Below are 72,089 nucleotides of genomic sequence, written 5' to 3'. Positions count from 1 at the left end.
ACAATTCTGCTGCCATCAGTATCAGGGCTATTACCCAGGATCTCTTGGCCATTCTCTATTACCACAATAGATATACAAGGCCTGGACTTCAGCTCCAAAGTTGTTAACAAGACATTGCAAACTCTTGTACTGTATAAAAATCTTGGAATTTGTAGATGATTGTATAATTAGGGAGCATTGGTCTGAAACGTTAAAAAAAAAAATCACGTATTTAGTCACAAATTCCTCCTCAGTTTATCAAAAGTAGATGACTGGCTACTGAAACACTGGGAAAAGGATCGAAAGTGCTTTGCCCAAATTAAATTGCCAGTCTATAAGTACCAATACATGAACATGAAGTTAGTCATGGTCTGCTGCAACAGAGAGCCAAAAACATTGGGCAGCTGTTAAAGAGATGGCAATGTGATTATTCCATTTATCTGCCAAAAGATCTCTCTTAATGATTTTCATTTTCTTGAAGTACTTCTTGTATCAACCTTGAATATCTGCTAGAAGCAGAAAGTACACAGATCTGCTGTCTGTCAACCCTCCTGCTTGCATGCAGATTAAGTCTGAGATTATTAAGGTTCCTTCTAGTCTTAAAATTGATTTTGCAAGAACCTGTCTGTGTCTGATCTCAAAATGAAGTCTTTCCTTTCTGCAGACAGGTACTTGTGCATACATGAACAATGGAACAGATGAAATGGAAATTCTGCCAGGGATGCATGGTAATAGCCTTTTTCTGTATCAATTATCTTTGAATGCGTGGAAGTCTCATGACACCAGGTTTAATTCTGGTCCATGTTCTAAAATTCCAAGACAGCAGTCAAAATTCCAGCTTCTGTTCTTTTTAATGGATGTTTGGGAAACTCAGTAGCACAGAAACAGGGAAACGGCAATGGGGTGATTCTGTCCTCTTTCCTCAGAACATTAACGGAAGTGTTTCCTGAGAACCCATGACTTCTATCTTGCATGTTAAATGCAAATAATAATACCAAAATTGAGCTCTTGTTTCTCAACCGTCATTCCTGAACACAGGAGAATCATAACAATACTTTCTAAAGCCAGACTGAAAACCTTTGATAAGAAATTTTCTTGAGCCTGAAGCAGATGATTGCAGTTATTAGATTGTCACTATCTTCATGGGTTTCCCCAGAGGTGCCAGTCAGTGCAGCGTCACTGATTTGAAAGGAAACAGACAGCTGTACATCATCTGCATTGTTTGCCAGATAATTTTAGAATATAGGAGAAGAGAGAAGAATATTCAAAACAAAGGGTCTTCTCTTCCAAGGCACCCTTCCCGGTAAGTCTCTTACATTCCCTACCAACTTCAGTGCCTTATCATTCCAAACTGGCCACTCTTCACAAAAGACATATTTTTAGCACCACAAAAAAATAAATCAGGTCCTTGTTGAAGTCCTTCAGGTTTCTAGATAGCTTTACAGCAAAAACTAGTAAGAATAGCAAAAATCTTTGTCGTTTTCAGTTTCCTCTTTCAAATTTTTCCCTGCTTGTAATTACGGATCTCCTTAGACGTTTTCTTTGGGAAGCGAAAAAGTGCAATAGACAGTTGTTTTCTTTCCCAGGAGCGGTTAGAGCACCACTTCCTTTCCTCGAGGTAGCAGGGCTTCTAATTGACTAAAGCCAAGTTAGAGTCTCCCTTTGGATATACAAACTTCATTATTGAATGGCTCAGAATTGAGCTATCAGAGTACCAGCTCTCAGCTAGGGTTTGGGCTTAATGACTCTGCCACTCTCTTTGGCCTGTGAGGTCTGGGAGCGTGGGACAAGTTCAAGACCTGGAACTGAACCCCTTCTGGGAAAGTGCTTTGTGCTAACTGAGAGACTCCTGGGACAAACCACTTTAAATAGCATTTGTTTCTAAGTGCGATAGTTCATGTGAAAATGCATGCAGCACTAGCTCTTACAAATGTTTCACCTCAGAATGTATTCTGTATAAAGAACAGTCTCAAGCTGTTGCTGGATTTGCAGGATCTGGACAGGAAGAATAAGGAGGGAGCAAAAGTTCAGCTGTTCTAATGGGTAGATATAGAAGCTGGGTTTTCATTGTCTCCCAGTGCTCTCTCTCTCCTTCAGGGCTGCATAGGGGAATGCATGGGAGAAAGCAAGGCTGTAGCTTCCCAGAACACCGCAGCTGAAGCTTGCCAGACACATGGTGACCATCAGAAGGTTGCAGTGATTAGTCTAGCTATATAAATAAACATGGCTGAATTCTGCCTCAACAAAACATTGTTTGCTCTGCGTGAGTCTGCTGCACTGAGCATGCTTAGGTCAGTGCTGCACGGAGAAGGAAGAGGAAGGGATTGAATCGAAAACTCTCCCATATCACAAAACCCAGGAGCAAGAATTTTTGACTGGCTTTTACTTGACCATAGGGGGCAGGAGGGGTACAAAAAATACCTCTCCCACAGGTCTAGATGAGTTGGGGTTTATTGCTGTTTTTGTGCTATGCTGGGGCTTTATGCAGTGTTCACCATGGGCATAACAGAGGTCAGGACTCTAAGGTCAGTCCTCGTGGAGCTCTGTGAGGGAGACCTGCCTCCTGCCTCACCCAGCAGTGAATAGTACAACTGAGCTACTGAGGAGAGGAGACACTGAGAACTAAATAAATACATTTTTTGTTTTCTTACATTCCCTCGTTGTTGTTGTTGGGTGGGGGGTGGGGGGGGGAGGGGGAGTTGTTGTTTTTGTTGTTGTTTTGTTGTTTTTACTTGAAATTTGCAAGGGAACGTGGCTCAGTTGAAGTGTAGTCATGGACATCCTAGCCTCTTTCAGGAGAGTTTGTCTGGGGGATAGCATCATGGGCCCATGAGCATTTGTATCACTGTACCAAGTACACCTCTTACAGCATGTAGAACAAACACAGGTGAGAGAAGCAACCTTGTACTTTGCTGGTGAAAGTAACCACTGAAGAGTGGATCCTGAACCCTGACTGATGCTGTGTCCTTTACAGCTCTCTTTTTAGTTAAAGGACTGTCCTAATGCAGGCTTTGGTTTGCTCCGATTAGTGACCATGCTCGCGGTCAGTGAACACATTCAGTACTGTTCCAAGGATTACTAAGAAGGTGTCCAAGGGCCTCCATATAAACTGGTTTGTCTGCTGAAAGCAGTAAAGCAATAGTAGCAGCATAGGGATGAGTTTACTGGTGGTGGGGCAAAGTCATGCTGAAACAATTTTGTAGTTCCAGGATGCAAGCCAGTGTCTCAGAATGCACTAGAGCATTGAAAGCTACTTTGAGTCAGGACAAAGAGGCTGCCCAAGAAGAACAGGAGACAATGCTGCTTCTGGAATCTGTGCTAACTGGCATGGACTGAGCTGAAAAGTCTTTGTCTAGCACCAAGTTTTATTACAGAGATGCACTTTCTGTGCTATAAAAATGAACCAGCTTGTTCAGAGCTGAGCCAATGCACTTACAAGACATTCCACTGCAAAACTAAGATACATTCTACATCACTCTTTCAGACTAGCTGGTAGTGTATTTGAGGTCATTATTCTGAAGTACTTTACATCAGCAGACTGTAGACTTTCTGATTCTGGACGATGAAGATTTCAAAGATGCGTCTCCTTCCATTTTGCTGTCATATGAGGTAACCTCAGCAAAAGGGAATGTGCAGAATGTGTATTCCAACATAGGGAACCATGGCAACAGTAGCTACAGTAAGACTAGAAATAATTCACTAATACAAGATACGAAATACAGTATTCTGAGTCTATTGCAAGTTGCTGAATACCAGGTTTGAGACACTTCTACTCTGGCTTATTGCTTTTTATAGTAAAATGCTGGAAATGTCATTGCCATATTTAAAAACTGCCTCCTGATAGAAGGGTGCATGTATCTGCCTCTCTACAAGCATGTTGTTGGATTTTATTTTGAATGCAATGAGAAAGACTTCAGTGCAAAGACCTGGGTTTATGACTATTGAGGATTTCTCCTTGCTATGGCTATGGTATAATTGTCTGTGTAGGTATAATTGTCATTACAATAAGTAAGTGTTCAGAAAGATGCCTGGAAAGGATAGGAGAAAGACTAGCAGCAAGTTCTGCTAACCAAGAAAGTTCAGTATGCTGCTCCACTGCTTCCTGTGACCATGACTCCTATGGCTCATTTAATGAGATCACATAAAAACAACATGATTTACTGCATTTTCTTTTATATACCCATTGCACAGTGACACAAAGTAACAGAATGGTTAGTTAATGTTGTCAGTGGGGTTTCCTCTCCTGTGCAGCACAGGCCTCCCTTTCCCTCCCTACCTCACACACATCCACAAAGGTCATACAATGTGCATCTAATACAGCTGCAGAATAGTGGCCATGGTTGTGGAAATTGAAGGGTATTGAGGTGATGTCCTGATACTGGAATATCCTGAGACTAGTTCTTCCCAGACTGACAATCCCTTGACTGAGAACAATTGAAAAGTGTGCTGTTACATCTGCTAGGTAATCTCAGTTGTCCCAACATCATTCTGTACAGATGATTCATGTGGCACACAGTTTTAGTTTATCTGTGTTATGTTATGTGTAATCCTTGATCATTATACATGGGGGCTTATTCCAAGCCCAATACATTGTTGACAGTAACTTCTCTCATAAAGTTAAATGTTACTCCCTTCTTCACCTTGCACTATGATATATATTGTTTTTGTCATCATGCACACACATTGCTACTATTGTGATCAATAAGCAACAAGTCTGTTTGCTGTTCATTAATTAGGCCTTCCAATGTCCCTGACAAACAGAAACAAAGAGGTTTTCAGGCTGTTTCATTCCAGGCACATTTTTCTTGTATTCTTACAGTAAATTAATGGATTGATAGAGGCTGAAAGTTTCATATGAACAGTTGTTTGCCTGCTGCTTTGAACCATACCCTCAAAAGAGGAATTATACCTTCAGTTTTTCCTGCTTCTGCCATCAAGGCTAACACAATCTTTGGGTTTTTTGCCACAACATCCTTTCCAATTCTCTGCAGTCACCAGAAGCTAGTGCTACCTTTACTATCATGACTGCCCCACACTATAATTTATGATTTCTATGCTTTGAGAGGGTAATTTTGATCTGTTCGAAGGCAAACATGAATACATTAACAGCCAACAGCTGCAGAAGAGCAGCAAAAGTGTTTATGTGTTCAGAAATAAAACTTTGCAAGCTTGTTGACTGGTTTAGCTCTCCATGTAATCTCTTCTGTAAAAGTTACTTATTTAAAGATTTAGAACTGTATAAAATAATGAGCTTAAAATCAAAATGTTTGCCTGGGGATGTCTGCCTTATCAAATGTTACTTAACAGGGATGCTAATGACTCACTTCACTCTGATGTTCAGCTCCTGAAATAAAGGAAACAGAAAAACACAGTAAGAAGAATATAGCTGTTAATAAAGTTAGCAACTTCACATATAAATTCTAAATCCCCCTGGCTTGCTAAAATGCCAGTGAACAGAGGTCCTCAGGCTAGATGTAACAATACGACTTAACAGACTGTGAGCAAGCAGAATGTTTTATATAATCCACAAATTTTAAAAATGATTGATAGGTTTTGAAAAGAGACACACTGTTCCTGAAGTCTAAACTTTTTCCAGTAATTACCACTGGGAAGGGATGACTAATTGCAGTACTCTCTGTGCTACACAATATACATAGCAGACATTTACACTGAAGAGTTTTGATTTAGGTGTTCTCCATTTGGTAGAAGGAGTTAACCTATTTTTGGAAAGAGACCTATGTGCCTGAAGGCTGTAGGCTGATGAAACTCTTCAACTGTGTGTTGTAGAATCAAAACATTTTCTGATGCTGCTGTAAGTCAAAGTCAAAGCTTTTGAATTTAATACAATATGCACAATTACTCAAAGGGCAATTACATTATTATTATTAAAATTGCCATCCCTTTAGTTATGCACTGCAAATGGTTTACATGCAAAAGGACAATCATAGGTTCTTATAACACAATAGATATGTAACTTTTAGCAGTTTCTGGACATGGCAATGCTCTTGAGATTTCTGTTGCTCTTTTCATCCTCTTAAGCCAACATATTTTTTTCAAGAATATTGATAATTTGAAAAATATTGTAGAAGTCTATTCCATTCTCCTAAATTAATTTTGTGCTTACCTAAAACAGAAGAAACCAATTCAAATCAGTCAGTGAAGGATAAGTAGTGTGAGGGAGTAACATCCCTGTTTCCCCAATTCCTTTTTCTCTTCTAAATTTGGCTAGCATCCCTTGTGTGCTACAGTTTCCTGGACTTCTGCCATATTTTTGTCCCAGAAAACAGATTTCCAACACTTCAGTTCAAAGTTAGCTGACCTGACTGGTCACAGCAAAAGGAGTGAGCTTGAAACACCCCCATCAAATCAGGGCCAGTATAAAATTAAGGTTCCCTGTTAGAGCTTGCATACAGTATTTGCTTTTGGATAAGGGGAAGGTGTATTGCATTGTACCCATCCTTGAGCATTTAGCATTTTTATCTGTAAACTATTTCACTTCCTGGAGCTTTGCTATGATGAATGCTGCCTGTCTGGACCTGGGAGTACCTCCACCCACAACTGCATGTTTTACTTTTGGAGTTTGGAGGCCAAAAGTGCCTGGTAGTCCCACTAGGTATATCAAGCAACATTTCCTGTCAAAAATTTTACAGTTTTGAGCTGAGGTGGCATCTACAGAAATGTTGGTTGGGGAGTATGTCATTAAGAGGAAGAGAATTACATTATTCCCTGTACCTTGGCATTGAATCAAAATTCCTGACTGCACTGGGTGTAGGTGGCAAGGTTTTGTTAGAAGGGGAGCTTCCTTCTGTGGAAGGAGGTCAGGGCCTGCCCTGTGCTGGGCACAGCCAGTTCCAGATGGCTCTGCAGCAGGCCCACCACAGGACACAGCAGAGCCCTTCGACCAAACTGGTGGCACTTCTGTAAAAACATACTTAAGACCAGAAAATACTGATGGGGGAGGCATCAGAGGAGGGAATGAGGGAGCAGCAAAAGGAGGAATGAACAAAAATAATGATAAACAACAAAGAGAACACCACAGTTAGAGGAGAAGGAGGGCAGGGCAGGCACACCATCAAAGGGACTGCAATCTGCTGAGGATCCACTCTGGAGCACAGGAAAAGCATAAAAAGGCAGGAGCTGCAGAAAGAAACAGCTACATCTGTGACCACCTTCCCCCATGCTGCTCATTGTCTCCCTGACGGCACTGAGTGTAACTGCAGTGGCGACAAGGGGTGAGGAGGGCAGTCCGAAGCTGAGCCTGGCGAAGAGGAAGGATAGGTGTTTTAGATGTTTGTCTTTTGTTTGTTTGTTTTCCATTACCAAAATGATAATTAAGTTCTTCAAATCCAGTCTGGTGTTCACACAGCAGTACTTGGTTAGGGAGTTGCCTGTCTTTGTTCTGACCCTTGAGTTTTCTCGGCCCTGTTCTCTGCCCTTTCTCTTTCATCCTGCTGGGCAGGGGAAAGTGAGTAAAGAGCTGTGCGGGTGCTCGGCTGATAACTGGGCCAACCCACCACTGTCATACAGACCTTTTATCACATGCTGACCCTGGGTCAGGAGTTGGGTTTCAGAAACACAGTTTCTCTGTAGTGGAAACTGTAGGAAAGCTACAAAAGTCAGAGTGAAAAAGTCAATGGTTTTGAATTGTTTAATAACTGAAAACTGTAGTTATTTTTTTTTACTTTCTCCTGGTGGCCTTCAGCACTTTCAAAATTAAAACCACCTTCAGCCAATTAAAAAATAAACCAAAATAAAACAAAACATGAATAAATGGTGAAATAATATGATTTTAAAAGGAGTAGCATGAGAAAGGAAGGGAAAAGAGCCTGAAATGCCATAGTGAATTCTTCGCTTCAACTACAAATGAGAACAGCTTACAGCAGATATCACTGCTTTGGAAAGCAGTTTTTTATTGATGACAGCAAATGATGCTGTAACATGCCAGGCTATAAAGACTCACAAGTGACCTTCTCCTGTAAAGGCCATTTATCTTCTTGTATTCTTGCAGATGAACTGGTTGTCTTCTGTGGTTTATTGCTCGTTTGATCTCCTACACTAACTAGCTACCTGCAAATACCATCTATGTTTCTCAGTGCTGAGAGTGCTCTGTGATTGTTTGACAGTGGTTTATCCTATTGTTTCACAGAACAGCTCCACTGATAATTATTTAAGCTCCATCCATAAAAAATCCTCTCACTTAGTTTCTCTTGATTTCCTAGGAATGATTTTGGTTTTCAATACTCGTTAAAGCTTCCTATTTAGTTTATGATGGATAAGAAAAGTATGTTAACAATTAATTTAGGATTCAAGTGTATTCTTGAAACAGACACTTACTGAATTCTGCCTGTTACAATCCAGACAGCAGGCAGAATTGGAAGCCACTTTAGGGCAATCTATAAATTATATTGTTTTCACTGGTTTGTTGACATTTTCAACAACAGCTGCAGTTCATTGATGAGTGATGGATGAAGTGTTATGCACTTAATCTGGTCCTGTGCTATCACATAGTGTCTCAATGTGCTGTGAAATGGCTTCTAAGGTCTACCACAGGGGCACCAGTACTTGGACAATGACTTTTGCCTCAGGTTCCCCACAGACCTGGATGGTGCCTGCTTTGTAGAAGTGCTCAAGCTGAAGGAGTAAGGACAAGTCTTCTAAGTATGGGCTGAAATTTTCACCACAACATAATAAAAAATATTAATGGGACTCATGCTTCAAAGTCCTTTCAGCACATTTGAAATTTCCCTGTTTGTGCCCTTACAGAGAAGATGAGGTACAATCTGAAAGACAATGGTTATCTCTGGTCTCCCCTTGTTATATGTCTTCTCTTACATTTCAAAGAGTATTTATGACGTGGTACTAAAAATCTGTGGCCCTCTTTGAAAATGTACAAACCATTCTTAGTGGGTTTGCAGAATGTAACAATGTAAAAGAAACATAATTCCCTTGAGCAGAAATATACTATTTCATAACAGACACCCAATTCAGAGAGCTGGATAAAATTTCAGCCCCCCAGAATTCAGAAAGGATTGCAGATCTACTTGGGGCTGTCAGTAAAATGTTTCTTTTTTTAATATAAAGCATTCCCACAGGCATTAATCTCTTCAGAAAGCTGTTTGGCCCAAGTACATATCTTTTCAAGTCATTCTTACTGGGTCATCAGGGGAAGTGGGAATAAACCTATTTCAAATTATGGTGTCAAAGCTCAGTAGCTATAATGATATTTGTGAGAAGGCAAGAATTTGGAAACTGGGAGCATGTAGAGTCTGTCTCATGGCTTGGTCATGTCTCACAGCACTAAACCCTGTGTCCCCTGACCCTACATGTGCTGTTCCTGGTGCTCACAGTTATAATTATGGCATTTTTCGGGGTTACTTTTTTCAGTTCAGTGTTTGTAATAATGTGACCACTCAGCTGTAAACCATCACAGTGATAATTTTCTTCTATTAAACTGGGGAAATATATATTAAGAGGAGATATAAGCATGCAAGGATTTGGTTTGGTTTCAAGAAAGTCAGCTGGTTCATTAAAAAAAAGTTTCCAAGATGATACTGTAATATTTTTGCAGTTTGGAAGTGCCTGAAGCAGGATTCATAGTGAAGTGGGCAGTTAAATGTTTGAACAGCTATAGATACCCTAAACATATCCTCATAATAATTTTTATAGAAATTTCCTGCAGTAGGGATATCTGCCTCAGTCTTCAGTGATGATATCTACAGGCAGTTTTGTTGATAGGCCTGGCAAAGATTAAAACAAGATACATTTTATATGTCTGAGCTATTTTACCTCTCTTTTTATTTTTTTTTAGTGAGAGGGCATTTTCAATAGCTGTGTCTCTGACTATGAGAAAAGAAGTAAGAAGGAATGTTTTTTCTGCCTCAGACTACGGATAATGATTTTTTTTTGTTCTTTAACTTATTCCCTGTTCATATGTTTACGGACTACAGTGGTTTTGGACAGCCTGCAAATTTCACAAGGATAATTTTGTTATTAAACATAAATTTTCATCCCTTCATATTACTCTTATAAGTGGCTATTGCACATATCAGATTTGATCCCCTATCAGTAGTTTTCTTGGCACAGTTGCCCTATTATGGCAAGCAACCAGCGTATAACTGTAACTGAAAGTTTAGATTGATCTGGGTCCTTTAGATAATCCTATCCTTTATTCATAGAAATCTCCTTTTTTTCTCAGGTGCTTTTCTTGTTTTTTCAGTTTCAGAGTAGTTTCGGCAATGTTTACATTGAGTACATTTAAATGTCTCTAAATTGAAAACCTTCAGAGGTGTTTGGCTTCTGGCATACCTGTGTGGACTGGTATGTGAGTGACATGCTCAAATTACCCTTGATATCTGGGTTACTTACTCTCAAGGATTTACTGACATTAAGGAAAAGTGCAGCAGTACATTTCCAAAGGTCTTTAGCAATTGTGGTTGATGTGATCTAAATAGTTCTCTAGGACTTGCCTACTGGTAAGTCAGTGTGGCTAATGTGGAAAAAAATGTTTTTGCAAAATATGATCCATCAGACTATGATATGTTCATATCTGTGGCTTGGCTCTGAGTATGTCTGCTTCTCTCTCCCACTTTAGTGGGTATTGGGTTATGCCATTAGCAGAAACCATGCAAAATTGCTCTAATGCTTCAGAAACATTTTGCAGCTCTCAACTATTCGTGTTCTTGAGATGTAACCCTTCCCAATAACTCGAAAGAGAAAAGTCTGCCAGCTCATGAGTGGTGCTTCATATGTATAGGTGACTCTGTGAGTCAGGCTTCTGATTCTGCAAAGCACCTGCTAATATACAGAAATTAAAACTTTTCAGTGCTTTTTAAGTCATACCGATGAGACAACACCCACGTTAGGTGAGAGTATTCAAATTCACTATTTGTTTCTACCCCAGTTCTTGGCTCTTTAAATAATACAGGAAAAGTAAAGACAGCAGAGGACTTGTGGAGAAAGTTATCCTGTGTTATTGGAAGAACAACTAATTCTTTCTGCTTCTCCTTCTCAATTTTTTCCATCACCGTCTCCTAGAAAACAGCAGCAACATTTCTGATCTTTTGCTTTTTCTTGACTTTGTCATGTTATTTTTGAGATAATTCACACTGACTAAGTTACCCTGCTGTCAAGCCCAAGAAACTGCATTGACTGCACTAAATATGCTCAGGTGGGCATAACCATGGAAGGAAAATTTGGCAGAACAGACATAAAAAGGAACTATCAAACAAGATAGCATATAGCTTGGGTAACAGGGAATAAGGAGAGATGTGAAAATCCACTCCAGCCCAATGCTTTGGCTGCTAATTCATTCCCTCCCACTGGAGTGTTAATATTTTATACAGAAAACCAGAGCCCACTGGCACCTTGATGCTATAATAAAACATGATCTGTGTTCAGCTGGAGCATTGTTCCTTCCCTACTGGGGAAGCTGTAGTATTAGTAACCACTATCTCCTGAAATCATAATCATTGTGAACATGCTATTTCCTGCTGTAATAACAGCAAACAGTAGAGTGTGTGAATTTGTTCCACTTCTCTGGGAATCTGCATCCAAAGAGATCCTAAGGATAAATGCCAAGGGGTTTTTTAACAGCTTCTCAGCTTCAAAGAATTGATGGCATTCAACTTCCCTCCTTCGACATTCTTCCCACTCAGTGTCCACTCACTGGTGTCATGTTGCTGGTCACCATATCCAAATTTCTGTTTATCCCCAGGTTCTGGAAGATTTTTAGTATAAACTCTAATCTGTTCCCATGTAAGCAGAGCAATGATTCTTAGTGATGCAGGTAAAGAACATGCTATTATTTATATCAAATCATTGATTTCTGGAGAATGAATCAGATCCTTTTATAGGTCTCTATAAATAAAAAGTTTTGCTTTCCTACAGCTCCAAGAAACTAACCATTAACCTGTAGAAAAAAAACAACCTAGAGAAAACATTCCCTTAATATTAAGACACTTTCTTTTGCCTTAAAGGAAGAAGCTGAGACAACTCCCTTTAACATATTAAGATTTTCGAAATCTACTTGCAAAAACTCACAAAATAATTCTAAATTAAATATATTATTTATCCTGTAGTCTTCATTATTCTTTTTGTGACTATAGTGCCTGCAAGGAAAAGGACCGAATATGAGCCCCGTGTTTCTGGAAAAAGAAGATTTAAAATAGTACTTGGCATTTTCCAGTTTATTGCACTGAATGTTAATGCACATTGGGAATTCATAAACACAGAGAAATGATTTAGACTTTCCCTTCCTGTATAATAAGCAGGATGGAGAAGTGAAAAAACTGGTATTGTATTGTTTAAAGCCAGGATCAGTGTGAATACTATTTTAACCTCAGCTAGTTTCTTGCTCGTGCTCTAGGCTGCACTTAGGTTCGGGCTCTGAGGAGAGGCTGGGTGAAGCACATTTAGGGCAGCTTTAGTTCAGCTCGTTTGGGCACTGCCATGCATGGCCCTGTGTGCAGACATCACTTGATGTCCATGACGAGTCCATGGCCCCCAGCCCTGGCACATGGTTGCCCAGTACACTCCTGTTGTGGCCACGCCCCTCAGCCCACATGTAGCCAATGCCAATTACTGCCCTCCCAGGGAATAGGCTGGGGACAGCAAAGGTCAACGATGGCTCCCAGTTGGCACTAAAGTCCAGGCATCTCTATTTTGGGAAATGAAGAGGATGAGGCTGTGTAGACGTGAGCTGTGTTGTGACACTTGCCCTTGGGGCCAGCACACAGGCACGGCTTGTTCTAGTTACTGGCATAGCCATAGCCCACATAACCCAGTTTTAGCTACATGAACAAGCCCACGGGGTGTCTGGTGGGCTCTCTTCAAAACCCACACTTGCTGTGTTCCCTGCGTTGGTAGCAGAATTACAGCTGTCGAAACCCAGGTAAATCTGTGCCCTGTGGCCCACCCAGTTAATTCCAGCAGAGCCTGCAGCAGCAGTGAGGAACAATGAACTCACTGATGAGGCTGCTGGCCATGTTAGTTCATTGAACTGGCATCTTCATTTTCTATAAAAGGAAGTGTGACTGATAAACTCTGCATTTGACAGTGCTAATCCCCAAGTTGACTCACTCTGACAAAGCTACCATGGATCATCTTGGTGGCACTTGTCAGTGAAATGCAAAAATTATTTCAAGAAAAAAAATTTTGGATACATGCACATGTATATGCATACACAATACACATATATAAAGTTATTCATTATTCCTGAGTTCTTTTTGTTTCTTTTTGTTTCCTTGTTACTTTTATTCATTTTTTTAAAGAAACATCACCCAAAAACATTGTTGGAGGAGTTTACTTGACATTAGTTTCCTTCTCGTTTAGTTTGACTTAGAATTTTTGGAAAACAGTTAGACCAGATTTTTTGACTTACTGAAAACCTGTGGTTTTGCCTAATTAAAAAATTCCTGTAGATATTGAATTGATTTCATGTCATTCTAGTTAACTTAAACAATTTGAAAGATATTCTGGCAGATGGGAAGAAAAATTGAAATATAAAGAGAAGCCAACACTCATTCAAAATTAAAAATAAAATCTCTGCTATCCCTCTGGCTGGTTACATGCATTTCAGACAAGTGAGTGAAATTCCTAAGTGTAAGATTTGCTCCACATCTTCCATTTCACTGATTGATTGGCAGGAAAATATCATTCTATCACGGCTTAAATTATGTATCTTTAATCAAGGCACCCCAGCTAATGCAAACGACTTGGCACAAGTCTTGTTATATAGCTCTAAAAGCCTTTATTGTCCATGACAGAACATTATGAAAATACTGATTATGTTTATAGAACATCCTGCAGTGCCATCCAAAAAGATCCATCCCTGGAAGGTTAGAACAGCTTCAGCCAGGGTTCTGAGCCAACCAGCTCTGCTAAATTGCAAGGAGTGTTAGCAGGAGCAAAAAGTTCCAGCAGTGTGACTGCTGCTTCACAAGCTGAGCAGTTCTGCATGACAGAGCCTGGCACGATGTAGACACATCCCTAGGATAAATCTTCAGCCTTGTATAAGTTCATAAAGGCCAGACTTATTCAAGTTAACATCATCTGAAGATTTGAATCATATTTTGTGATTAGGAGATGTGTATATGTCTGAATTTGAGAATGAAACATAAGCACACAGTGAATTCTCCGGATTCCTGGACTGCAAACTTTGCCAGGTCCATCTTGCTTGGACCTGAAAATGTACACTGAAAATGTATTTTCAGTGGATTTAGCATTTAGAGACAGTACCTATGTTTTTAATTATTGAATCAGCATGACTTTTTACTGTACAAATGGGTGAATGCATTAAAAAACATGAGAGAATTATTATCTCTCTATTCAATATTATTCTTTCATATAATATTTTAAAGTATTTTTAAAACAAAGAATTTAAAGTCAAGTAATCCAGCAACTGTGATGCTACACTCAAGAAGTGCATAGGATTAGATGGTGGAACTATTTTTTTTACTGCTTTCCCTGATTTTAAACTGGCACCTAGCAGCAGTTGAGAAAATGTCCATGGTGTTGGCTGGGGCAAAGCCTAGGAGATAATGAAGAAGCTTTTGAAAACACATTTGAAATTTGAGACATGAGAATTCCAAGCTTTTCATTGATCTGTATCAACAGGACACTGAGAACTGCCAACAGTCTTATGACAAATGGAAATCCAAAAATGCCACTACCAGCAAAACAGTAGGTATATGTGTGACAGTAGATTATAGAATTCCCCAGTAATGGAATTAAGTATTTCTCGTGTGTGGTGGCAGGAGTAGAATTGTAACAATGCCCATGAGGAGCAAATAAAATTAGAACAATTTCACCATATTGTTCAACCTACTTTAAACTTGAATTTTTAACACAACCACAAACAAAGAATTTAACCACAAGGAAACTCACTTGCATTGATTCTTGCAGGTGCTTGAAGGGTGTTATTTATATATTGCAAGAGACGAGAGAACGTTAATGTTTAAAAAAATCAATAATATAGTCATATGAAATTCTTCAGGGGTTTAAAACTTCAGGTAAAGTCTCACTCATTTTATGTATGATGCAAAGCTGTACAGAAAAATTCTTTGTCTAAACCAGACTAATTCAACTCTGTAAAACCTCAGCAATAAAATTTCCTCAATTTGCCACCCATACATATTCCTGGTTTCAACAACCATTTTAGTTTTCATTTGAATTCTCTTTTTCTAAGCACTTCCAAAAGATATTATAAAGAGCATTTCTGCCAAGCAAAAGTAAAAAAAAAAAAAAAAAATCAGTCTAAAGGGGTATAGCAAGCCATAAACCTTGGAATTCCACATTCAGTTTAATTTCCAGTTTATTGAAATACAAATTAATAATTCTTAAATAAATGCTGGGCTTGTAGATTTCCCCTTGTTTAGACACTTTGAAAGTTCCTTTATGCACTTTAGCTCAGAAAGGCTTTTAAAAACAACTTCATCATTGAAAATAAAAAAGATGTGAAGGATTGGGATTTTTTACCATCTTTTGTCTGTATTTATTTGTCTGTGTCTGTAGCATATTACAAATTATATCTAGTACTTTTTATCCCCAGGGAAAGAACTCCAAATTGTTAATTCACACACATTTCTTTTCAAGTTTTGCATACTTTTCTGACACATGATTATTCTGTGATAGAGAAAAATGTAAGACCCTCCTCTATCACTTTTCTATAATTTAAATAATTATCTGAATAAAGCATTCAAATTATGGCTTTCACCTCTCTCAGTTCAATCATGCTAATTTAGCTACTAGCAGAGAATGTCAAACAAAATTAGTGTCTCATTCTGAGACACGATGTTAATAAAAGATATTAATTACTTATAGAAGGCATATTTTTTTTCTCCAGACCATGACTTTAAAAAGACATTTGCCAGGAGAAAATCTGTGCTGTAGTTTTCCCTCTTCTCACCAGCACAGAATTTCTCTCACACTCATACTAAAAAAAAAAAAAAAAAAAAAAGCTTTTTTCTCCTTCTCATTGAAAACCTTTCCATCCACTTCTTCTGTATCCTCACCAGCCATTCTAGCCATCCCCCTTTTTAATGCTATTTACTTTGAAAGTTCATCTTTCTAGCTTTGAAAATATACATGTACATCCCTGGTGTCTTACCAAAGCAAATGCACAATAGAGACTATATTCTCTATTACTTCCCTTTCTACAAGAAGGAAACCCTTTCTTGTTCAGTTCCAGGTACTACACCCTATAAAGTATACAAGCCAGGCAGTTTTGACAAAAATTCTAACAGAAAAAGTGCATGCAACAAAAACATATGAGGAAGAGTGCTGAATGCATGTCAAAGGTTTTGCACAGCATGAACTGTTCACCTTTTAGAAAGAAAGTCTCTCCAGATGTATTTACCTGCTTTTCAGTATGTCCAGGAAACAGAAATATTAAGTCCCTAATCAGGGATAAAGATCATTCCTCTGTTCTATCCTACTGCTTGTAAAGAAACAAAACCTGTAAGCTTTCAACGCATTACCAATATTCTTCTCTAGAATAATGTTTTATAATGGAGACAAAAAAATCTGGTTTGGATTGATATTGAAATAATTGGCAGGGGAAGACACAAGCCTAACATCTTTTACCTCTGCATTCAGTGGAACATAGACAATAGACTGCAGATACTGCAGCAATGCAAGAGGATTTATCATGGACTGGTTCTGTCAGAAAAAACCACAACAACAGAGAAAAGTAATGTACTATTTTAAATAGTTTGGCTAAAAGATTCAAAGAAATAAGAGGCAGATACATAGTATTGTCTGATGCTGGAGAGAGTTATATTAGAAAATTCAAATGAAACACAGAAGTACCAGGTGACAAAAACATAAGGATCTCTCATTTTCTCTCCACTGTTGCCCCAACATTAAGGCATGATCTGTGGTCCTCTTGTTTGCTTGGGCACCATTTAATCTCTGCATTTCACTTATTCATACTCCTTCTAAGCAAAACAGGCCCTGGACTATAAAGAAGCTTCCATTTATGTTGCCCTTATTTGTGTCAGTTTTAACCTTTCTTCACAGTCTATTGCTGTACCTCTGTTCAAAAGCAGCAAAGGCTGAAGTTTTTCCTCTATTACCTTTTAAAAGACTTTCATGTAATATTCTGTACTTAGGTTGAGTATGAATTCAAAGTGCAAGTGATAAATGTGTTAGTATCCCATCAGATTTGTGTATTAATTCTAGACATAACTTGGACTCCCCCTGGAGTGAGAACTAACTGCCCTCTGGCTGTGCCAGGACACTGCAATTGTTGGTGCACATGCAATCCTTGCCATGGAGCTTGGTGCAGGTGCCAGCAGCCTCACTTCTTGTGGGGCATCCACAGCTTCTCTGGGAAACCTGGCCCAGTGCCTCATCACCCTCACAGCAAAGAATTTCTTCCTTAAACCTGATTTAAACCTACCATCCTTCAGTTTAAATCCATTACCCACTGGCCTATCATTACATGCTCTTGTAACCCTGTAGTTTGTGCCTATTACTGAGTTCCTTAAACACTGATTATTGTCTTGACTTTTGCCCTTCAGAACAATCTTCAGTTCTCTGTTATACTCAGCCTTCTTCATGTTTTTTCCAGACTAGGAACATTAAGTCCTGAAACTAACACTGGGCCTTCCTGCACTGAATAGTAAAACAAGAGCTAAAAGGAATGGGGAGAAGTCATAGCATTGCACTTTATCCTGACAGCAACACCACTGAGGTAAAAGGAAGCATGCAGAGTCCTTCTCCAGTTCAAGTGATGCTTATTTGCTCTTCATGTTAATTGTAATTTTAATTTAAATTCTCTATGTTAACTGTAATTTTAATTCCTTTTCACTTCCCAAATTCTTGTTGAAGAGTCACTTCTAAAAAAGAAAGGATGGCCTGCATGTTTAATCACTTCACAGAAATAGAGGCTCGTGCATGTGTCCGCATACGAGAAAACAGATTCAGACACCGAGAGGAAGGCAGAAGCAAACTTCACTGTTAACAGTTTGGCAGAAAGTTAAGATGAGATTTTATTAAGGTCAACTCAAATATTTATTTTAGAGGGAACATAATACAAAGACTAAACTCATATGATGAGTGAAAAATAATTTTCAAGTGGCTGAATTTTTGCTAGGATGTTTTATTTACAGGGCACCTTGGATGCATGAAGAGGAGCACTCAGCATGGAAAATATGAGAGAACTATCTAGTGAAAGAACATCAGCCATTACTTAACCCAAGCATCACAAAACTGGGAAATGTACAGAGAAGGAATTCAGCAGCTTTAGGTAACCTCCGGGGAGAAGTGGAGCTGACGCCTTACACATACTGGGAAAAGTAGTATTTTTAAGTAAGCAATAACTTCCAGTGATGAGTGAACTATGTGTCAGATGTGTCAGTGTTGAAAATACAAGCCTGTGAGATGAACACAAGATCTCATAGTCCATTAAATGCAATGCTCTTTTAAAACAAATCAAATTCTCTCCTAGACAGAACACTAAACAAAATTGGGATCTCCAAACTTAATGTAACAAGTACATTTCAGTATTAAAAGATCTATTTCTTATCTTCTTTCTGACCACACTTTGTAAATATGCTCAAAGCTAGTGCAGAGGAATGGAAAAAAATTCCAACTTCTTTAGACCAACAGCAGTGATGTAATTAAAAACAACTATGAATCGCCCCCAGGAACAGGCTGGGAAAGCTGCTACCTGTATCCTAATTTCTGACTTGCTAGTGTCTCCAGCAGAACTGAGACCAAAATTTAAAGGCTTACTTATTCCTTTTAGATCTCTGGGCTTCCAGATTTTTTTGCCTTGGAAGCCACGCTTTTTATCCATCCGCCAACACATGGTACGGTGTTTTGATTATTTCTTTTTGCTTTTCACTCCCATTCCTGTGTCTGGAGTCTCCATGTATTGCAAAACTCTCAGACGTTTTTCATTTTTAATTTGTATTCAGAATATTGTTCTACATTTCCCACAGAAGCACCTTTCTACTCTACAGAGCAAATTCCAAATGGGAGGCAATATGAGTAACTTTTGGATGTTTTCTTACTGGAGCACTCTCAGGTTTATCATGGAAGTTAAACAACCAGAAAATTCAATCTTTCATCCCAGGTATTTAGGAACACCAAATGTAGGTGCTAAGGACCAAATAAGTAGAACCCTCCCCCTGATCACAGTTATAATGTGTTAATATGGATTAACTCCATTGTTATGGATTTGCTCCATGGATTGTACAGATTTTCTCTATTAGCATGAGTGAGACAGTATACTCACAAGAACTTTTTATTTTCATATATTCATTCCCATTTCCATTGTCGGTCAGATGAAATAATAGCTCTGAAATCAGCCTGTCACTTATGCAATTTGAAAGCCTACTTACTATAGAGCTTGCAACCATACTCCTCCTACACACATGCACTCCTAGTCAAATTAACCTTCAAGTCAATGAATATTTAATTTTTACATTATTTTCAGCATCTCATCTCTCCACAGTGTTTACTGGATAACAGCATAGCTGATATGGTGCTAAATTCTTTGAGGCACAAGAGATGAAGTAAAAAGGGCTACAGACCAACTAACTACTCCTGAATACAGAAAGCCCAAGTTCAAAGATAAAAAGACTTTTGAAAAGTCAGGTATTGAAATGAGAAGGTAAGGACAGAGAAACTCAGGAAAGATATAAAACATTCTTTCCCACCTTGACAGCAGCCCTAAAAGTGGGCTAGTAAGGAATTGAAGCACAGGAGGCAACTATGATACATTATAAACAGATCAATAGCCCAAAATGCCACAGGTATCTTCTTTCCAACATTTTCAATAGCTAAACACTGACCTTTATAAAGAGGTACAGAGCTGTGAGAAATAATCTGATTCATTTTGTCTAATGCTAATAGCAAAAAAACCCAAAAGTCAAGCCAAGAGATATTACTTAGGTTTTAAATAAGTTAAAGACTTTATTTAAAAACAGATTAATAAAACAAAGCAAAACAAAACCCAACTCAAACCAAACAAAAGAAAACAATTGACCGAGAAAAAACCTGTGTCAAAATTCCTGTTCCAGCAATCTCAAAGCATTTTATGGAGATCTATTGGTCTGATAAAAAATTCACTCGTACAGTGAATCCACTTCCTCATATCCAGGTTCAAATTTTGATAAGATCATATTCTAGTCCTTAGACTTAGTTCATGTTCCTATGAACTTCTATGAAATTCAAACTATTTGTGTCAGGCAGAGGAGTGGTTTGACGCTGTGTCATTTCTCAGCTGACTGCCCTACTCATATCTTGGTTGCATGGCTTTAGGGCTCTCCCCTCTTCTTCCATGGCCTCCAAAATGAGTTGGCCCAAAAATTTTAAAAAAACAGATTTTTTCCATTATCAAATTGATATTTCCTAAATGATCCAACTGCAACTGTAAGTTATAGCCTTGAATACCATGACCAAACTCCTAGATTAAATATAAACTGGTGTTTCCACTGATTTGATGTAAAAATGATTAATGGAGAATAAAACCACCAATGACTATAGCAGGGAACAACAGGATGTTCCTGCACTGCTGGCATTAGCTGTGTCATGTTAATTTCCCTATTGACAATGTTCATTGTGTTTCTTTAAAAGATTATGAACTGCAGTATGCAAATGAGAAGAAAAAAAGGAGTACCTCTTCATTTCCATCTGATACCAACAGTTGAATTACAAACTCATGAATCCCTAAGAAAAGCATGTCTTGCAAATAACTGGTGTATTTAAAGGATTTCTAAAAGGATTTAGAAAAGAGATTTTATTTAGGCATATTCCAGCTAGGGTTTGTGTTTATTTTTATGTCTGCTTAGGGAGGAGAGTTATTTATACTTTTCTTTTGAATCTATTATTTATGTATTAGCTCTCCGTGACATGAATAGCATCTCAGGGAAGGGCTGATCCTGGGTCTAAAGAAGATATAGAAAAGCTAAACACCCATCTGTGCAGAAATCTGATTGTTGAGATTTATAGTTCATAGCATCTTTCCTTACTAAATGTTTTCAGTGAGACTGTAATTCCATGTGTTACTGACAGGACAGCAAGAGAAACCCTTTAAAGTACAGAAATCAACAAAGAGCAACTCTGAAAAACAGCAGCAATTTTACCAAAATTGGTGGTTAGGTAAAGCCAGACTATTCTGTGCCTTCACATGTAACCCAAGACTGAAATTCAGATAAATTATTTCTAGGTTTACAGAAACAAAGCAGAGTGTATGTGTTTAAAAAAAGGACTACAGTTTACTTTCTATTGAATTAATTTATTTTTTCTCCAGAGATGTACACTGCCTACCCACGAGGCAACAGTATGTGTTGGAGAGGGTATTCCCTGATGTTACAGCTTACATAAAAAGAAAAGCCTTCCATTCTCCTTTTAGCTATCCAGGGCAGCCACATTTTGTATGGTATCAACCAAGAATACTGAAAGCATGATAAAAGCAGTGGCTTCTGACTTTCAAGAGAAAATTGTTCCAGTCAGGAAAAACAGCTCCCAGCACCACTCTAAAAGATTGTAGTTAGAGACTCAACATGATCTTAAGACACATTATGTTCCTTTCAGTGGGAAATGAAAAGCTATCATTTTACATTAAGTTCCATAAATAACCTTGCTGATGGTATTTTTTCTGTTTTGTGTTTTGTTGGGTTTTTTTTTCAAGTGGCATTTCATTTCTACATGCCAAAGGAGATGGGCTGCTGATTAAAGTTGTTTGATCATACACCAGCAGACTGAAGGCATCCTATTGCCTGCTTAAACTCACTTTCTCAAATGCATGTCTTCATTATTTTGACTTCATCTGTAGCTTTGTGTAATAAAAACCAAAGTCATTTGTCTGGTATGTATTTATATCACTCTGATACCAATCCTCTGTTTTCATAAATGGATTTTCAGTGTGTCATTTCCGTGTATGTTACCCTATTGCACATTCCCAAGTTACCCCAAAATAATTATGATGACATGCTCATCCTAATATAGAGCTGAAACTGCATTCCTAACATGGAGCTGCTTTTCAATATATTTTCTGCGGAACAACTTTCTTTGAAAACAGTAATACAGCAAAGTATTTGCCCGGCACTTTATTAATGCTATGTACAATGCCTGTCCAAAAGAAAAATTCATGTCAGAATAATTAACAATACATGTCGCGACTCATTAGAATCAGCACATGAAACTACTGCTGCTGGCAACACAAGTGACACACACAAGTCAGCTAGTGGCAAAGACATGTCTCTTCTTCTAATCACAGGAGGGAGGTACATGATATCTCTTCTGATCAAAAAGTACTTTCTCCATTTAAATTTAGTACTCATGTTGATTAAATGGTTTTCCACTTTAGTCTTTTTTAATCAGCTAAAAAGACTTCATACCATGTGCATGAGGCAGTACCTATAACTCATGGTAAACTGCTGCTTAACAGAATGAACGCAGAATTCAGGAGGAAATTTTTTGAAAACCAGAAATCTTTGTAATAATCTACATAATGAAATAGTATCATACATTTGTCACAAATAATAAAAACAGCATGAACATGTAATACTTTTTTACTAAATGGCCAGAGTGTTACTGAAGGCAGAGAAAAACTACCCCTTTCTTGAGGAAGAAAAATAAGACAGAAATAAAAAGGTAAATGTAGCTGTTATGAATGGATGATGTGGGTTTAAATAAGTCCCTGCCTTTTGCCCAGGCCTCTGGCAGCAGGCAGTAGCTGTATTGAGGTGGCCAGCACCCCAAGACCTACTCCGATTCCTAAATTCTTTAATAATGGCTGATTCAGTCGATTATAGAATGGATTATTTATTTAATAGACACAAAACTAACAGACGTAAGTCTTAAAACAGACTATTTATATAATACTAGTATTATACACACAGGGTTAAAGGTACTATTATTTTACAACTAGGGAAGAAACAATGTAACTTAGAATCCAGTGTTTCTTACCATCCAATTCCTGATGGAGCACACATTGAAACCCTTTCCCTCAATTCCCAGGAAAGTAACCACAGAACCTGCATCCAGGCTCCGGGGAGCCGCCTCACACGCTTTCAGGGCGTGTGGGTAGAAGGCTTCTCAGGGTGTGTGTAGGAGACTTCTGCCTCCGTGATAATCTGTAGTATTTTACATAGGGTAAAGCAGGGCTTTGGGTCACCTATGTTTTTTTTTTGTCTCTTCCCACATCTGTTCTCCATATCAAGATGTTGATTCTTGGTTAAGCTGGCAGACCTTTTGGTGCCAGGAGATGACACCCGCTGGGCCTTGCCCACTTGGATTATCTCTCCTATCCACACTGGCCACCTGTGGTGGGGAGAGGGGTGATATGCCCTGCCACAGTAGCTTCCTCCAAAAATTTCAGAATATTACGTGCAAGAAAGCATGGTTATAACTAAGTAGATTGTGGTTTGTGTATGTGCACAGTTCTTGGGATTGTGTGAACAGTTAGATCACATCTAACTGGTTATTTAGGCTCACATGCCTGTACAGTTGCAGGAGAGATTTTTGCACACATAGTTTTGTTGCACAAATATTAGACTGTGTTTCTTGCTGTAAAGGACTGAGGTCATGTCTACAACAGAAAGTTCTTCTGGCAGAACTTGGAGCTGATTACACAGCTTGTACACATTGCACTGGAAGGACAGATACATACTTGCTGAACTGCCTTTGCCAGTGCCAAATGCCCTCCATTTAAAAGTCGATTTTGGAAAAAAACATGATATACATACTTTCTATTGGCCCTAACCACTCTGCCAAGCCCAGTTCCTCAGGGACATCCTGAAGCATACTGTGAGATGTCAACAAGGAGTTCAGGTTCAAATTCTCGTAATTCACATTTTTGTAGCCCACCATGTTTTTCCCATTCTTTGACATTCACATTTCTGTTGTAGATTGCTGTGATACCTTTATGTTTCTGTTCAGTCACTCAACCAGAAATAGGACCCCAGAGACTTAAGTCACATAGCAGAGCCTGCTCACATACGAAACCCCCCACAGGCCCTGCTCCAAAGGTAGCCAGTGGAGCTGTGCTGGACACAGGGTGGAGTAGGTGATGATGGCAGTGCATGAAAAGGGCAAGATGTCCTACACATTTGATGCTCAGCACAGCACAAGAGAGCAGCAGGAAGCTAGTGTTAAAGAATGTGCCATGTTATACAGCACTAAAAATCCAGGAAAATCACCAGTGATCCCAAATTTCTGGAAGGTTGAAATGCCCTCTGGCACAGAGACACTGGTGACAGCAGATGGAGATTGCTCATTTTGCAGCCCTCAGCCCAGATGTTGATTCACTTGGGGCAAGAAAGGCCAGGAAGTGTACAGTGGATATAATCCTCCCACAGTACTGCTACATGGGCTCAATCTGCTCTGGCATAGCACAGTATCCTCACAGCCATATGGAGGCACAGCCTCCCTCTTCTTTCATATCCAAACTTTGGCTCTGTCTGTCCAAGACACTTACCAAAGGCTGAGATTGGGGTGGATAAACCCTGCATGGGAACAGATTGTCAGTCAGGTGTGCCAGGACTGTGGCAACAGGAACCACAGGGAGATTTGAAAGAATTTTGGAAGAGGCAAAAGTGTGTTCCATAACCCAGCTCAGCTCACCACACTGTGCCTCTGAGCATATAGGGACAGAAGAACAGTTACGCTGGCTCAGACAAAAGGTCTAACCAGCCTCATACTTTTCTGGCAGTGGTCAGCAACAGATGCTGAGAGAAGAGTAAAAAAGGAGACCAGGCAAGTGGTGGCACTTCTCCAGAACACCCTCCCAGCCTCGGGACTTCCTAAGTCAGAGGCTTTCACGTATTTCATTGTCTTTGATTTTCCAGTAATTTGTGCTGCTCCTTTTCAAAACCCTGTAAAATTTTAGCATCCACAAGTTGTGGTAAGAAGTTCTACAAATTTTTGGGAAGTTTCCAAGAAACTAAATTAATGAGTTTGCTTTGAAGAGTTAAATAATTCAATCAGATGCTCATTGTATTTTATACTGAAGGAAACAGCAAGAAATTGCTCACTATTTCTTGTTTCATGACCATGTGGGACCTCATTGTCTAGAACCATAGAATTGTTTAGGTTGTAAAAGACCTCTAAGATCATCAAGGCCAACCATTAACCCAGGACCACCATATTCACTTGTCCCCAAGTGTCCCATCCACAGGCCTATGAGCACTTCCAGATGATGATTCCACCACTTCCCTGCACAGCCTATTTCAGTTCTGACTTCCCTTTTGGTGAAGAAATGTTTCTTAATATCCAATCTAAACCTCCTCTGACACCACTTCAGGCTGTTTCCTCTCATCCTGTCACTTGTTACCTGGGGGAAGAGACCAACCCTCACCTCAAGTACAACCTTCCTTCAGGCAGTTGTAGAGAGTGATAAGGTCTCCCCGAGTCTCCTTTTCTCCAGGCTAAACATCCCCAGCTCCCTCAGCCACTCCTCACAGGACTTGTGCTCCAGACCCTTCACTGGCTCCATTACCCTTCTCTGCACCTCAATCGCTTTCTTGTAGTGAGCAGCCCAAAACTGAACACAAGATTCAAGGTACAGCCTCACCAGTGCCAAGAACAGGGGGACAGTCACTGCCCTGGTGCTGCTGGCCACACCATTGCTGATACAGGCCAGGATGCCATTGGCCTTCTTGGCCACCTGGGCACAGCTGGCTCATGTTCAGCTGCTGTTGACCAGCTCCCCCAGGTCCTTTTCCACTGGGCAGCTTTGGAGCCACTCTGCCCAGGCCTGTAGCCCTGCATGCCCAGGCATGTAGACCCAGCACTTGGCCTTGTTGAAACTCACACAATTGGCCTTGGCCCATCAATCCAGCCTGTCCAGATCTCTCTGTGGAGCCTTCCAACCCTCCATCAAATCAACAGTCCCACCCAGCTTGGTGTCATCTGTGAACTGACTGAGGGTGCACTTGATGCCCTCATCCAGGTCACTGATAAATACATCAAACAGGGCTGGCCCCAGCACTGTGTCCTGAGGGACGCCCCCTGTGACTGGATGTAACTTCATTCACCACCACTCTCTGGGCCCAGCCATCCAGCCAGTTTTTTACCCAGAGAACCATGCACCCGTCCAAGCTGTGAGCAGCCAGATTCTTCAGGAGATTGCTTTGGGAAGCAGTGTCAAAGGCTTTACTAAAATCTGAGTAGACCACACCCACAGCCTTCCCCTCATCCACCAAACGGGTCACCTTGATACAGCACGAGATCAGGCTGGTCAAGCAGGACCTGCCTTTCATAAACCCATGCTGGCTGGGCCTGATTCCCAGCACTAAGGACTGCTGATTTGAATGCCTTGCACAATTAAAAGAGCTCAAAAAGTCAGTAAAGATTTCTTTAATAGTCAGTCATAATTGCACAGCATGCTGCTTTGTCTAGTTGTTTGCATAATTGGCTTGGCTTTGGATTTTTCATAACTCTCAAATGCCTGTTATAGAGAGTAGAGGGGATGATAAGAACAATCATATCACACTGGTCTTCCATGTTTTAGAAACTTTGCAGTAAATACTCTAAACAATTAGGAAATCAACATTTATATTTGTTTTACATGATAATGCCTACAACAAAATGTGCCTGTTTGAGAATGTTGTTCAGAAAGTCACTTGAGGGAGGACTCCTGCCAATGATAGCTGTATCAACAAACAGAAACAATAACACATATGCTTGTACATAATTAGGCTAATTTGCTTTATTTCTTAAAACACTGTTTCATTCTTATGGATTAATTGACAGGGTAAACTTCCATTACATATAATTATCACTCAACCCTTATTAATCCGAATCCATCTTCTCAGCCTTCACCAAATATGTAAATGTCTACTACCACAACCTCACTGAAGGAGCTGCTAAATTGAGCCTTTGGTAATCTCGAAAAAATGATATTTTCAATTTTCCTTCTATAGCTCCTCCATTCAGTTTTCTGGTGTACTCCATCATCATCCTCGTTCTTTATAAAGCAACTGTCCTCTGCTTGACCTTCTGCTTCTATTTTGCTTTCTGCTTGCTGGTGCAGTGATTCACCACCCGGTCTAATCTCAGATTTACAATTGTGTTGATAGCCCACGTCAAGGAGATGAGGCAGTGAAAAGGACTGCCAGGCGAAATTAAATAAGCTTGGAATTTATCCATCCTTAGAAAGTGGTGCAAAGTCCCTTAATCTCTATCACCCCAAAGAGTTTTTATGGCAATAGTTCCTCCTTCTATGTGTCCTCCTAGCTCTCTTTGAAAAAAAACTAAAAATAAATACAAGCAAAGTAATGAAGTCACTAAACTTACCAGAAGAAGAAGGATATCCCCTGACATCAAGCAGAAATTGACGCTCCAAGAAAAAAAGAGAAACTCAGTAAACCCATTAAGGACCTTTGCAATTAAGAAGTGGTATTACACAAAAGGTGCCCCCACAACATGATATTATGAGAAGCAAAGAAAGGAGAGGTAGAGAGAGGGAGATGCATGTACAGGAGATTTTAAAACAGAACCAAAGCAACTGGCAGAAAGAAGAAAAATTATCAAACATTTCTGTAAATATTCTGGGCCTGCTAGAGGTATTAGGGCAAATCAGTCATATTCCCTTGAATTTAATGGCATATTATTGACAACAACTTAGTATGAGCCCATCTGCCCCTTCTGCTGTAATTGGATGGCTAAGAAAAGAATAAGGGGTTGTTTACTGTTAAAATTAAACAAGAGCCATATTTTCTAGGAAAAGTCTTATGGGACAATGCATGTGTCATTTCCCTGTGAGCCCTGTGTCCAACCTTTGTTTGGCCAGCAAGTGGCATATCAGTCCTTGCTTCTGCCAGTGCTTGATGTTGTAATGAGATTTTACCATAGGAAAAAGAAAGGCAAATTAGTGTCCTTTCAAAATTTCTGGTATGCACATAAATACAAGCCACTTTTGACAAAATGTTGTACAATCTGCTTTTGGAACAACACTAGGCTTTGCTAACAAGGCTCTGACTTCAAAAGTACCTGCACAGAATTTTCTTTCCTACCACATACTTACGCTTTATTTTTCCATTTTTGTTAAGCTGTGGCAAGAAGGTACAGCATCCAACAAAACTTTGTTTTGTTTCTCCTCCTTCCAAAATTTGTATCTGGAACTTTATTAAGAAGAGGGACTTGGTTTTACTTGTTAGCTTTATAATTTTGACTGACTGGAGTGACTTAATGATCCTCGGCACCTGTGTGTGTCTCCTGTTATGCTCCAGTGCACTTCAGTGATAGAAGTGCACATTAAAACTCAGTCATTCGGAGTTCCTGCGTCTTCTCTGAACACGAAATACTATCTGTATTTATGCTCTCTCCCCTCCCACAGAGAGATAAAGAGGCTTAATCTTCTCCTGGGCTCTGCATGATCTTCTTTTATCTCCTTAGCTGTGTCCCATATAATGAAAGTGACATCACAGGGTGGCTTTTTGCCTCTTCCCACATTACTTTCAAATTAATTAATGTTCTAAGTTTAGAATGTTTAGAAGGATTTTAATTTTTACTTGGCAATTTTACATTGCATACATATTTTTTTATCTTTTTCTTGGGATGTATATTTTTAGATCAGTGACCTTTTGGATGTATGATTCATGCTGATTTAATTTTTTCCAGCTGGTCCATTTTTCCCTTAAGTTAGTACAGATGTTCTGAAACAGATACTTTTGCCATTAAACCAGTCATTACACACCTGTGCTCCCGATTTTTTATTGAAAATAAATCGATTTTCTTCTCCTCTATTCTCTATTTTTTCCCCCAAAATGTCCATAGCAACCTTTCAGGACAAAAACCCAATATAAAAAAAAAGCCCAAGCACCTGTACACTAATGCCACCTGTCACAGATCAGGAGCAATTCCAAATCAGATAATGCTATTTAATTTATCATGTAACTTTTAAAAATCAAGCACGTAGTCTATTTATTAATGAAAGTAACTAAGTAGATTTAATATTATGAGCATACATCAGACTGCAATGAGGTCTGCCAAAAATGATTTTGTTTCCTTGGATTGTATTCTATACACATGGCTCTTAGATGCACTCTCAGAAATATTAACAAACACATCCATCAGCAGCTGGGCACTCAGAAGTAAATATCATAGCATATTATTTGTCCATTAAGGTGCAGATCTGAGCTTTCAATAGGTTTATTTCATATGTAGAGCATGGGAGCAAAGAGCATTTCTGTGCTTCTACAACTGAGCATGTATCCTTTCTGCACTCTTACTTTGTCATGAGAAAAAAAGTCCTGTTACCATCTCCAGCCCTGCTATCTTCCCTCCCTGAAATTCTCCTCTTCCCCTCCGAAACCTACAAAGGCACATAGACTCACTCAGTCACATTTTGACAATTTGAATCACCCTTAACCTTTGGAGAAGTGATTCCATATTACTTCTATACTCAGAAAGGCACCCCTCTACTCTTGTATTTTCTCCATTAAGAGGAGAATCATAAATAGTACCCTGGAAAAAAAAAAAAAGAAACAAAACTGTAACAGGGCTCTGAAAATAAGGGCCCTGGGAAAAAACACGGGGTCTCTCAGTTCAAGTACAAAGGCAACATCAAACTTCTCAATCATATTACATGAAAAATGTTAGGAGAAGAGAAAAGCAGCTGAGAAAGTTTTTAAACTTTGACCCTCATTGCCTACTTAGTGTAATCTGCAGCAAGTAGCAAAATCTGTGAAGAAGATTCAAGTGAAATACCAGACATAAAAAGGCATGGTAATGTTGATATAAACAGATCTTGGAAACTGGCACTTAAATGTGCTTTAAACATTTCTGTTTGCAATTCTATTAACAGTATTCTATATACTAGGTTTTTTTTCATTTATGATGTTCTCTCAAGTGAGTGCAATGCTCTTAAAGGTTTTGTGTTTCTCATAAACTGTTCTTGTCTGACATGCTTATATTTGCCCATTACTTATTCTATGTGAACCATAAACCCAACAAGAAGATTAAAGTACAGACACCCGTTGCAGTCATGACATAAACTGTGTATCTTTGTGGAGGACAACGGTATTAAAGATTTTTACTCTAAAGAGCTGCAGATGTTGAGCTTATGGGGCTGAGCCTAAATGCACAAAGAAGTGTTGACAGTATTTTCTGGAAAATGTTTTTAAGAATTCCTAAAGAGCTGGTTAAATAAATCAAAAAGTAATCAGGAAATACTCAACAAATGCAAAAAAAGAGATCAGTTGGTCATTATTTGGAAGAATGCTTTTATTTGTTGTCAATTTGTGAAATAGTTCTGAAAATGTTACACACTCATTTTGATTTTACACATATTATCAGGATAATGTTAATTTTGGAACTATTTAGTTACTTGTTAATACTTAAGTTCCACCATTAGCAATACAGAGAAAATACAGATGCATTCTTCTGGGGAGCAGAATCTACCCCCTCTTATTTGACTGACCACTCACATGCTATAAACCGTGAGCATTCAATATGACTCTTTTGCTAACCATCTAAAATCTGATTTTTTCTGAAAAAAAATTGATCAAGTACTTATAAATGGCCACACATGTAGAAAACAGAGTTGGTTTGTACATACTTAGCCACAAAAAAATAACTACAACTGCAAAAAGCTGTCAGGCCAGATTGCCTTGCCATCCTTGTTCATGTCAGTGTTCATTTCTTCCACAGATTTTCTACTTGCATTCATGGGATCACCTTCAAAGTGAACAGATAACAGAAATGGCCCTATTTTTTAGCAGAACAAAAGAGTCAGTGGAGAAAAAGGAGTCATCTTTTGTTGTAGCAATAATGCTTGCTTCTGTCTTCAACTTTGAGCTCAGACTACTCTGCATCACAAATAGGCTTCATGCAATTAATGTCATCGTATTCATGCAAAATCAAAATGGGTAGTATAATGCAATAATCAAGATTAGAAGGGACTTCCAGAAATCATATAGTCCAAACAGCTGCTCAAAAAAGGATCCAGCATCCAAGTTAGGCCAGGCTGGTGTTAGATCAGGTTAAAATAAAAAATAGACCACAGTGATGATTGTCCTTTTGTACTTCAAGGTTATATCAAATACTAAACACTCTTCCAAATAGCTTTTAAAGCACACAAGAGAGTTTACTTGAATGAATCTAAGTTTTTCAGGTAGCTGTTATCACCTTTGTCAAGATCAATTAACCATTGTCCCTTCTCATAGAGGAGAGATTAATATTAGTCCCTAACTTTTAACACTTAAAAACTCCCAAAGTTGGATGGCTGAATGTGTTAAAGAAGGCTTCAGTATGGACAAGGCCAAGCAGCTTAAGAAAAGCATTGACTAATACAAGAGAAGGCTGAAAAGCTTTCTGTAAACACAAGAGCAACGTCTAGGACTCTTAGCACTGAGCTTTCAGGCTCTGCATTCTTGAAAAATCCTAGAGACTTGTAAGCATTTCAGGAGTAAAATGAAACTAAAATCTGGGAGTAGGATGAAAATAAAAACAAATGGAGATCTTTCCTGTGCAAATGCAACATCATAAAAGTAATAGCAGCCTGATACCAGTGTCAGTTGGAGCTGTGTTTTGTGAATAGCTTACAAGAAAGATGGAACTCTAGAAATTAGGGAATTACAGTAAAACACATCAGCTAATAAAGAAGTGGTGACGGGCAATAGTATAACTGACCCAGGACAATTGTTGGTGAAACAGCTAACATGAAAAACTTTCTAATACAACATTTTTAAGATTATTATATAGACACCGCTTTATATTTGCAGTGATATTCTCAGTTTGCATGTATTTTATTAAATTGAGAGGATTGATGCTTTATGAATTGTGAGAAAGACTATTTTGATTTCATCCATCAGAATCTCTGCTATAAAATCTTAGCTGGAGACTGAATTCTGCTGGGCTAGATCACTCCCAATTAATTAATCAGTAGCCCTATAATTAATGATTCTAATTAACAGATTAGGCCACAAAGGGATTCCTGCCTTATCAGCTATTTACGTGGTTGTTTGCTGCACATCGAGGAAAAGGGCTCTGCAGGTTTGCTGCAGATCCCCAGCACAGATGGACAGGAGGAAGCAAGAGAGTTTGAGACGGAGTGCAATACAGCATTTTCCTTCCTGAAGTGCCTCTGAGGTAGGGTGAAGTACAGCGCAGCAGGTGGGCTTTCCTGAAGCAGCTGGAAGGCAGGATTAGTCTTCCCTAGCTGCTCTCAGGCTGGGACAGCAACACCTTGCTGATTGCTATTGCTTAATTGCAAAATGGATGAACAGTGGTCTGGATGACTGGTGTTTGTAAGTGACAGCATTTAGCTCTTAGAAGAGAATTTAGAGCAGGATGACAAGCTTCTCCTTCATGTGACGTTTCAAAGGTTTTTTCACCAGAATGAATGAGAGAGTAAAGCTGAGTTATGCATCTTTAACTCTTTAGTATTCAGAGCAGGCAAAATGCATGTTTACAACATGCAAAAAAAAAAAAAAAAAAACAAACCCCAAACAACAAAAACCCCCACAAAAAACCAAACCACCAAATACCAAAAATCAAACCAAAACAAAACTAACCGCACAAATTAAAAGTACAAGAGTTTCCAGTGGCTGAAAATAAAATATCAGCATTTATCACTAGTGTGATTTAGTGATTTGCATCTGAGCAGGGATCAGAAATGCTCAGTAAGGATCTCATAGCCATTAGAGCTTTGTCTCCCTGCATTCCATGTGAGAAGGTTTAGATGCTATAATTCTTGGATTAAAGCAAAATCTGCAAGGACAGATCACAACAGAGGAAAATAAAATATGGAATTGTCTATATCTGGAGTAAGTAGAGGAATTTATGTCTGGAAAAAAAACCCATTTCTGTTTCTCACACCTGTATATGTCTCCCATTTCAGTTCTGTTTGTGGTCACATTTAAATAAAAACCCTTTATAGGAAAAAATTCAAAAGGATTTGAAAAAGAAAGGTGTTGATTTTTGTGTCCTGAGTTTTCAGTCCTGTGTGGGATCTTTTCCTTCTGTTTGCAGCTAGTTTGATAGAGAGCTGCTGAAATTCAACTGTGCACTTTTAACATTGAAATAGTAAAATGAACTTCCAGAGGTAGCAGAGAATTAATGGGAAATGTGCTCAAATCACAGTGTATTTAATAATAATTTTAAGGGCTAAAGTTTCCCTAGTTTTCTGTGGGTAGTCAACAAGAAGTGTTTCTTTTCTCTTAAACTTCCACCGCGACTTGCTCCCTTCCTAGTGCAAGTGGACTTGATGTATCAACATCCAAAAGACTGGCATGGAGGTGCAGGCCAAGAGTAACTCCACATACAGATCATTAGCACAAGAATCCACTGAGGGCTGTTAAATATAAATAGAAAGCTGTTACTCATAACTCAGGAACCTTCTGAGCAACACACAGCTAGAGAGTGAGAAAACTGTCCATGGAAATACCACTATAGGCTTGCCATGTTCTTTTGGTGCTACCAGTGACTGACACGGCATGTTGAAGTAGATGGACCTTTGCTATATCAATAGATAATCATAAAATTTTATTACCTCAACTGCAGTAACTGACACAGACAGTGATAAAAAGTGGGCAAGCGTGAAATACTAAAATTCACAGGAGTACCTGGATCACAATTTATGTCTATAGTCCCTTGTCACCCACATAAGTCCACTGTAAAGACCAAAATGGAAAATCAGACCAAGATCCAATATTCAGTTTCTCCAGTATAAATAGAATGGAATTAAACAAAACTTTTATTGTTAAAGAGATAGAATAAGTGGTTCCATTTCTCACAGCCTAAATCCAGAAAGACAGTTGTTTTGCCTCTGAGGATGTTTTTAAAGAATGATGTATTCCTTCCTTCCAGTCCCAGTGTGTATTTCTAAAGAAGGCCATTCTGCAAAGAAATACAAGTTATGAATATACTGCACAGCAATTTTAGTGACAGATGGACAGAAAGCCAATTACCAAAAATTCACCTTTAAAATTTGAGAAGGGTTATTGTGCATGTCTCTGTGTGTGTCTGTGTCTGTGTCTGTGTGTGTCTGTGTTTCATTAATGGAAGAGTTGTAAAGTGTGTTGAGGGACTTGATTTTTAAAACAAAATACAAGTTAAAAACTTGTCATGAATTTCTAAAGGCAGCAGCCCAATCAAATGTGTCTGATTAATTCTGCAAAGGCGTGACCTCTTTAATCTCTCTATTCAGTTTTCCGGGAGTAAAGCAAAGTTTAATAAGAAAAAAAAGGAAGGACCTTGCTGCTGAAAGACCTAAAACCCTTCACGGAAGAAAAAGGTAACAGTGGAAACATCTGTCTGTAAACGTAAGTGGTCTGTTCTTAGGTTCACATGATCTCAGCCATATGCTCTGACATCCCGTGGTGTAGGGGCAGGTACCTAAACTTGCCAAGCGTAAGATAACACACTTTTGGACTTTGCTGATTAGTAAAAACAGTGTTATTATTTAATACAGGTAAAGCTCTGGTGCATCAGCTGCACCTTGTCATCTAGAAGGACAGCAGTTCTGGTTCATCATTTCAGTTCAGAACAAAAAACACTGAAGCAATTATGACTTGCATAAAATTGGTTTCTCTGTGGACCGCAGCCAATTACCAGTAATGTGATAGGCAGCAGAGAGGATGTACTTGTCAGAATATTCCTTTAATTACAGGTTATTTGAGAAATTGATTAAATAACCCTTCCATCTTGTTTTAAGTGCTAACCACCTCCAAAACTTTATTTTTTTAAGAAATTTAAGAAAATTTTTTAAGAAATTTTTCTAAATCTCACATAAAAATTACATAAAAACCATTCAGCACTTAGAAGCTTCCTCTAGTACCTGGGATCTCTGCTTTCTGGGGTAACTTAGGAAACATTCTGTTGTCACGGTTAATGAAGAACGGAATGTTTGCTTAGACCCCGGGTATGTTTTTATAGCAATTGTGTAAACCTATGTGGTCCCTTTCATGTGCAGGACCAAGATTTTACATTTTAGTTGCTTTCTCAATCTGATTACCATCTCTGACCTACAAAGTATTATACTTTGTTCAAAGACTTCATCCCAGATTCTGACAGAATATTTGCCTCGGCATTTGTTAAAAAATTAAGGACAGCAGGGTCCATACAACTTAGACTTGATTACCCTGAGCCTAAGATAGCACTCATATCTGTTAAAATCTGAAATCTTTGAACTGCATGTATATTCCACCAGTTCTCCTTAACAGGCTGTACATTTCATCATCGCCTCCATATAACTTTAGAGACTGTGGACATCACAAGAACCTTTAGCACATCATTATTTCTTTTCTCACTCCATGAAAAGAAAGGAGAAAGAATTTGGATATCTGAAACCTGGTTTCTAAGCACACATCTCTACCCTTCAAAAATATATTCTACCTTGGCAAGTTTTTCTAAGTAAGTGAGAGAGGCTAAATAATAATGGGTGTAGGAAAAAAATTAAATTAAAAGGGACTTATGTACTACATCTGAATTCAACACACTTGGATGATTCCCCATGGAACGTGGTATGTTTTTTGTCCCATGTGAAAGGAAGCCAAAGTTAATTATAGAACACAGCACTGGGCAAGCAAATAAATCAAACTTTGCTCTGCTGAATTCTCACATCTGCAAATTAACAGTTATGGGTCTGTTAGTGTAGACTCATCTGTTAGAACAAAACAATACAAATGTAATAGTTGTTTATCTTAGGATAAGAAGATGTAATCCAAAACAAATGTCCATTTCACAAGAATTCATAGTCACGGGGCTAAATCACCACCCACAGAAGTGTGTATCAGAATGAGAGCATTAGCTCAATACGTAATACTGCAAAAGCCCACTCCCAGTATCTGTGCAAAACCTATAGATATAGGAATCATACAAAAAAATAATATATAACTATACACATGATTATGTATGTGTGTGTGTATGAGAGAGAGAAACAGAGGGAAAAATATGCAATTATTCTTCCAAAGAGAAACTTCTCCAGAAGATAAAATTTCCATTAGCAGATTACAAAAGCCTATACCCCCACTGAACACCCACGAATCTGCAGCATAGAAGTGGTTCAGTCACTGCCATATGTGCAAGCCAGGCTGATTGATTATTCACATTGAAAGATTAGTTTAAACAATCACAGTGATCACTAGCTTGTATGGGTCATCCACTTGGAAAAATGGGTGTCAAACTAATTTTTTTTCTGTTGGCCAGCAGTAAGCATTTTCAGACAGAAATGAAAAAAACACTACAACAAAAGAGAAACATCCAAATCTGTGTGGAGAGTGTTGCTGAGGCTAAGTAATGTACTAGACAGTTTAAACATCCAGGACCGTGCTGCAAGTCTCATTTTCCTTTATTTAAAAGGCAGGTATTAGTTGACGCCATAATGATTTTTTGCCTTTTCTTTTATACCCCTTTTATATACCCCTTTTATAGCTTTTTGTATTCTCAGTGGTTTTTTGCCTACATTCTTAGACTTATTTTGTCAAGCTAGGAGACTAAACATCTTAGAAGTCTCATAGTTAGGGATCAGAATGCCCCAGACACCAAGGTTCTCTCCAGAACACATTTTGTAAACTAAGATAGAACCATCCAGGGGAAGGTTCCTTGAGGAGGGCGGCTCACTAGAGTCTCTCTATTTGATAGATATGCTAATTAGTAAGACCTATAATGTTATACCAGATCTTTTGGGGGTGTGCACTGCAGTGTGCATTGAGGTGCATTCCACCTGGACGTAGTGCACCTAAGGATCCTTAAAATAAATACCGAGATAAAATCCCTTTTTCCCTTCTAACTGTGTTTGATTCTTGATTTTAAGACCAGGAAAAGGCATCAATTTACTTGCTGCTTCTTCACTTGGGGTTTGTAAGAATCATTAATTAATGGAAACACTTTGAACAAGTGAAATCCTCTATAATGACAGTACTATTACTACGGGAAGAGAAAGGCACCACCTGAAAGTAAAATCAGTACCAGTTTTCTTTTCCCCACTTTGAAGATTGGAAGCTCACACCTAATTTTAAATATATTCTGTTGTTTAGCTTTGTTTCTCTCTCCTTGGTTATTATCTCTCCAGAGTAAGTAGGGTGGCATCATAACTTTGAGGGAGGATTCTCATTACAAGGCATTGCAGGATTACTCCAGCTTTATTCAAACTAATGTGTTTAGCTCCAGTTCAAAAGAACAAAAAAAAACCACTCCATTCCTCCACTTGCAATCATACTCAGGTATTTACTCCATTGATTTAGAGGTTTAAGTATCTTGCTGGATTTTTTTTCCTATGTGTTTCACTTGACTGCAGCACAGAGTAGCTTCCTCTAGACAGCCAGGTTCTCGTTTAGCAGAGGTCAGCTGTAAATACATATGCAGTGTTATCAACAGGATTTGTTCAACGCAGGGAAGTCGCCGCAGCCCAGATTCCATCAGTGTTTTTATCCGTATTAGGTAAGATTAAAGCCGCTACAATAGCATGCAGAGGAGGTGCTGAACTGTGCAGGGGCACCGTTTGACTCCTTCTTGGAGGCTCACTTAGCACCTTTCCGCTCTCACTTAACAACTTCGCTGTGCTAAATCCAGACCTGGCTAAAGCCATTCATTACACAGCACTAAGGCACAGATAAAAGACAGGAGCTCAATACCTGAAGAGTGTTCTCACTGAGATAATGCAGCAGTTAAAAATTAGAAAAACCCTCAGCATTGCCCCTTCACAGATCATTATAGTCCTGCTGATAATACAAGTAGTGCAGAATTAGGCCACCAGTGAACATCTTGAGTGAATATCACACTGTGTGAATATCCACTGAATATCTTGAGTGCGTGGATTAGCATACATGAAAGCCACTGCCTGCTACTGCACTGAATCCAGTTTGCTTAAGCATGTAAAAAGGACACTGTATTGCTGGAGATCTTTCCCTTTTTTTTTTTCTTCTTCACTGAGCTGGACACTGACTGGATTGCATCAAAAAGATCAAAAAAAATAGGACTTTTATAAGGGCATTCTTTTAGCAGCAGGTCACACAAATTAGAACAAGAAGAATATAGATTGGGTTTGGTAGATTCCCACTGATTTCCAAGGATCCTTTTGTGATTTTAAGGAGAAAATGAGAAACAAAACTAAATAGGTAATCCTAGAGAAAATCCTGCTAGATCTATACTAGGTACTCCTGTGCAGGAAGCCATCAGCATCTGTCAGTGTGAAGTGAGCTGTGATGCTTGGTTGCATGGTGTTTCCCTAGATGATTTGGATATACAGTTGGCATATTTTATGTGAATTATGAAGTATATAGCTGTGTGTTGGAGAAAAACCCCAAACAAACAGAAGAGAGAAAAAGAGGCAACAAGCATGTCTAAGAAAAGCACTGCACAATCCATTTATCAATTTGCTGTAATGTAAATGGGTCTCTCACATCATTAGCAAAAGAGTTTTTATGAAACATTTCAACTTTGAAACACTGCATAAAAAAATCAGCACGTGATCACTCTCTTATCTGCTTTCCATTATTCATCTACACATAAAAAAAATGTTTTGATACAAGACAAAATGCAGTTCCCAGCTGTATTTTGTCATGAAACGGCTTTCATAGCTCACAGCTCTAATATCAGGAAAAGATTCTTATCAGCTGGGTAAATACATTCTGCTTTGTTGATGCTGCCTGTTAATTTTGCATCTAAAGCTTGCCAATGTTATAGAAATGTAAAGCTTCAGAAAACCCATTGATGGGAAGTGCAGTTGCTGCACTGTGGATAATTCATAGGCAATAGATGAAAAGGATCATGCTGGTTCATCTCATGAAGTATTCCTGTCTTCAACACAGATAGTCAGTGACTAAGAAGACAGGTAGGCCCTCAGGTGCTTAGGTAGATATTGCAGTATAAACAGGTGCGCACATACCTGTGGGCTGCTTGTGAGGCTGCAAGTAGTTTTTAAACACTGTGATTTAAACAGTAAATTTTAACTTCAGAAAAGGGTTACCCAGAGAAGTTGCGGATGCCCCATCCCCAGAAGTGTTTAAGGCTGGGTTGGATGGGGCTCTGAGTTACCTGCTCTAGTGGAAGATGTCCTTGCCCACAGACAGGGTATTGGAACAAGATGATCTTTAAGGTCCCTTCCAACCCAAACCATTCCATGATTCTATGATTCAGCATCAGCCACTGTCCATTTAAAGGTTCAAGCATTGAAACTAAGAAAGAAATTAAAATAGGTGATGAAAGTTCATGTTACAAATGGTCTTCCACTTCCAGAATCAGTTTTAAAATAAAATTTTCAAGTATTAATCATTGACTCCAGTGCTTCAGTGTGTTGGGTTTGCATGCACCTCAGACATTTAGAACATATCTTCATGGCATGAGGTATTGGTGGTGATACCTCAGCACTATGGGTGAGTTTAGTTTGGGAAAGGAAACAGCTCAGCTGTTAGCATGATCCTACAGTCCTGAAGTCGAACAGCTCTCCTTTCCACTTCCCCAAAGAGCCTGGGTGGACCTATGTAATTGAAAATGCAATTTCACACTATGTGTGCACAAAATGTACTTAGTGGAGGCACCATTCCTGAAGAGTACACAGTTAAAAATACTCTGATACAAAAAGCTCAGTTATCCCTTTTCATCCCACTGCACTGTCTCCTCCCCACCATGTCCAGCCCAGCTGCTTTCTGCACCAAGACGATGCTTCTTTCTCTCTGACTCTGTCCTGCACTATACAAGGGCCCCTCAAGACAGAGTTTTGATACTCAAACCCTCTCCCACCCTTCACATGTTTCTGGCATGCCTATTAGCTTTTGTTCAGGATTTTCCTCTGACAAAACAGGCTGAAGAGCCCTGGCACAGAGAACCAGTCTCAGGGTAGCTTTAGAAAATCCCCTAAACTGGCGACTAATCAATTTGAAAAGAAATGGGAAATGGAAAGAAAGATCACTTGAAACCCAGATTTGGGTTGATGACATTTGCTGTTAAACTGAAGCCAAGTAATCTTAGCAGCTGCAAAACTTCAAATCAATTGCAGGGGCTATAATGTAAGTCACAAGACGGAAGGAAGGAAACATGGAGAACAAGAAAAGACGAACTGTTAAGCTTCCTTTGCAAATACTGAATTTGATTTAATGTTCCAGATTACTAACTTGGATTATTTGTTTCCAAGTGCTGGGATTAATCAACCCTTTCCATTACCAAGTCTGAATGAAATGTTCTTTCCATAGCCCTTGCAGAGATGACATAAAAGCACAGAGAAATATTAATAATGGCAAAGCCAATATAATCTTTAATCCACAATAAAAATATCCTAATGTATCATGGTCTCCATAGGAACTGCACAAAATCTGGAGCTTGTATTTTGCAGTTTTCTCTGGTGTTACCAGTGTAGAGCTAAACCTGCAGCCCTGGCCATGAGCAGTGGATGTGTTGGATGGCCTAGAAAGGGGAAAAGGGAATGTAAGTGTGCTCCCTTAACACCACTCTCTAAAAGGAGCAGCTGAGTACAGTGCATCTGAAGCTAAAGAAAACCAGGGCTCCAATCTACTAGATAATAGTGACCTACTCATTCACGAGCTAAAGAAAAAACAGAAATTGCCCAACTAGATGCTACACTTGTCTATATATTTGTTCAGGAGTGGGTCTGATGTTATAGCTTTCTCTGCTATATTATCTTAGAATCATACCTTGTCTCTAGTGTAAGCTGAAACAAAATTGCTCTCCAACAGCTCTTTTTCTAAAAAAAGAAAACCACAAAGGGCAGCTGTTAGCAAATGCTTAAACCTTTTATCAAGCACTGAAATACCACAGATGTTCTTATTCTGCTTCTTCTGCACTGCTGCCTCTAATGGGTACAAGCTCTCATCTGATGCCTGAATTTTCTTCACTGGTTAAGGGTATAAGCTAGTGCAAAACAGGCAGGATAGAAATCCTCCACAGTTACACTGCCATAGAATTTTTGCATGCTTTTGTGCCACTAGCACAGTTCCTGAGACTTCTCTCTACATATACAAAGTGGGAATAATTATTCTGTCTCAGCAGTCTAGCAGGGAAAGCTGATAATTCCCTTAAAGAGTAGGAAGTGCTCGGATATAGAAGGTTCTTATAGGTATACTGATAGACAAATCAATACATTCAAAAGATATAAAAAGATACTATCTTATATGGTCAGTTATGAATCTAAAAAGATTAAATGATACATTCAGTGTGCTTCCAAAGGGCCTTTGTTTTGCTACACTAGAGTAAGGTAATCATTCATCTTTACTTGCTGAAGCTCCTTGCACTGTAAAGTTTTATCTTCTTTAGGATAATGGTAGCAAAATCAGACCTGGCAGCTCTATTCTCCTTTAAATGTTCCTGCCATAGGGTTACTAGAATAGCACTAAAAATTAAAAGGAGACAAGGGAGGAATATAGATGTAAAGAGCAGGGGGAGACATTACTATTGTCAGTGAGAATTAGCCAGTCAATCTTTCTAACCACAAAGCAATTTAATTTGACCTTTTACTGCATCCATTTTCTCTGATTAATTTTTATGATGTCAGACTTCTTGTCCCTTGAGGCTGGAAGTTTGCGGGACATTGTTCAAGTCTTTAACCCAAGGCCCTCTGTCTGGCTCTCTGACGATCTTTCAGATGCAAGCAGCTTAGAGCCCTGACACTTCTCAAATGTGCACGTGATAATCTGACAAGCATGGTTCCTCTCTCTCTGAAACTTGCCATAGCATTGAAGTGAGTTACCATTCAACACTTAACAGCTGTTGGCTTCTCCTGACAGTGTTAATACAACATTAGACATAGAGATATTTAGAGAGTGAGAGATGTTTTTTAAGCAATTGCAGGTCTGTGAGGTTTCTCTGAAAGGTATTTATTTAACTGGAGCTCACAGCTGCAAGACTTAAAAAGAATGTATCCATATACAAGCAACAGCAGTAGCTTGAGTAATTTGCACACAAAATGACTCCACTTGACATTTTCACGTTTGCATTTTCTGACTCCCCTTATAGGAAGTCTAATCTGCTGCCACCAACACAAACAAGCTTTGTCTGTTTGAAAAGTTCATTGCTTGTTACTATAACCAAGCACAACACCGAGACAGCTGTATCTCATTCCTCTGTGTTCCAATGCTTTTCCTTAAAATCACATCAAGTACTATTTACAAAAAAAGGCATCTTAAAAAAAATAAAGCCTAAAATAACTTCAAAAAGTCAAGGATATTTTTTTTTTCTTTTGGGATATCTATCTCCATCTGCTACTTCTAAGTCTAATGCTCAGGAATAAATTAACCAGTCAAGAACACATGTATTCCTAAACTGCCATGTAAGTGATGTAGTTGTGAATTTATTCATCCTAGTTTCTTCTTTCTTTGGCTCCAGTTTTGCAGTCTGTTCCTTCCATATCTATGTTTTTGTATGTATTAATTTTATCAAATTCAACTTTCCTGGCAATATGCCTGAGAAGAACAATCTACTAAGTGAAGTTTCCACACCTTTTTACCCTCACAGCATCTTCTCTAACTACTTACAAATCAGATCAAGATGTAAAAGTGAGAGTTGAATTTGATGACAACAGGGATTTCCATCTGATGCTCAAAGTTGATTGTATTTCTGGTTCTATTTAAAGACAAGCATAAGAAGAACAGTATATTTTGGCAGCACAGGCATAACCCTGCAAAACACGGTACATTGTAACAGACTATTTCATAGGAACTGGGAGGAAAATGTGGGAATAATAATTTTTAATGTTTGTACTTAAGCATGTCTGTGATGGTGATCCCTAGATAGAAGAGCTTGCTGTTGTTTAGAATTGAAGCTACTTGTTACTCTGCTAAACCAATACATGTGCAAGGTCCAAGAACTGGATGTCTAACGCCCATTGATGTCAAGAACAGGAATAGTCATTTATGAGCCAAGACCCTGGCAACCAATGCAAACATCACTTCTTACAGGAATATACACCAACTTAAGAGAATTTGCCATGGCATTAAATTCCCTTTTAAGTGTAACTTTTGACTTGGGAAGGAGTACCAAAGCAAGCAGAACAACATTTCCCTCCAGTAAGGGGTTTTATATATCTTGACTTAAGGTGACTTATTATATATGATTTTAGAATTTTTAATATATGTGTTATTTGTTCAGAAGAAATCCCAAATCCTGTCTTAAAAACTCTAGACACATTGATAAAATAAACCACTTATGGAAGTTGTTTATAGGCATATAAGCTAGCCATCCAAAAATCTCATCATACTTGACTGCTTTCTGAATATAACATCATTGCTGCAGATGGTAATCACACTGCATCATGATGCTTGTTTTAAAAAGTGCTTTTTTAAAGGTTCTGGGCATGGCAGAGACTCACACACATTCGGTCAGCAGAATAAAATGTTACCTCTAAGTTTATTTTATCCAAATGAATATAATTGCTGGGATCATTGAGAGCCTTATTCTCAATGCTCCATGTCTGCTCAAGAGAGGAAGAGCAACTTCACCTTCAAACATACATTTCCTTGTACAATTTACACTTGTGATGTATTAGTCAGTTACTAATTAAAAAGCAGGTGTTAATGCTCATTTTCATACCATAAAATCTTCTGAGTTTTGCCCTCAATAAACCTCCATGTTTGGCGTTTTGTTTTTTGGGGGTTTTTTCGTTGGTTGGGGCTTTTTTGTGTTTGTTTATGGGTTTTTGTTGGTTTTTTCTTTGTTGTGTGGTTTGTGGTTTTTTTAAAGTAAGTCTTTTATACCCAGCACACTAGATTCATATTTAGGCTTAAGTCCCATCCACCTCAGTGGGTCTTGATGGGATTTTTGCCTCAGGTAAGACTAGAAGATGCAGACCTGATGTTCATGTGTTTTGACAAAAACATCTTCACACATTTTGAGTTCTTCAGTGCTGACAATATTGATATTTTTTTCCCTGCATCCAGCCAACTCAGTGCATTGAATATTTAATAATACAGGTGATATGAGGACCCATTGTCTGACTCATCTAAATAACACAGTAATTTAAGCCGAGTCTTCCTTCTCTACTGTGTATGCAAGGCTAAATGAATACAGTGTCTCTCAAAAAATGCCATAAACATTGGCAGTAACATAAAAGAAACCAGGATAAAGCAGACATTTGGAAAAAAGGACCAATTTTTCAATTTTAGAATATTTTGCTGCCACCTTTTGGAATTTAATAAAATGTGCATCTCAGTGGTTCGTAACAGGGATATAATTCAGCCCTCAATAGCAATTGCTAACATTATGACAGAAAGAATATATGCATTTCTTCTTTATTCTTTTCTATATTCTTAACAAGCATGTCCAGTTTCACCTTTCACCTTCACAGAGAGATGGAATAGCACAGATTCAAATTTAAGACCTTCACATACTGAATACAGGAAAAAAATTGCACATCAAGCATAACTCTCAACAAATGCCATGATTATTCAGCAGATCAAGCATAAATAAATATGGGTAAACAAAGCAAGGAGCTGCTTACAGATGACACCTAAATATCAATTAATCACTGGCAAATAATTGTTAGTTTAAATCCAAGGTTACTTGTTAGAACTCAGGGCCTCTTTCCCCCCAGGTGTGTTGTGGCCTTTGCATAACTGCACTGCTTTTAAAATATAACTCTACATAAATAAACAAGAGGAAAACAAGTCCTAAGGCTCTGGGCTCTGTCCTACATACTCTCTCCCTGTTTCTGTCAGAGAGATTTTCTTCTGCACAACTTACAAAAATGCAATGCATATTGGGGAAGATTAATATATATAAATATAACACCAGTATAGAGAACATGTCAGAAGTTCTTTGTTATCACTAAGACAACTGGGGCTCTAGTCTTATTTTAGAAAAGGAGTGATCAGAAGCATTTAAACTGGAAGAAGAATAGAAATGTCTTTACCGGTAAATGGTCCTGGACAGCTTTTCTTTGATGCAAGAGGTTGGTATTCCCAGAGCACCCTGGGATTCATTGTGGCCCATACAATGGACAGATGACCTCTAGGACAGCCAGCTCTGCAGGGACGTGTGCTGCTTAGCAAAGTGTCTGGTTAACAGGGGTCTGGTGCTCACCAGGTGGATTGCACAACCAGCCTTTGGGGAAATAAAAATTGGAGCATTAGGAGGTGCAAGCACCAGGCGATTTACTTCTATGTCACTGTAATTTCTTCATGTCTAAAATGTAATTTAAGTTAACATACAAGTGCTGTGAGATCTTTGTTCCAGAAAGGACTAAAACGAGTATGTTTCTTATGGAAAGTGCTCACATCCCAAGTGGGAAGGTTTTGGACACTTACCTAACTGCAAGAGTGGGGTCGACGAATGTGTTTCAGCCCTGGTAGGAGTGTCATTAATGTATGGATGCGCCGCTTGTGGGAACAGGGTTATTTGCAGGATAGGGGCATCGATAATAAATCCCGGGAGAGTATGGGCATCGATAATAAACCCTGCCAGAGCGGCTTTGGCCCGGCTGAGGAGGCGGCGCTGCAGCGACACGCGGCGATTCCCGACTGATGAAGGCCATCGCCGGCGCGGCCGTTGCCGGGCGACGGGCGGCGCGGCCGGGCCCGGCCCGGGGCTCTTTCCCGGCCTTCTCTGCCGGGGCGTTTTTCCCGAGGCTCTTTCCCGGGGCTTGGCGGCGGCCGAGGGTGCTGCGAGGCCACAACGAGACACCTCCACCATGTCGCGGGGAGGCGCCGCGGACGGCGGGCGGCAGGTGAGCGGCGGCGGCCCGGGCAGGGACGGGACGGGACGGGACGGGCAGGGGCAGGGTAAAGCCGGCGCTGGGGAGCAGGGCCTGCGAGCAGGTTTCTGCCCCTGGGAATACGGTAATTCGCTGTTACGGGCAACACACCCACAGAAATCCGCGTTGCTTTCAAAAGGAAAGCGGGCAAGCAGGCTGCCCTCCGTGAGGACAGCCGGAGCTGCTCTCCTGGGAGCACAGGCTGGGAGCAGCCCGGCTGCCCCGTTCCTGACAGCCGGGCTGAAGGAGCAGCCTGGCCGCCAGCAGGTGCCTCGGGAAGCGCCCAAGGCCCGGACAAACCACTGCTCCTCGTGGTTTGTGGGTCAAGGCCTGGAATCTGGAGATACTGGTGCATTTCTTAATGTACTTGCAATCTGTAAATAAGCCGAGTGCTCTTCAGAATCATGTAAATGTGGTGTGTCCATGATGTCCTGCAGCAGAGTCCGAAATATATGAAGTTCTTCACTGGTCTGGACCTGCCACCTGCTTCAGGCTCCTGTCCTGTGGCAGTGAAGAGCTCGTCCGTGCTCACCTGCTCTCACAGACTCTTGTGCTCTTGCCAGTAGAAACATACAAAAGAGGAGAAGTGTCACATGATGAGACACCATAAGTGCCAAAAAATGGAAGAGGGATTTTCAAGATATGTTCCTTATGAAGAAAAAATATAAATAAATACGTGGAGATTTGGGGACTTTTTTGATGCAGATGTGTTAGGGGAATGGAGCTAGAATGGAAGCACTATGCTTCACAGTAATTGTCAATTAAATGGGCCTACCTCTGTTGCTTAGTTATGTTTATGTATGTGTGGGAGGGGAGAATTAGTGCTGAACTTGAACAAATGAATCTTCTCTTTTATGTAAAAGTTATTTGTGAAGCCATTTCAGGATGAGCTACAGGAAGCAATTTTGGATTATGCAACAAGCAAGGAAACAGATGAATATTCAGATGACTTTGAAAGTGATGAAGATGGCATGTTAAATGGTAAAACAAAATTAAATATTTTTCCTTGTGTTCTTCCCTTTCTTAACTCATTACTAGATTGTAGAGAAACCTTATGTGTCAATATGACTTCGTGTTCCAAGATTTCATATTTTAACAACTTCTAAATCACTGAGTCCTCCTCTGCCAAATTAGCAGCAGAATTCCCAATGAAATCAGTGGAGGTGCCAAGCTGTTAGACCACACATAGTCTGTGCTGGTTCTTACAATTGTGGTGCCCAGTTCTCCTCCTTAGCCATCTTGGTTACTTGACACTGGGATGAGACAGGAGTGCACAGTACTGTAAATGAAAATGGACATGGGCAGAGAGAAAGCCAATGGTTTTTTCATCCTGGTTTCCCAGTCTGGACAATCAGTGAATAAGGGCTGCAGGACATGCTGCAGAGTGTGCTTGCCCAGCAGTGTATGTAAACCAGGAATAGGTCTGATCTGGCTGTTTTTCTTGGAGCAAGATGCATTTTATGTTTGCTAATGTTTATGTTTGGCCAAATTACAAGATTGGCCTAATGACTTGTCTTCCTGCTGGTATAGCACTAAATGCTAAGGAAAATAGGAGTGTTTAATATGATCATGTATTTTTAAAAGGACTTCCTCTGTGGCCTGTTTTTCATTCACACCTGAAACATCTTTTAACAGTTTGTGGGATGCTTTGATTTCCATTTGTTGACAAGATTTAGGGAAAAAAGCTCTCCAGCAGTAAATGCATTACTTTACTATCATGACATTCCTTTGTCACCTTTCTCAAACATTTGAACTCTGAAATTAGGTCAATTAGCAATAATAGGCTAGAGGAAGATAAATATTTATGTTAAGCATGTGAACCTTAGCATTGTAGAAGATACTTCCTTTGAGTATCTTCTAGTAGAGTTTAAATGGGGCAGAAGTGAAGGGAAGGGAGGATGGATTCTAATACCAAACCTGCCCAGCTTTGTTGTTGTTGACTTGCTTCCACTTCCTGTGGCACTGAGACATTTTTTTTTTAGAAGGGCTTTAAATTGCATGGCAGAAGAGAATTAATGAGTGAATTTTTTTTTTTGATTGGGTCCATGAAAACAGATGACAGGAAAGGAAGTAGAATAAGGCCGTAGTTTGGTGGCTTTGCAGAGATCGGAGGCACAGAAAGAGAAATGCTCAGAAACTAAGGAGGATGTTTTATGAAAAATAGTGTTAGGTTGTAGGTGATACTGCTTCTGTGTCCCGTTTTTTTTTCCACTTGTATCAAATGCAACTTGGTAATATGCTCTTTGCAGGTATTAGGAAAGAACTTGCTGAAAGTAATTCAGATTCTACAAGCACTGAGAAATCTGTTGCTGGGAGTCCTCTCTTGAATGATGATGCTTCCCAAAAAGCAGTAGATTCAGAAAATGAAGCTGCTGATGACTTGAATTTATCCTGTCATGAAAAGAGGCTTCAGCAAATAATGGTTTTAGAAGGTGAAAACATACAGAATGACAGAAAAGATGGTGAAGAAGGATGTTTGGAAGGCCAACATGAGGATAATAACAGAAAATATAATGAAGAGCATTCGGCTGCTGAAGATGTATTGCATGATAATAGTGAAAGTGATGACTTGCCTATTAATGAGCTACATAAAAAAGAAAATCAAGAGGAAAACCAACCGAAAGCAAAGCCTCGGATGCACAAAAAAGGAAAGGCTTCAGCATCAGGTGAAAAGAAAGTATTTGAATGTTGTTGCTGCTTAGCCATGTTACAATATTTTAAAGCATTTTAATTAGGGTTATTTTCTGTGTTAACAATCATCTGCTTCTAAAAATACACAAACTCTGTCTGCCAGGGGGTAAACTGAACCAGTGTGGGCCAAGAGTAGGAGGTTCCTGTTTGCCTTTTCCTTTCAGAAGATGACAACCAGCTGTTTAGGTCCTTAAAGTCCAGCTCTCCATCAGTGCATGTGAATAGAAGGTGTGAGAGGGCTGCCAAGATGCCTCCTCAGTGTGTGCATGGCACAGAAGGCTGTGTTGACATCGTGTCCACAGCATCCATGCACCCTTTAATGGAAGGGCCATTAAACTCCTTTTCTATGACCAGGTGAAGCTGTAATGTAACAGAATGTCAGAAAATCAGCTGTAGCCAAACCATTTGTGAGTGGTAGATGTCTCATTATTTCAAGTGAAACTTCAAATGAGCTTTTACTTCGAAGATACTGACACACTTTGGAGGTATAGTCAAACACATAAACCCCCCAAACTTGTATTTCAGTATCAGAATAGCTAATTCATTTTTAATATGCAAAGCAGAATTTGGAATTCTGCTAATTGACTATATGTGCCAAAAGACTTTGTATTTTTATCTAATTCCTAATATGAGAGGAGTTTGTCCTGTTTGATGTTCAGATAAGTTTATGGCCGGTCATTACCTGTGATGGAATATGATAACTTTGAAATTGGGAGAGCATGATTAAAGGTATCGGCTTCGTTTTTTCTTTCCACTTGATGGCACCAAAGTGCAGACTTTGCACATTCTCTTGAATGTGCAGACAACTCTCTTTCCTGGCTGGTGTGCCTGTGTAGTTTTAGACTAGCGGAAAAGAAGCTGAACTACTCCTTTTCTTCAGTGACAGACTGCAGTATTGGTTATAAATTCAGAATTCTTGTCACCTTGAACTTATCTTCATCCCTGTAAATCTAGGTTAAATTTCTTAGATTATGGGCATTAATGTTCCTTTCTTCAGGTAATTTGCAGTTAATTTGTCATCCAAAAATTCTGTTTTTCTGAAGAATTCCATCGGAAATATGTGGAAGACTTATAATTTGGTTTTACTGGGGCATTTTTTGGCTTCTGTCTGAATTGTTTTACAAATTTAGGTCTCTGCATTACTGGCAGTTGAAATCTGATAAAAATGGTTTTTAAGTCTTATTAATAAAGTGTTCCATAAGTAACAATTTCACCACTTAGGCATACATTCAGATTGAGGTGGTGTTTTCTTTAAATTCCCACTGCAGAATTTTTCAGTTATTCCCTCATGTGTCACACACCCCTGAAAAACACCACACAATGAAAGCAGTATTTGTTACCCAAAGTGTTCACTTGTAGACTTCATTAGAAGTTTGCTGGATGTCAGAAGAGCTCTTGCTGTGATTGCAATGACTCTTGCTTTTGGTTTCTGTACTACAGCCATGAAAGGCAGGTGGAAAATTTTGCCTTTGTCTTGCTGTCACATTCTCTAACATTAGTTAAAGCTGCAGTTACTACTCCAGTCTGACATGCAAATACAAGTGAATACTGTTCTTATTAGTATATAGTTCTTAGAAGGGGACATACAGAAAATACATTATACCATATAAAATTTAGTAACAACTTTCATAGATTGACGGTTTTTCTAGAAATGCATTCTGTACAGAAATAACAGTACTCAGAAACAATGAAGTTCTTGTTAATGTGTCCTCTCAATCTTTTTTCTCCCTTTAGATCAAGATCAGAAGACTGTCAGCACCAGCGACTTGAAACTGGAGGACAGTGGTAGGAAATCCTCTTCTGTGACAGAGCAAATGAGGACCACAGTCTATGAGAAAACAAAGGAATTAGAGCAGCCAACAGCTGACAGTTCAGATGGAATGATGAAAATAGTGGAAGGGCAAATAGTAACTGATACAATGCAGGAGGTATCAGTGAATGATCAATCTGAGCATGGGAAGGCAAAGAACATGTCGAAGAGCTCTGTCAAGGTATTGCTCATACACAGTTTACCATTGTTGGAACAATGTCCTAGAGGCACAATGGAAGGTTTCGTAAAGTTGGTACCTTAAGTGTGTAGAACACTGTCTGTAAAGCTGACAATTTAATATCTGGTTTCTAGAGCTGAGGATCTTACAAATTCTGTATAGCTTTAGGAAAGATTTAAGGAATACCTTTTCCACAAATTATTTAAATCAGATAAAGGTACTGAAATGTGTTTTGCAGCCTTAAGAAAGTACCTTTCTCAAAGTGAAAAAGTCAAATCTCTGTTGTGAGGATAGCTGAACACCAGTGAGCAGTGTGTGTTGGCAGAGGATGGAATCCATGGTGTGACCTGAATAATGGATAAGATGCAAAGCACTCTATGCTTTATCCTAAAAAGAAAATACGTAGATACATGTAATTATTAAAGCTAAGTATTCAAAAGACTTAAAAGCATTTATAGAATAACCCAGCTGGGTTCTTTTGACTTCTCATTATTTCTAAACTGTTGACTATGTTTTTACATAATACAAATAAAGGTGCCATTCCAAAATGATACAGGCATTATGAAAGTTTGATTGGTTGGTTGGTTTTGGGTCTTTTTTGTTTCGTTTTGCTTTGTTCTCTCCTTACTTTCTTACCCTGTACTATACCCTCTCTTTATCAGGGTGTCTTTCTGGCCTATTTTTGTAACATCATGAGACCATGGAATATCTTGACTTGGAAGGGATCCATAAGGGTCCAATTCTCAGTGTCCTTGTTAGCTTGTAAAAACCTGTTTCATCCTGATCTGTTGCTTGAGAAACTCTGTAACTTTACTTTTCCTCTGTGTTTCTTAGAAACTAAGTGAAACAAAGGAGAGAGTTCTACAAAACCCAAATGCTTCTTTATCTGACAGGTAAGAGAAGGATGCCAGGTGTTGGTCTGAGCTGTTTAAGATGCCCCGACGATGCTGCTCCACTCTCATTTTCTGTCAGCATTGTCTTCACTGCTGACAGCCTCTGAGCATCTGTGGAAAACAGTTTAGTGCATGTGGCATCTTGTTATGACCCTTGCTCAGGTTTATGTCAGATCAGACTCCCAGACCTTTTGCCAGTGTCTGTGATGAGTGTGTTACTGGGGTCTTTACAGGCTCTAAGCTGTTTTTTAGCTGAAAGTGTAAGTACTTCATAAACTTACAAGAGGTAAGTTCCTTCTCCTTTTCTTTTCCCCAGTCCCCAGCTAAGCACATCTAAAAAAAGAATCACAGTAACTTTTGGTATGCACTGAAACAAGAGGAACACTACTTGGTATCAGCTACAATAAATGGAAAGGTCATTAATGTGTTTGTGTCCTGGTATTTTCCTAGGTCTACATCTTTTGTGCATTTAAAGAAAAAGGGGAAAGCTGTTCCATCAACTTCACCTGTTTCATCTCAGTATCTGGGATCGTTAAAGGCGTTGGAGGATAAATGCATGCTGAAGAAAAGTCCAGAATTGAACAAAGTAGATGATTTAAGGGCAGCTGTTTTTCAGGTAGATTTTTAAAATGAACAAACCAACAAACAAAAATATGAAGGTCCTGATAGAGGGGTCAACACCTCATATTTTCTTGAAATCAGTATTTTTTACTACATTCCTTTCATTGGCTTACAGGTTTAGTAATCCTTTTCTTCTGTTGGTTATGCCTTTTCCTCATATTATGAACAAAAAGCTCAATGAAAGGGACATAATATTTTTATGTGGTTCATAATTAGTTGTGTCAGACTATTTTCAGGCACACATTTTCCATTATTTCTACTTTATCCTTAATGTAGGTAAGTGTGTACTTTAGGTTGGGTTTGTTTCCTGATATGTTCTGTTCAAATGGCATTCAGGAAAAGTGATAACAAATCCTATACTCTTTCCAGAAGAATAATCTATGTAAATTCCTTGTGGAATCTCACAACAATTATTTTCTGGGTTTCAGCAGATTTTTGCTAATCTCTTTGAGAACAGCGCTCGTTAACAGACACTGTTGATATTCGTATGTGTTCTTAATACTTTTTATGGCCCTAGAATCAATTTTAGACTCTCAAATCAATATTTATATTGTCTCTATAGTTTTTAAAAGTAAAATAGTCTTCATTTAGGATTTTTATCTTTGAGCTGTGTACCAAATACACAGCTAATTCTTGAAAATTTAAGTCTGATTCTGCAGATGGCTCATAACCTTTTATGGCTGCCTCACTTCTCCCAGTAGGATTTTATTCTCTTTAATTACAGGTATTTGCAAGAGAGACAACAAATGTAAATAATATTCCTATATATCACATGATAAGAATCTTTATTCCATTCTTCTATTTCATTTTGATTAATGCTTGAATTTTTTTGGTGTTTCTAGGAAGATGCTTTTTAAAAGATCTTGAAGCTTTTTTTAGATTTTGTAGCTGTGATTTTAGAGCCATAGATTTTTTTGATCACAATGTTCGTGTGATAACAGCTAAGTCTTCCACATGGGATGCTTATTTAACTAGCACATGGACGAACTAAGAGTAATTTTCATGGTCATTATATTGGTGCTGCTCTTTACTTACACCTTAAAAGGACTTTAAAAATATTTTAATGATTCTTACAGAACTGGTTGGAAAAGAAAAAGCTCCTTCTACTGGAATTAAAGAGAACTGAAAAGGAGAAAGCTGAAATTCTAAGGAACAATACTGAAAAGGTTTGTTTACATTGTTGTTTAAAAAGAAGTTGACAAACTGTGGTTCTTTGAAGTGTGCTTCCTGCCTAAGTGCATCACTCTGCTGTTGTAAGGTATCTGGTTTCCTCCCAATAGCACGAGGTGATGTGAGACAGGAAACGGCATGTCCTGCTTGTTGTGGTTGTGGTCAACAGTGTCTGTCCAGTGCTTCCCTACACGTTTGCATAAGGTGTGTTAGAAATGTGCTTCCTAGATTAATTTTCAAGTTTGTTTACAAAGACTTTGGGATGCTCAGCTCTTAAGGTGCTAAGCTTTGTTTTGTGCATGAGAACATGAGGCATTTACTCCCTGCCTCATGATTTGCTTACCTACAGAGGATTGTATTTTGAATAGTATCATTCACATCCTTTGATATGGCTTTTAGGTATTTAATATGTTTCACTTCTAAGCACTTAACATGTATTTCATATCCTTCTACACGTATTTTGCAGGAGTGGTTCATCTCATTCAATTAAATTAAAAATGGGCATAGAAAAAAACACTGTATATATTTAATTGTAATACTTGCAATGTTGTCAGCAAATCAATGTCTATTTCTTTATTACTCCATTTAGCAATGTTTAAAGCATACTATTTCACTTCGAATTTTGTACTGAAATTAATTTATTTCCAATCTAGAAAGAAGCACTTAAAAGAGAAGAATCAATTGCATGTTTTGAAGCCTGGAAAAAAAAGAAGGAAAAAGAAGCAAAGAAGTTAAGTGAAAAAAAGAAGCTTGGTGAACTTGAGGAAAAGACACCAGCAGAACAGAATAAGGAAAAAACAGAAGCAGCACAAGCGGTGATGTGAAATATGTACCTAAATGTGTATTCGAATGTGATTCAGGAGATGGTAAAAAACAATTTTGATTAATCCAGAAAGAGATGGATTTTGAAGAGTTTTTGAAGGAAGTTCTTACTAGGTTCTTTTCTGTCAGAAATATGTAATGTTTACATTTGCAGACAAACAGGCTTCTCTAATTGGAGCCTATTAACCATGCATAAAATTAACTTCATCTAAATACGCTAACAATCAACTATTATCTACTGAAATAATAACATTCTTTTTAGGTATAGTGATAAGTACTTCTGAGCAATGCTACAAACAAATATTCCAAAATTAGAATGTGTAGAAATTATAAAAAAATAATAATGTAGAATAGACTAGTGGAGTATTGACAGAAAGGTGAGGTGTTGGATTTCTCATGGATGTATGGTTGTCTTTAGGCATTCAAAAAATGGAAAGAAAGAAAAGTGGAATTTTTAAGAGAGCAAAGCAGGAAGGAAAAACAGTCTGAAAGAATGAGGAAGAAGATAGAAGAGGACCTAGTTGCAGAGAAGAGGAGAGTCAGTGTATCAGCAATTGAAAAATGGTACTATTCCACTGTGTTTGCTATATCATAGCTTCCAAAGTGTTGCTTATAAATGTAATTGCTCTTCTGTGAATGCTTGATGTGCTTGTAATTGGAAGACAATGGAATGCTTGGGATCAGACTCTTCGTTCCCAATGGAGAACAAGTATAAGAGTGAAAACAAGCTGTGCAGCTCCCTTCAGTTTATTTATTTAGTTGCTTTCCTCACCAAAAGGACACTAACTAAGCCCAGGCAGAGATACTGCAGCTGAGAAAATTCATTGAGTAGTATTGTGTCTTATGTGGTTATTCTCACGCTTCATTACTAAGCCATAGGAAGGAGGATAAATCTTTAAAGTTTTGTGGAATACAATGTATGAATGCAGATGTAGGAAGAAGGAAATGAGATGTATCTGCTGGAGAAATTCTATATTATTTTTACAAGCCAAGAGTTTTCACAGACAATGTGCAACTTACAGTTACCTACAGAAGTTCAGAAGTTTTTTTTTTTTTATGATAGTAAGTAAGGGAGAAAGAAGTACAGAGAAGGTGATGCCATAATGGATAAATAGATTCATTTATACCTTGGTGATATATATAAAAATGGACATAGAAGTTTTTAAATACATATTCTCAATCTTTCATTAAAAGTGTAAAATATATCTTTTCACTCAATTTACTTAATTGGTCGCAGATGCAGTATTTAGTCCGTTACGTGATGACCCCTTGTTCTTCCCTCTCACTATGCAGGAATAAAAAGAAGGAAGAATATATAAAGAAGAAGAAAGTAGAAAAATTCCTGGAGAGAAGAAAGCGACAAATGCAGCAGGCAAAGAAGGAAGAAAAAAGTGAAAAGGCTATGGAGGAGTATGAAAGATGGCTGGTATGTTTGGTTGTTTGGGGTTTTTTTTTTTGCATTTTGTCAAAACCAAAAAGTTTAATGTAGTGTGTAATGAGCGTGAGCACTTGAGTATTGTAATTCTTGTGAGGTGTTGTGCTGTTATGAGGCCAGATGGTGGCAACATTACATCACTTGTCCCCCAGAATCTGGGAGCAAAACGTTGCTAAAGCGCAGTGCACTTGATAACTGGCATACATGGAAAATATATTCTCTCTACCTACATGCCAAAGATTTTTCAATTTCAGTTAGTCTTCATTTTTTGCCACTCCATATCAGGAGCAACCATCTCTGAAGGGCCAATTAGCCAGAGCACAAAACCTGCAAAGCCAAACAGCGTTGCCAGCTGCAACAGTCAGTGCGTGTACGTTCAAGGAAGTATTGAAAAGGGAGACTTGGATACCTTACAACTGATAAAAGCACTTGTAATGAGGTTCAAGATGATTTCCATTTGCGAGAAAGGGTGGAACTCTGATGCTCCCAGTTATATTTTTCTCACAGCAGTGTCGCAGTTGTAAGCAGTAAATTAATTCAGTACTCTAGTTCCAACAGTAGGGCAGAGTTTTTTCCTTGCTGCAGAAAGACAAACTAGAAGAGAGATCACTAGTATTCTTAGCACATATTGTTTTCTTACAGGTATGTGACTTGCCAGTTAAAGAACCTGTTTTAATTCCCCACCTTGTGGCACAGTCTTTCTTCATACTGATTGTCAAGGTTTTTTTGGTTAGAAACCTGCTGTCTCTCTTCCTTGTGATTCCTACACGTCTTGTACATATGGTCTCTTTTGCCATTTATAAAAATGGGATCTTGCAACTCAGCTGGATTAAGGTCCTTACAGGAATTCCTTTTTTCTGTCAATAGCTTCTTTTTTTTTTTTTTTTTTTTTTTCGTGGGAGGGAGAGGCAGATAGATGAGAATTGAGTCAGGCAGCTGTACGGATGTGGGACAGGTTTAGAAAGGACAATCATCCTTTACTTGGCTAACTCAGAAATATGCAGTTGCACAAAACAGCAAGAGTCTGCATGTTTTCCCTTCTCTCTGTTTCCAAACTTTTTTAGTCTTAGGTTTAGATCTTTGAAGATGTTTGACCTGGTCCCCTGTTGGAATACCTCTCATTTCTGTAACCATTGGTAAGAGCTATTTTCTCTGGTCCCCATTGTCAAGTGATTTTCAGCTCAGTTTAGCAAATGATTAATATCTGATCTTAGGTTATTTCTTGCTTGGTCAATATTCCTGATTGCCATGGTAGGGAGTATTATGCTTTGAGCAGTAACTAATGCACTGCCCTGGTATGCTCTGCTTACTGCAGCTATCCTAATCAGCTTAGTTGTACCTAAGCATGAATGTTACTTCTCACTGTACATTTGTCTTCCTTGCTGTCCTGGACTCTGTATAAAGGTAAAAAAGTATCCCTGTGTTTTGGGAGTTGAAAGATGCTGCCTAGCACAGGCTCCCCTGTTCAAATTGTGTGTAAATTCCTGGGGTCATCACTTCACTGGGATTATTAATATAAATTTTAGTAGTTGGGGGAATGACCAGATCTAACTGGATATACATGTGCCTACATGAGAGATAAGCAAGTGTAGGATGGGATAGGTACTGAACTGGTTGGCAAAGGTACCTCTAAAATGATCTCATTTTCAGTGTCTGTGTGCAAGTGTTGACTGCCGTGTCTCATGCCCAGTCTTCACATTTTTACTTTCAGAATTTGTGCTGTCTTTTTGCAGCTTACACACCTTTATTTGAGAAAGCATATTGGGAAATGGCTCTGTCATCATTTTTGGCCAGAATATTGTCTCACTCTGTACAGTTAGAGAAAAAATACAAACCAGTAGTGAACTTCAGGAAACACTGAAAAGTTGTCATTGTATTACCAAGGGAACTAAGATGACATCTGCCTGCAGGTAGATGGGCATCAGATCTGAGGGCAGAATTTGGAAGCCTTTTAAGGGTATTCTTTCAACTAACAGGATTTTGTTTTGAAGGGAAATAAAATAGGAGTAATATAGTGGAAAGTATTCTAGTATGTTTTCATTAACATTCAGCAGAAATAAATGTGTAAATTCATCCTCAGCTTTCCTGAACCAGGTGTTGACCATAATGCATGGATAAAACAGACATAAAAATCTCCTTGTAGTTCTTCTAAAACAGAAGAAACATTCTGCTCTTGTGTTAATGGAAATTCTGTTGCTTCTGCTTTTAGAGGTCATTGTGTGAATGTTTGATAACATAAGTGCATAGAGAAGATTAATTTTTAAGCCTGAAAATAAATGCCCTGGAAAAGGCTATTGACACTTGTACAGTACTAACATAAAAAGGATAATCTTCAGATGAGATGCTTTAGTGTTGCCTGGAAATTCAAGCTTCTGATTATTTTGTTTCTTTCCTATCATTTACTTCTTGCTGCTCACCAAGAACTCTTGAAGCCAATCTAGCTTGATAAATGATCATTTTTTACTTACTGCATAATACCAGTGTCTGACACTTGTCAGTAACATCCTATTCTGAGTGGAATGGGGAGAAGAATCACGTAGAAAGTTTATAATGACAGCTCAGTTTAGTTTCCATTATTTCTGAGATCTTAATCTTGGTACCTGTTTACTGTGGATAGAAGTGAGTATCCCAGATAAGTTATGTTGTCCATTTTCTGAGGTAAACATCAACCTACCATGAGCCGATGAGAAGTAAGGCTGCTCTCAAACAGTTCTCAAAGACCAGCAAAGTAATGTTAAAAGCCCTACAAGAAGTTTGACATTTTACCTTGAATTTCAGCATGTGCAATATCTATTTTTGGTAATCTAAAGCTGTTTAAAAACATCAAGAAAGGATGTACTGGATAAGTCTCATTGATTTGTTGCTTTTCTGGGTTAGAAATAGCTGATGTTGGTTATTAATTTCATGTAGGTTAATATGATCTCTCTGAAAATACTTTCTATATTGAAATTTTTATGTCCTGTCCTTGCAATATTTTAAAAATAAGGCTGCTATTGTTACTCCTCTTAAATGTTGTAAGTCTTCTTCAATATATAAAATTCAATTTCTGTGTGGCAGTCATACTGCTAACGTATACTGCAGTCATACTGCTCTTCTCAGAATTTTATAAGTAAAAAATGTAATAATCTTACTAAGCTATTGAGTAGGAAACTTCCACAGAAATCAAGCCATGCAGCTGAGCTGGTCTACTGTAAGACAAGCTACAATTATTGATTTAGTCTTTGACTGTTTCTGTTACTCTTCTTCAATTAGTGCAAATAACATTTTCCTTATTATTCCATGGAATATTTATATCAGTTATGTCTCGTGAGAATTTGAACTGTATTTAGGACTAGAACATAAAAAGCTTGTGTGTGTTGAGACAGGGAGGAGGCCAGTAGGTCTTCACTTCCACTTCAATCTTTTAAAAAACAGTTAAATTAACTCAAGACTCTTTCTTTTCACTGGGATTTATTAATGAAAGTTGGATCTTCAAAGCCAAACATTCAAAACTGAAGCACAGTTAAAAAATCCTAAGCAACTTTTGTTCCCTTCCTGGTATGCTTTATTTTTGGTTTCGTTTTTTCACACATAAATCTGTTGTGCAACATGTATTCACTAGAGAGTGCTTGATAAATGTAAAATATGCACATTTCTTTGTAGCATACAATTCTCTGATACTTGCTAATGCTGCTGCAATAAGTCTTACTTTTAATGAGTTTTCACTTACCTGTCCTGATGGTGTACAATATAATTCTGTGATTATAGATACAGGAGCATGTATCATATATGTATTCCATTAGAGCATATTCTTCCCAAGCTCATCTGTACTGCTTGACATATCTTGATGTCTTTTTTGAAAAATATCAGTGATAATGCGGACTCCTTTCCTCTTAGGGTACTAAACAGTTCCCTTCAAGAATTTTAGAATATCTTGAATTTGTTCTAAAGACCCAAAGCCATTAGTTGTGTTCATCTGAGGAAGATCTCTATGGAAGGAGAAAGAAGGCAAAAGTGAAGGATGAGGGGAGTCAGAATGTCACAGTGCTGCAAGCCTAGTTTGCTTCAATTGCTCCATGTGATCCAGAAAGATACAGTTTGTACAAAGAGATGATATTTTTTATTAGACTGTGATGAACTTTTGTATTGCTTATTTTAGCAAAGGGCATTCCTTCTCCATGCAAACCGTGCTTTACTTTTAATCAGCCTTACTAGTAACAACATGAAATTATTGTGTGTTTGTTTAGCTAGACCAGATGTTCCTAACTGAATTGGTTCTTCAGATTTTTGTTGACAACAAGCTAAAGGGCACGGATTACAATCATATTGATAGGGTTGATATTTCAGTGTGTTGCTTTGGTTTTTAAAGTTTTTGGACACATTAGTAGTTTGACTGCTGTGTATGCGTAAAACAGGAGGAAACTTCCACTCAAACTCCCTTTTTTACAGTAATGCTTCCACACCCATTTCCCAGTCTATTCCCTCAGCCACAGTTACCTCACTATTCCTCTGCTCACATATGAGTAGCAGGCAGACACTCCCAGCATCTTGGGAATTTGTGGATATACAGAGGGATAGGATCATGGGTTATATGAAAGTAACAGTAAATTATACTCTGGTCTATAATGTCAACCTTGGTTCCACCAAGAGAAAAACTACTTTTAAGTCAGTAAGAAATGTGCACGAGTATGCACCACAAACCTGCAAGTATGATTACAAGGAAAATTTGCACCCATAGAGAGCTCACCAGTGTACTAAATTGCTAGTGCAGATGCACCTTTAGATGCTGGTCCTCCTGAGGGTGAAATGGCAGGCATCCTTGCAAAGAAGAATGCTTATTTCCTATAGAATAGAACTGATTAAAAAGTAAAAAATAATTATAAATAATTACAACTTAACTTTTGAATGACAGGTCTCTTGAAAATCATTCGTTAATGAGACACAAAAAGAGTGGTGCAAGTATCTTCTTATCCCTCATCATCCTAGTTGGCCCATTGCTGTTTGAAAGAATAGAAAATAGAATTAGAATCTTGCAGTGCTTATAAGTTAGATAGATATTTGTTTAAAATTAAATTATTTATTACCAGTTTGTTCTAGTACATAGGAAGTGTGATTTAATAAGTACAGAAAGTTACAATGGTGCATCAATCTTCTCATTATATAAACAAGAACAACATATTTTGCATTGTGATTTAGGTATCCTCTTAAGGACGTTCTTAAGAAGTAATTAATATGAGACTAATTACATACAAGACCAATACAGTGCCTAATCCACTAGGCCTTGTGTTGGGCTTTTTGTTTAGACAGTACACAAACCCTGCCATCCTTGAAACAGTCACCAAAATTGTAAATGACACCCAATGTGCAGCCTCTTGTGTTGCATTGTGCAATGTCTGTGACTGAACTTCTAAAAGGGATGCACCGAGCTCCAAAAGGCAAATTTCTATTGCATGTTTACTTTTCACTTTACACAAGAAAGGCATAATAATAATTGTGACTTTCCTGTTAGTGGAGTTGTTGTTTGGGGGCCGGGGGAAGTGTTGTGGTTTTGGTTTGGGCTCTTTTTGACACATCTTTTTTATTCTCAGGAAAACAAAATTAGGAGAGAACACCTTGAGAAGATCCAAAAGAAGTTTCAGGCTGTCCATGGGAATGAAATGAGTCCTCCCTGGAGGCCACCTGGCAAAGTCACATATTCTAGTAATTACTGAGCAGATTATTGCCTTCCAGAAGAACAATGTACAAAGTTCTGTCAATAACCAGTCACTCTTTTGTTACTAGTTGATTTTCATGGAATCCTTTATAGGTGTTACATTCTTTCTTTTTAGTTTATTTTATCTCTGCAATTTAAATAAACCTGTTGCTCATTTTCATTGCTTTAGAAAATGTAATAATTGTTCTAATTCTGTATTTAACTTAGTTTTGCTAAATTCCATGTTATTTCATACCTTTTTGGTGAAAATGTATGTCCAGGATACATAAGGCTAGACTCTGGCATTTTTTTCATCCGATAAGTAGAAGAATGGTTATTTTTAATTTATTAGACCACACTATTGAGGAGTTAAGTCTTGAAGAAATTATTTGAGGAGGCAGTGGGATGGGGATGATGGGCAAGGAGATGTTGGCTCTCTTGTGGTGGTTGAAGACAAAAGGCTAAGAAGTATGGGAAGAGAATGTCATTTTCATACATTAAGATACCAGATACAGCAAAAATAAGATTATGTTACATTATGAAATATAAATATAGCTCTTAAATTAAAACTGCATCTAGCAGAAGCAAGATTTCATGGGGCAAAAAATGGTCAACCAGGTGGTGGTACAGAAGAATTAAACTGGAATCCATATAGTGTAAAATGATCTAGGACCAAGTAAGAATGTAGCTGTTAATTCCACTTTAGGTCTTCATATACATTCCATAGATTTCCTGCCATTATAGGAATACAGGAAGCAGCAGTTTTAAAGGCATGTGCACAGAAAATCTTACATCAGAACTGCAAGGACGGAACAGTGGCGTGCTTATAACGCAGCCTTAGAAACAGAAAATTATTTTTTCAGAACGTAATTTAAAGACTTCTGTGGTTGCTTTTTATGATCAAGTAAATCCTCCCCAAACACATTTTCATCACTACTAATGATGTAGCTGCTGTAGTAAATTACTAAAATGCCTTCTTTTATTTTCCTTTTGTTTTTTTGGCTATTTGCCTCACTATTTTGGAAGCAATGGCAAGACTATGTGTTTTTAGAGATCTTCAAATCCCTTGTTTGCCTGCTGTCTAAACTAAGCTGTTACTTGTGGTTTTGTTTTCTTATTTGAATTTGCATAATCAGTTCAGATGTGCTCCTCAAATATTTATTCTTTTCAACAAAAGAAAGCAACACCAGCATCACCAACAAAGAAGTAAAAAAAACCCCATAGTCTTTAATTTATTGATATATTTTCTCAAATGAAAATCTTGCTCCTGTTTAGACTGGCAGCCTCCTTCAGAAGTAAAAGAAGCATTTGAGAAGTGGACTTGTCTTTTTCACTAGAGTTCTGTCCTCTTCATAAATCTCTGAGATAGTCCTTAATTCTGATTTCATGTAACACTGGGGCATCTCCTCAGAAGAGAAAACCACAAGTCAGGCAAACAGATAAATTTCTTTAGTTTCCTGATGTTTCTTGCTTGTGTTTTTACATTTTAGTGAGAGCCACTGAGGATTTAGAGCAGTTTGTTTGGGCCATAATGGTTTCTATTACCAGAGTGCTGTTGAGGTGAAATTTGTTGCTGGTATGTATGTGCAAGGGAAATCAGAATGGTATCTGTTCTGTCTCAATGTTCAATACGGTTCTGTTCTTTATTGTTAGTCTGAACTCTACTCTGTGAATTCCCAATTCAGACCTTTTGCAAAGTTTATGACAGGCATAAGCAGGTGCTAGAAAGCAAAAAGCTAAGATACATTTGTTAGAACAGTAGGTAATTACTGTCATCATCTTAGTTCATATCAATAAACAAAAGTAGAGGGAGGCTTGCAAAATGTACAGTATTTGTGTTGCATATGGTCTACTGACAGTGTCAAGAAGTATTTGCTAACCTTGAGAATAATGGTGAAGGTTCACCAGCAGTTGTGCTGGATTTGTGTACAGCCAAATCATCTGACAGGTCAGATTTGATCCATTGGGAGGAGTCCTTGCAGATCTAAAACAGCTTCTAGGTGATGAAGTAATTTTATTGCAGGATCAGGTTTGAGTATATTGCCTGGTATTTTACCTTGCATGGCTCAACTTCCAGTTGCCTTTCATGCATCTTGCTCGTGGTAGCCCTGGTACACACTGGGGTTTTTTAGCAGGTCTCTGCCGGTTCTGCGTCTTCCTTTTAGTTCTGTTTCTTCCTCAAAAGATGATTGTACTGGACCTGGATTTTATTCTTTTATTTGTTTCTAGCCTTCTGTCACTGGGCTGCTCCTCCATAAATATGTGGATAGAACTGTGTTTTCTGCTGAAGAGTCTGAAGAGAAGCCAGGGACTTTAATGGCACCCATCCTTTGATTATATACAGTCTGGAGGTAATGCACCCTTGATCTCTTCCAGTGGACCCTAATGACAATAGTGACCTTTTTGCCACATCTGTGAGACTCGTGTTTGTACTGAGTCACCTCTGGAGTGCTGAACTTCTGGGTAGGGCAGTATTCCTACAGGTTTTTGCTAAGCTCATCTTCTGTCATTTGGGAGGAGGAGGAGATTGGTCAAGAAGGTGAGGGGGGCAGGAGAGGGACTGGAGCTTTCAGAAGCGCCCTGAGGCCTGCAGTCTGCCCTTGCAGAGTCCCTGGAGTCTGGTTGTGTTCCTAGGACCTTTGTGGTTCTTTCAGGCAGACTACAGCAGTACCCACACAGTGCAGTGTTGCAGTGCATTGCATTACCATAGAAGTTCCCAGTTAAGGGATTCTGCACATTAGCTTTTTGCAAAGATCCAGTAAATCCAGATTTTTATCTGGAATAAACCAGTCTGTAGCACAGATACTGCAGATAAGTGAATACAGGGCTTTCATAAGCTCCAGGTCTGGCTCTGGCTGTTCCCTTGTGGTAGGTCAGGCATTTTTCCCAGCAGTACTGGCATCACAGTGACAGTATTGGCATCCAAAGAGAAAGAATCTACTGCTAACAGAAACTTTAAAGAAGCTGAAAAGATGCCCAGCCAGAGCAGCTTCAGTGGCCCACGTAAGAGGTAAAATAACAGATGGCAGCAGGAGAGACGGGAACTGCATTACTGGCAGAATGCAACAGAATTGCCAATTCAAAAGTGGCACACTCTGATTTTATGAGAAAAAGACTAAATTTCTTCATGCCTTTAGATTGGGGTAGTGGTGTTCATTGTTAGTGCTCTGGGCTTTTAGCACTTGGAGCCTTGAATTTGGGTTTAGTCTGTGAAGAAACTCCAGCTACAGTATCATGGGGGGATGAAATTTGTGTCAGGCACCAGAGTTTACTGTGCAACAGACCTGGAGAGTCTGAGACAAGCCAGCCTGTGAGGCGATCATCTGGACCTTTATTTTTGCAGTGTCCAGCTAGAGGAAGCAAGGAAGGTCCCTCTGCTGACAGGCTGTACTTGAGGGCTGCAAATGAAAAGTGTGGTAGAATTAGTGGCAGAGATAGAAAAGAGTTTGTCAGGTGCCTGTTCCTGAACTGAATGCTGCATCCTTTAAGCCTTTATATAACTGCAGAAGGTTTTGACAGAAGGCAGAAGTGAGAGGGTGTTGGGGACATCTTTCAGAAGAATGAGCAGTAATTCACATAAATGCACAACTTTTCAATTAGGAAAACATGCTGAAGTCTGTAGAGAAGGGAAAACAGTTGACATGTACAACTTTTCTAATAAAATTTGGGGAGTTTTATCTAATGTTACACTATAGAAACTTGAACATGTTACAGCATGACACAAATATCATAGAAGAATTAGAGCTGAGAAATATAAACATATGTACAGTAATGTATAAGAATGTACATGTATCTGTATAGATCCTATCTGTATGTTTATTCATGACAGAGGGAAAATATTTTGTATTTAATAAAGTATATTATATTCTGTATTTAATAAAGTATACTAGCTTCAATGTTTTCATCAGATCTAAGGATACAAATCTTTATTTAAAACTTTAATACATTAAAATTAACTGGTCAGTGTCTCTAAGCAAAAGCTATTCTTTCATCATTGTTAACATAAGTAGGTAGGAAACTGTATCCCACTGAAGTCGAGTTTCTACAGCACTCCAGCTCTCTGCTCCAGCTCCCTGACACTCCTGCTTGCTGACACACCAGTGCAAACATTCATTTAAGGAACATAGTTTCTAAACCATAACCTAGAAGAAGGTTAGGATCTCTAATTTTTTTCCAAAGTATTAAGTTGCTGCATTTGTGCACTAAAGGCTCAGGCTGATGATAAATGATTTTCTGTTTCAAGTCTCTCATTCTGGGTAAGAAAAATGTATGCTCTTTACCATGGTATCTCTTTTTTCTTTTATATCCACAAAATATGAGATGATCTTTCCTGGTCTGTGTATCATGGACTGCTGTGTTTCACTTGGTTAATTATGTATTTAACTGAGTTACTTGACTCAAACTAACAGGGATACTTTTCTGGGCTGTGAACGCTGATGGCAGTCTTGGCTGCCCATCAAACCTGGACTTGCTCCAGCGTGTCTGTATTTTTCTTGCTCTGGGGAGCCCAAAACTGAACATGATGCTCCAGATGCAGTCTCACTCCCAGCTACAGTCTCACACATGCCAAGCAGAGAGGAACAATCCCTTCCATGAGCCTGCTGAGAACACTCTTACTGCTATAGCCCACAATGCCATTGGCATTCCTTGCTGTGAGAGCCCATGGCTGGCTTACGCTCTGCTGCTTCTCCTCTGGCACCCATAGGTACTTTCCTGCAAAGCTGCTTTTTGACCACTGGAGCTCAGGCTCTGCCGCTGTTGGCATGAGGTTATTTATATGCAGGACTTATTTTGTCTTTGGTGACCTTAAAGGTTCCCACCACCCCCTTCTCCTGCTTCCTTGGAAACACCCTGCTTGGCTCCATGGATTTGGTTATGTCCATGTAACTGAAGTGCTCTTCTCTTCAGTGCTTCAGTGCTTGAGGCTAGACCTCGACAGTAAAAAAAAAAAAAAAAGGCAAAAAAGGACATTAAGCACCTCAGCTGTTTCCATGTCCTATGTCATTAGGTCACCTGGCCCCTGAGGAGCAGGATCACATTTTTCTTCTACTGCCTGTGTACTTCCAGAAGCACCTTCTGTTGCCCTTTGAGTCCCGTATGAGCTTTAACTCTTGCTCAGCTTTGGCTTTAGTAAATTATTCCATGTTCACTCAAGTAATGTCTCTGTTTTGTGCCTGGGTGGCAAGCACTCTCCACCATCTCTGTGCTTGCCTACTTTCTGAACTCCAGCAGTTCAGTTCATGAACAGTGCCTGTTCATGCACACTGGCTGCCTGCCACACTTGCTTGATTGCCCACATGTCAAATGGACTTCTCTTGTGCTTTGATGGGGATGTCAATGAAGGTCAACTAACACTCCTGGGTGCCTTTGCTTCCCAGGGCAGCCTCCTGTGAGGTCCTGCCAAACAGATCCCTGAACAACCCATCATGTTCCTTCCTCAAGGCCAAGGTTGTGGTTCTATTTCCTTGGCTGCTTCTCACCTGATTAAAAGTTTCACATTCTCAGATTCACGGCAGCCAGGCGGTCATCAGCTTTCACAGCCCAGACTAGTTCATCCCTGTAACCATCCATTAGCTACGGTTGAGTTCCAAGCACCTCTTAGGGCATTAGCACTTCCACCTTCAGATTTCTAATGACCTGCTGGCTTTTAAAAAACAATTTCTAAGATTTTAATAACATTTATTAGATAGATTTTCCCCTAATGGATAATAAAGTAATTGCAAAATTCTTACCTGATTATTTCAGCCTGGGGCATGGAGAAGTCTGCTCTTACTAGCAGGTTGCATTCAGGCAGTTGAGCTGTTTTCAACATGGCACTAATTTTAGCACCTACACTCAGAGGGAAAGTTCTACTAAAAGCTCTTAGTACTGCAAGGTATTTTTCTCTTTTACTACTATTTCCTTTATGAATGCTCTTTCTCTGTGATGCTTTTATTTCTGGATAGCTTCAGACTACAAGAATTGAAAGTTTTTCATATAATTTTTCATTTAAGGAAGCAGCAAGAACTCCCATTATATGTTAATCATTTTTCAGGAATAGAAATACAAAATGAATATGTTCGTGTTCATTAATATAAACTGGGCTGTCTGGTGCTTGAGGATAGCAAGGAGGATAACGTTTACCGGCATCAATAACTTTCAGCATTTAACTATTGTAACGTCCAGGTGGAGCATCAGTATTAACAATAAAACCCTGGTTAACTTTTATTTTTCTTTGTGCCTTTTAACATGCTGTAATGCACTGAGCACCCATTCCCATGTGCTGCTTTCTAACCAAACGATTAAGGAAAAACAACGGGAAAAAAAATAGAGAGAAAGGGAAAATATTTTAGCTGTCCTGTATCTATTTCACTTTCTTGAAGAAGCATCTGGGGAATCATTGCAAATAAATGACACTTTGGGAAAAAACTTTCTTAGCTACCCTGAATTCCTCTATGCTTCTTAGCACATCTAATACTGAAGTATAATGAGGATATGCAGAGGTGATTTAGCACTGAGCCTAGCTGCTGGACTGTGTTCTTAGTTGAAATGGGAGCCAGAAAAATTATGTTGCAAAAGATCAGCAAGCAAAATGAATAGAAGTGAGAAAATAGAAGCAAATAGTACTGTCATTGTTAAATTTATCATTTGTAGAAACATCAGTGGTTATGAACATGCTGCTGGATGGTGCACAAGAAAAATGTAGAGATGACTTGCCACAGAAGGCCCCCCATCCCAGAAAATATGTAAAGAGATTTAGTTAAAAGCACAAGGAGAATGAGGAAGGCAGTATCACTTGCTGAACAGCAGCTGTGGTACAATTGTATCAACAGCTCCTGGCAGTTTGGTTTCACAGTCCACCAGCTACTGTCCTTGTTTGCTATCTTGCCTTCAGCAGGAAAGCCAATGTGCTGATCTTCCCTTTGACTCTTCTGCTGACTATGTGGTTAATCATCCTCTCTCTGGCTTCCTTTCTTCTCATGTACCAAATTCCCTGTCTTTCCTGCCTAAGAGACCAAATAATTCTGTCCATTCTTGCAGTCATACAGCACCTCCAAAAGAGATCAATCTGCTCAAGGAATGAATTTGCCATCAGTATTGCTGTACAATTTAAAGACTTATTATAGCATTAAACCGTAACATCAGCTTGATTCTTATTTTCCCTTCAACAGATGGTAGTGCATTAAGCTGTTAAATTTCACTGCAACAAAATTGACATTCTGTTTGAAGTTTCTATTCCTCATGTGAATCAATAAAAGGTAGGAATGCTGCATTGAAGAAATATTCTTTGCAAATGGCTATGCATTTGTAACCTATCCAAAGCAAGGGCTCTTGATAATGACCCCCAATTTTCAAGGGTTTGGATCATGAAGTATCACTAGAAAGAGAGGTTATATGCAAATAAATCAGGACAATTGATGCTAAAAAGCAGGAGCAGAGGAAAATTCCTCTGCTCCTGCTTTTTAGCATCCACATTACAGGAGGAAACAAACGGGATTAATGGCTGAAGACTCAGCACAGCAAGTGCACATTAAGTGTTTCACAAAGACTTCCTACTGATTTCCAACTCAAATATCCTTTACACTCTTCTCTTTGTCATTCACTTTCACAGGTTCTCACACAGATTTTTTTTTTTTAATAATCCTGTGCACTAGTTGGAGCACGCATAAGAAGAAGAGTAGGGAGAGATTTTTGTCTATACAAAATTCTTGCTCTCAGTCTGAGCTACATGTAGAAGTACAATTGAAAATGGGAATGGATGCAAAACATAAGTTGCTTAATAAAATTGAACTAGCAAGACTGTACCATCCAAAAGTACTGCCAGCTAGGGAAGGAAGTGAAGTCTGCTAGCCTGCAGCCCATTCTCAGAGCCTCTGCACTGAATGCCTCCGGACCTGGTTCCCAGCTGCCATTTTCTGCACACCTTTGCCAGCAGTTTAGTGCCAAAAAGCTATCAGGTTTGTGGGGCCGTGCCACAGGGCTGCAATGACATCCCAAGCTCTTGCACTGTCTTGCCACTGATGGGTAAAACAGAGCAAGGACAAGACTGGCCAGTGGGGTTTTGTGCAGATTTCAGTCTTTTATAGAGGCCAAATGTCCCTTTTCTGCCCTGACAATGCCCTGAACAAGCTTCTGCCCACACATGCCAGAGCAGGATTTACTATGAGCAGGATGTATTATAGTCATGGCTGGCAAGCCTCTGCTTTCATCAGTTTAAATATATAATTCCTTTAAAAAATGAATGAGCTGTTGCCACAATAAAACACTCAATGGTCAATAAGTGAGTCTTACTCTTCTTTAGCAAAATTGGCAGCTAAGAATAAGCACACACATATTTGTGGCTTTTGTATGAGACCTAGATTGCACTGGAAAACAAAGAAGAATATTTAAGGGAAAAAGCAAGGCTTGTTGTTTTGGCCACACTTAAAATCTTAGCAGCTGAAGGACAGATCTATCTTGTCTTATGAATCCTGAACTCTAGCTCTGTAAAACAAAGATTTTCAGGGGCTAAGCATCTGAACTTCCCAGAGATTTCACTTGTGTTCAGGTCTAGCCAGACCTGGAATAAATTAGAACACATAGTGTGACAGGGTAATCATTAAAGAGATCCTCCCAATGTCCCGTGGGAAGAGGTTAGTCGTGATCCCCTGTGTTAGGCAAATGTGGCTTCTGAACCCTGAGTCACGACTGAATCAGAGGTCAGAAAACACATCCTTAACTCCCACACCTGTATGGTGCCCTGCAGATGTTGCTGGTTTTCTTACAAAGTTTTAGTTGTGCAAAGGTCCTCATAAAGGCTTCAGCTTCTGCCACATTAGACTGTGTCACCCCCCCAACCTGTCCATCACACGTACTCCTTGGTTGTTGAGGAGAATGGGAATCTCAACTTATATTTCAGATAATTATAGTGCAATACATCGAAGAGCTACATATAGGCATTGCACAAAGCTCAGCAACCATCTCAGTGTGCCTTGAAAGATGCTCTAAGCCCCAGATTCTGGTAGTGTTGCCAGTAGCCTCTATCACCCACCTTCAGGAGAACATGAGCACTTAGTGGGCTGCAGATCCGCCAGGCTACAGGAAGGTGACACAGTGTCATGCTCTACTACGTCTCACAACACCAGCTCATGGGAGTTTTCATGGAAGAGAAGTGTGGAGACAAACCTCAAACAGGGCAAGTACAGAAAACCCAAAATTGTTCATTCCAATGGACTGTTAACCAGTGTGATAGACAGACACACACTGAGACTTGAGGGGAAAGCTGAAAAATAGAAAGTACCTGGACATAATTAGAGGAGACTGTTGAACCATCTGACTCTGTGTTTGAGTCAAGTATGTATTAAAAGTGTTTTAGGGGAACAGGCTTCCAGCTACAGCCAAGAAGTCATAGCCTGAACTTCCCCTCCACCTAAACACATGAGAACACACTGCCTTTTACAGACAGTCATTCATGAAGCCGACAAGCACAATTCCTTACCACAACTGTAGCATGGACATCAGGGTGCCTCCTGTGACCAGCACCCAACCTGCCTCCAGTGCTGCACATGAGCAAAAGCTTTAGCAAAAACCATTACCTTTTCACCTTTTCCGTAGCCTTTAAGTTCCAGATGGAGTAGCAACTTTCAGCCACCTGCTTTTGGAGTTCAGGCTGCTGGATGCCCTGCCACTGCTGTGCCAGCAGCTGTGCTCCTGTCTGGCCCTGCTCCCTACATGTCCCCACTCCCACCCTCCACAGCTCTTTTGTCTCTCCCATAGCCTACCAGCCACATAAGATCACAGCACAGACTCGCAAACCGCACACCTTCTGGGGAGCCTTAAAATCATTCACTACACATTTATAACTGTGCCCTGCTGCAACTGCCAGTGTGGCTGTACCTCCGGGATGGATGGGGATAGAGCAAACAATATGGCAGCAGGGAGAGGTGGCATGGAGCCTGCTGCAAGCAGAGAGGCTTTCTGCTGATAAGCATTACTTCTGCTCAGTTACTTTTTTCCTGATTCCCATCAGACATGTTCAAGTATTTCTTGTGGCCACTGACCCAAACAAACCATTTTTTTGCCTGGCTCTGAACTTTCTGAATACAATTGAAAAAAAAAAAAAACTAACAGCCCCAACAAACTACACTACATGTTATTTCACTTCTGATGTGGTATTCAGGCCTTCAGTCCCTCCTGGGAGCCAAGCCTCTTGTAAATATGATTATGATAAATATTTCACTTGAATGGCATGCGGTCCATTACACAAAACCTTGCGTGACCAGGGACCAGGGCTGACAGAGCAGATAGGGCCAGCAGCTCTCCCAGGCGACTGCTCAAACAGGGCTAAGTGCTGCTGCCTGCTAGTGCTCAGACAGTGAGGAACAAAGCACTTTGGGCAGCTCAGTAAACCCAAATCCCATATTCAATTATGGGTAGAGAATGTCTGTTTTAACTGAAACTCTCGAAATAGCTTAGTTTACTTTTCTAAGTGAGAAAGCTTTGGAAATGTGTTATTTTTGCTGCCTTACAGCCTGGGATAAGTGCTGCTCTCCTCCCCTCACTGCCCTTGGGAAGCTGATTTTCAGCTGAGATTCTCTTTGCCAGCTAATGAAGGAGGCTGCATTAAATGGCAGAAGCAGCAACAGGACACAGATGGTGCATTACCGTGCCCCTGGAGAGCATCCAGGAGGGATCCCACTCAGCCTCCTCTGTACCCAGTGAGCAGAGAATCTCTCTTTGCCCTGAGGGTCTCCTTTTACCGGCATGATCCCTCAGGGACACCCTGCTCACTCATATTTAGCTCTCGTTCTTGACAGCAGTAACACACAGAGAAGCTAGCATGAATGTTTTACCAAAGGAGCTTTGGTATGGGTAGACCTTGGAAACCTAAACTCCCTTGAGCACAAGTGCACACATATATTTGCCACTGAGTTTGTGTAGGGTATCAGGAACTGCTTGTTTTCTTCATTCATGCTTTATATTGGTTTGTTGAAAAAATAGGTGTTGCTGTGGTCTTACAGCAAAGAAACTTGCTGAAAACAGTAGGGAAACTAGAGACAGATCTTTTATTATTGCACTGAAAATATTCTAGATATGTGTCCAAAATTCTGACTCCTGCACCTAACAGGCTTGTGGTGCAGTATAACTCATATCTTGTATTAATGTGCCTGGTATCCTTGCTAAAATGCTGGCAAGCACAAAGCTGGTTGAAAAGTGCTTCTCTAAGTGGGAGGGAAGGGTTGTAAGCCAGGCCTATGTGTGATTT

The 72,089-nt window shown here is 39.1% G+C and overlaps 1 protein-coding gene across 1 annotated transcript; it reads left to right on the top strand.

The window, feature by feature from the left end:
* The first annotated feature begins 45,184 nt into the window (after positions 1-45,184).
* Positions 45,185-64,774, top strand: MAP9 (microtubule associated protein 9). Its single transcript, XM_042049755.1, has 11 exons — positions 45,185-45,547; positions 46,438-46,555; positions 47,824-48,240; positions 50,000-50,256; positions 51,088-51,146; positions 51,597-51,762; positions 52,844-52,933; positions 53,591-53,752; positions 54,178-54,323; positions 55,053-55,185; positions 60,762-64,774. Exons 1-11 carry the CDS (start codon positions 45,185-45,187, stop codon positions 60,882-60,884), a joined length of 2,034 nt encoding a protein of 677 aa, XP_041905689.1. The 3' UTR covers positions 60,885-64,774.
* The last annotated feature ends 7,315 nt before the right edge of the window (positions 64,775-72,089 follow it).

This window comes from Corvus kubaryi, unplaced genomic scaffold (genome assembly GCF_017639235.1).
Source record: "Corvus kubaryi isolate FWS band 111438036 unplaced genomic scaffold, C.kubaryi_AGA036_p1.0 71, whole genome shotgun sequence".
Lineage (NCBI taxonomy): Eukaryota > Metazoa > Chordata > Aves > Passeriformes > Corvidae > Corvus > Corvus kubaryi.
This window is presented reverse-complemented; position numbering and strand designations above follow the sequence as displayed.

What these genes read in the sequence shown, in the direction of transcription:
- MAP9 (XM_042049755.1), top strand. Translation starts at nt 45,185, where the DNA reads ATGTATGGATGCGCCGCTTGTGGGAACAGGGTTATTTGCAGGATAGGG. An exon ending in AGGAAAGGCTTCAGCATCAG is followed by an intron (nt 48,241 to 49,999) that starts GTGAAAAGAAAG and finishes TTCTCCCTTTAG; the next exon opens with ATCAAGATCAGAAGACTGTC. An exon ending in AGGAGTATGAAAGATGGCTG is followed by an intron (nt 55,186 to 60,761) that starts GTATGTTTGGTT and finishes TTTTATTCTCAG; the next exon opens with GAAAACAAAATTAGGAGAGA.